We start from the raw sequence: 72,089 nt of genomic DNA on the forward strand, positions 1-72,089 counted from the left end.
CCTTAAGAGGCGGAGCCGGAGTTGCAGGATACAGGAAGTCGGCTCCGGTCTCTCCAGCTCGCTTGAGTGGAGCGGAGGAGTTGTAGTTTCATAGCATTTATTCACCGACAAATAAACTGTACACACACTGTCTGCTACACCTACGTGGGACTCAGTTGTCTGTTGTCCTGATACAACGCAGCTGGTACACCGCTGCATGCAAGGCACAAATCTTGTCGGTTAACGGTTAAAACCGGTTAACGAGGGTCGGTTATCGGTTAAGAACATTTTTCAAAATTAGCATCCCTAGGTCGAACGATATGTTTTTTTCAGGATTGATACCGACTATTAGCAATCAGGGAGACCGATAACCAATATTGTGAACCGATACACATTTGCAGTGAAAATGAAAATATTGGCTTAAAAAATGGGAACAACATCAACTCCAACCCAAAACTTTGAAGCAGAAAAGTTCAAATTTGATATTTTATAACTTTATGACTGACTCCATCAAATGCTTTGCACAAACCTTCACCTGCCTGGCCAAGCTAAAGAGGAAGTGGTTTCAGTGTGCCAATTTGTCTTGAAGCCAATGGAATGATATATTGTCAGTTGTCCAATAGTTAGTTTAATGTGCCTTGTCCGTTGGAAACCAACCTACCGACCATTATCATCACTTGTACTGATGTCTGCATTGATAATTCTTTAACCATAACCCTGCTAAGACCTCAGGAAAAATCCTTTCTCACGCTCTATATATATATTTACCTGAATAGTTCATCACCAGACAATGTCCAGTCCCATTATTATTATCAGGCTGTCCTCGATCCCAGTTGTCGTACAAAAAAGGTTTACCATCAATCCAGAACCAGGTACCCTCCTAGAAGATCAGAATACAATAGACAGTATGGTTTAAACACACTTTTTAATTTGTTGCTTTACATTGTGTTTAATCAGTGACATACCTGTTGTGCATCAGTGCCTCCGAGCCATGCCTCTGTATCGTTCGAAGTGACACTATGTACCACATTCTGAATATTGTTGTACTGATCGCGGTTGTTCGCTGATGGAAGGTTTCCACCATAGTCCTGACAATGTCTCTATAAAGGATAGAAAGAGTGGAATGGTGTGGAGACACACAAATGACACATTACATATCAAGTAATGCAAAGACAGAAATATGTCAATTAACAACATGTGTAACAGCAGAATGGACGCAGCATAGAAGCATTCTGCACTGAACAGCTGATTACCTCAGCATCAGCCCATTTCATGCGATTTGGAATGTAGAGGAAACAGTGACCACTCCACTCAGTCCAATTAGTGGGGCAAGGTAAGGACCTCTTGACCATGTGACTCTTCACTGAAAAAACATTTAGAAAAGGTCTGAACATGGAGGCATCAATGTAGATTTGAGTGAAAACAGAAAAGTTTCAGCTGTGAAACCAAAACAACGAGGTGAAAGACACTGTGCAGAGCTGAACTCACCTTCTTGAATGAGCGGTCCTGTCCTCTCACCTGGCTCTGCCTCTGGAACAGCTGGAAATTTGACACAGCATTTAGTGACTCGGTTCATGTGCTGCTGTTACTCTACGTTCACAATAATAGCATGCAAACGCTATTTGCTCCCTATTCATTCCAGTGAAGAAGGACAACACGTGGTTACTTCCGGTTGTAAACTAACTGAATAATCAGCAAAATGCGTGTAAAGTATGAAAAGTAAAAGTATTCATCGTGCAGTAAAATGTTCCGTGTCAGTGTTTTACTATTATTTATGATGTTTCTGGATTAATATTACTGCTGCATTAACGTGTATGTTGCATTTTTATGGAGCTTTTTTCCTATCTTTACTCAGGTCTTTCAATTTGAGAACATGACTCATTGATTTCACGATCAGATTTTGCAATGCTTTCCCTCAAAACCCTATCCTCGCACTCAAATAGCCCCTACTCGCGCTTAAATTTGTTCTGCTTCTGCTCAAACTGTATGCTTGCACTCAAGATATATTGTTGCTTGCACAGATTTCATGCACTCCAGCTTCAGCCCTTGTCCTCACACTCAGGCTGTCACACTCTACATTTGTAAATCCACACTCTTGCTTCTGTTTGATTTTCCTTTACTTTATTAATGTATTTATTTTTATGAATTTCAAAATGTATTTATTTATTTTCTATTTATTTATTTATATTTGCATTCATTTTTAATTTATTTTTAAATGTGTGTATTAGTTTGTGTATTTATGCATTTAATTCTGCACGATTTTCCCATTGCATTGACCCCTTATTTATTTCCCTAATCTTATTTGTTTCTGTATTCTTTTCTTTATACATTTATTTGCATATTTCTTACTACAGTGAAGAAATGCAAAGGGGAAATCATGCAGAAATAATTACATAAATACACACATTTAAAAATAAATATAAAAAATAAATAAAAAAGTAAATAAATAAAAGAGTAACTGCAAAATAAATAAATACATTTTAAAATGAATACAAATAAATACATAAATAAATAAATAAATAGGAGTAAATAAAAACAAAGATAGTAGATAGAGTTGTTCCGATACCAATACCAGTATCAGAAATGTGTCCAACACTGGCCAAAATTCGGGATCGGGAATCAACGAGTACGTCAGTCTATGAACTGATTCGATACCAGGGTTTCCGCCAGCCTGAAATGACTCCCCACCAGGCCAAAGCATCGGAGAATTATACATTTTTAAGATGTTTTTTAATCTAAACTGTATTATACAAGTAGCAAACTCCTTTAAGAAATAACTCAGTGCGTAGGTTGTGTGCTTAACGTTAGCAAGTGTCGTGTTTGCGGTCAAGAGAGAGACAAAGAGAGCGAAGGAGCGAGTGTGTGTGACGGAGTGACAGTGAGATGAAGTCAGCCGTAATAGCTGTGAGCGTAGCGTTGCAGTGTGTGTACAGTTTAGACTGTCGTCGGTGAATAAATGCTACAACTCCTCAAGACACAAGCCAAGTTTCCGTGTCTTGTAGGTTTTTTTTCCATACATGAATCGGCGCGTCAGCCCAGCACGGCAGGGATTTACATCTCCATTACAACAGCTGTGACTAATGGCCGTTGTATTTTTATTTAAAAGCTTTTACTATGATGGGTTTTCATCACCAGCAGCTTAACACGACTCATATGCAGCTGAAAAGCGAAACAGTAAAATAAAGCAGATATTTTAAAGTACAAACAGGGAAGCAGGAGATTCTATTAGAAGCTACAAAGGTACTGAGAGCTGAACACACAACGTCTTTCTCACTGGTCTCCTGCATGCTTGTTTGTGGGGGGTTACTAAATAGCAAGCTGCTAAAATCTGTTAAACAAGGTACAAGGATGTACGTAAAAGAGTACAAATACTTGCAAGAACTAAACCTGAACCGCAACTTCAGGTATCGGAACATCTCCAGCTGTAGATGTTTAAGGCTGTGCTAATTTTAACTCCTTTATATAAACTGTTGGATAAGACAAATTGTAATCTGAAAAGTAAAAAGTACAAGATGTACAAGTCAACACTCACCATCAGCTCTGGTCAGAGCCATCACGGCACAGACGAGTAGAGACACAGTCAGCATCTTCGTGGATGAGATGATGATGATGATGATGGTCAAAATGATCTTCAACAAAGTGAAACAGACGTGAGAGTTATACTTCTGAAGAACGTGAGGACTAGAGTCCATTAGAGGAAGTAGAGATGATGATAAGAGAGATGAAGCCGACCTTCTGCAGGATTATCTTCTTTCTTGTCTGTCAGCTTGTAGAGTCAGCCTTCCTGTGTGGAGGTGCTGAACAAGAGAAACACCAGCTCTTATATACTGTGAATTATCTAAATCTTTGTTTTCAATAAATATCTCAACGTACTCCCCCCTTGTGATAAAATCAATGGCTACTGTATTTGTACAGGGTCATCAGAACACCACTTGCCACTCTGTTGGTTACTTTGATAGATAAACAAAGTTCGAGCAATGAGACGGTGAAATTCTTGTCTTTCTTGGCAGAGAAACGGGGAAGCATGACACATAAGATTGAAACATAGATATTAAAGTATCATATCAAATGATGAAGTGAAACACATCAGGTACAGTATAGTTCTCTCAACAACAACAACCAAAATCAACGTCCCCTAGTTACTCTAGATAATAAAATAAAGAGACGGAGATCTAAAACTGTCATCAGACTATCAGAGGTAAGTGAGAGTGGACTGACCTTTTAGCCCCAAGGCCCAAGAGGAGCTGCAGATGTTCAAATGCAAAATGTTTGTAACTGTATTCACGTGGAGCAGGGTGCTGCTGAAAAAGACCATTCCCTCTCATTTATACCCATAATAATTTCAATGGCTGTTATCTCTATGATTCGCATTCATACTTCCTCGTCTAGAAATTGTACTGAACTAGAGAACAGATCCAAAACAAACAAATAAAAGAGCCACGTTTGAAAAGACAACACAAGGTAATTACAGTCACACACACACCACAGTGTAGAGAAACGGTCACCTTTACTGGATGGGTCAAAAAAATATTTCATGGGGAATTATAGTGAGAATAATAATAGTACTAAGCTAGTCATTATGGGGTAGAATTTGTCACAATAAACATGGAGTAATATCAGTGTAATACATTCATAATAATCACAAGGAAATTCTAGAAGAAGCCAAAATTATTGCCAGAAAATACTGAAATTCTTTCTTGACCAAATGCTAATTTTAGCTTAAAAAACATTACCTTGTTATTATAATTAATAACAATTATTATTCATTGTTAAAATAAAACATGGTTATTCCATACACACACATATATATGTACATACATATATATATATATATAAAAGATGTAATCATTTCCAAAATTCACAATATATTTTTATCTTAAGAAATATTCTGTTTCAATGCATATTTACTGGCATTTAGCCTTTCAGAGATTCAGCAGGTTGCTGGGACTGAACACATGGCTTTCAACAGCATGTAAATCCCACTCAGTGCATTTTATTGACAATTTTAACTTTTTTTGGGACCGTAGACATCTATTCAAGGCAGATGGACTCTGTCTAAACAAGTCAGGAGTAAAATTGTTCAACTCCAACCTAATCTACTTCCTGCGTCATTCATCTGTTCCCTCTGCCAAGGACGCGAGACAAGAGGAATCACCACTGGAGGAAGACACAACACAATGTGCCAGGGGACTTCAAGAAGAATCATTTCACCCCCCACCACAAGCCATCCCTTGGATACAGCAGAGACAAGAATCAGCCTCTGTCTCCGCAGCCTGATAAGGATGTTCCTTTACAAAATGTTGCAAGCACAGATTGATATGTGCTGGGTCCAGGCTTCAAGGCTAATGATACACGTGACTGTTTCCAGGACAAGCTGGGGCCCTGTGTGATGAGAGCTTCTTCTATCTCAGTTCTAATAAGTAGTAGAAAAAGAATGGTGAATCTGCGAAGAAACAGGAAGATTTTTACTGATTGTGCAAATTTATCAAATTTAGCATTGATTCCTTGCCAGCCAAACCATGTCCCAAAAAATATTAATAATGCTTCTAGCACATTAAAGCTAGCCCTGTTAAACGTCAGGTCTTTGGCAGGTAAAAGTTTTTTAATCAATGATTTTATTATTGAGCACAAGCTTGATTTTATGTTTTTTAACTGAAACTTGGTTAGACCAAAATAACAGTGCAGCTGTTCTTATCGAGTCGACTCCTCCCAACTTTAGTTTTATGAGCGAAACTAAAATGCATAAGAAAGGAGGTGGAGTTGCCATATTGTTTAATTATTCTCGCCAATGCAAACAGATATCTTATGGACATTTTGCTTCTTTTGAATAGGTCGCTGTTCAGCTGAACTCCTCTTCTCGAGCTTTGTTTCTGAATATCTACAGGCCACCTAAATACTGTGCAAACCTTTTGGATGATTTTACTGAACTGCTGTCTACAATTTGTGTTGACTTTGACTGTGTAGTCATTGTTGGTGATTTTAACATCCATGTTGACAACCAACAGGACAGAGGGACCAAAGAACTTTGTCAGTTTCTTGATAACTATGGAATGAGTCAGCATTTGACGGAGCCCACATACAATAGGGGACACACTTTGGACTTAATCATATCAAAGGGCCTGAACATTTCCAAGGTTGTAGTGATGGATGTTGCTCTGTCTGATCATTCTCAATCTCCATGGAGAAATGCCATGTTGGTAAGAAATTAAAAAAGAGTGTCGAAACAAGTTCATTATGACATCTATAAAGAGAGACTTTGCATTTATAATTCAGAACTGAAAAATGCAAGGCGGTCCTTTCTTCTCTGACATCATCACCAAAAACAATAATAATGCACGTGCCCTGTTTGCTACTGTCGACTGGCTAACAAACCCTCCTGTGTCAGTAGCCTCTGAACTTTTATCCACCAGGGCCTGCAATGAATTTGCTTCCTTTTTCACAGAAAAAATTCACAAAATCAGACAAGCAGTCACTTTCGCCTTATCAGGTACAGGATGTTTGTTGCCCCTGCGTCCACTTAAACCTGGCGCAAATAACATGACACAATTGTATCCAATAAATCAGACATACCTGGAGGAAATCATACAACATCTAAAATCCTCCTCATGCTGCCTTGACATTCTGCCAACAGGCCTTTTCAAAAAAGTATCAGATTGTATGGTCTCAGAGCTTTTACAGATTGTTAATGCATCTTTTGTTTCAGGAGTCTTCCCACATGCCCTGAAAACTGCCATCATCAAACCACTCCTCAAAAAGAACAATTTGGACTCATCGATAGTAAATAATTACAGGCCGATATCAAATCTTCCATTCTTGTCTAAAATAATTGAAAAAAAGGTTTTTCAACAATTAAATAGCTTTCTAGCACTAAACAACTCTTTTGATGTCTTCCAGTCAGGTTTTCAACCTCACCACAGCACTGAGACTGCTCTTGTTAAGGTCTTCAATGACATCCGATTGAACACAGACAGTGGTAGAATTTCGGCTTTAGTTTTACTGGATCTCAGTGCCGCATTCGACACGGTTGACCATAATATATTACTAGACCGACTGGAAAACTGGGTGGGTATTTCTGGCATAGCACTCAGCTGGTTTAAATCCTACCTAAAAGACAGGGACTTCTTTGTGTCTATAGGTAATTGCAAATCTGAGCTGAACAAAATCACATGCGGAGTTCCCCAAGGCTCCATCTTGGGGCCTCTTTTGTTTAACATCTAAATGCTCCCACTGGGTCAGATTTTTGAGAACAACAAAATAAATTACCATAACTATGCAGACAACACACAAATTTACATAACTCTATCACCAGGAGACTACAGTCCAATACAAGCACTGAGTGAGTGCATTGAACAAGTCAATAATTGGATGTGCCAGAATTTTCTTCAGCTGAACAAAGACAAAACTGAGGTCGTAGTTTTTGGAGCCCAAAAGGAAAGATTAAAGGTCAGTGCTCACCTACAATCTGTAATGTTAAAAAGCTCGGACCAAGCCAGAAACCTTGGTGTAGTCATGGACTCTGACCTGAGCTTTAACAGCCATATTAAGACAATTACAAAGACAGCATTCTATCACCTGAAGAATATAGCAAGAATTAGAGGACTGATGTCTCAGCAGGATTTGGAAAAACTAGTCCATGCATTTATCTTCAGCCGACTTGACTACTGTAATGGCGTCTTTACTGGTCTTCCTAAAAAATTGATGAGACAGCTGCAGCTGATTCAGAATGCTGCTGGTCAATGCTGGAACTAAACATACTCCCTGCCCTACACCCATTTTCTCTCCCATAATCCCCCCTCGGCGTCAACCTCGAACAACTTTGGAAAACCATCTCCACAAACAAGACACCCACCACCTCCATCCCCTCCACGATGGAATCAGCCTCTGTCTCCGCAGCCTGATAAGGATGTTCCTTTACAAAATGTTGCAAGCACAGATTGATATGTGCTGGGTCCAGGATTCAAGGCTAATGATACACGTGACTGTTTCCAGGATAAGATGGGGCCCTGTGTGATGAGAGCTTCTTCTATCTCAGTTCTAATAAGTAGTAGAAAAAGAATGGTGAATCTGCGAAGAAACAGGAAGATTTTTACTGATTGTGCAAATTTATCAAATTTAGCATTGATTCCTTGCCAGCCAAACCACGTCCCAAAAAATATTAATAATGCTTCTAGTCTTCCTAAAAAATCGATCAGACAGCTGCAGCTGATTCAGAATGCTACTGCTAGAGTCCTCATTAAGACCAAGAAAGTGGATCATATCAGTCCAGTTCTGAGGTCTCTACACTGGCTCCCTGTCACTCAGAGAATTGATTTCAACATACTGCTGCTGGTTTACAAAGAACTAAATGGTTTAGGGCCAAAATATATTTCTGATCTTCTGCTATGTTATGAACCATCCAGACCTCTCAGGTCATCTGGATCAGGTCTGCTTAGTGTCCCCAGAGTCAGAACTAAACATGCAGAAGCAGCCTTCAGTTTTTATGCATCAAATATTTGGAACAAGCTCCCAGAAACCTGCAGGACCGCTACAACTCTGAGTTCTTTTAAAACAAAGCTTAAAACTTTCCTTTTTGCTGCTGCCTTTAATTAAACCAGATAATGATCTGATACTGCACTAGAGCTTTTACTCTTTTGTGTTTGATTCTATTTTAGCTTCTATCCTAGCTTTTATTTTTAGCTTGTTTTTATTTTCTAATCTTTAATGTTTTTATGTTTTTATGTTTTTATAACTGTTTTAATTATGTCTTAATGTTCTTTTGCACTTTGTCGCAATGTTCTTGAATGTTTATGTAAAGCACTTTGAATTTCCCTGTTGTTGAAATGTGCTATACAAATAAAGCTGGCTTGCCTTGCCTTTCAAAAACAACTTTTTCTCTGCGGTCAAAAACTGTTTGCTGTCCAGTTTGCTGCAAACAAAAAAAGACATGAACTTTTATTAACAGATATTCAGGCTTCATTAGAAAATCTAAATATAACTTTGAATATAAAAAAATAACACTCCCTACAGCCCCATTATAAACAATCATAATCTCATATATTCAGGTAACCCTAGCCCGATATGGGTGCTGTCCATGGTGCTTATTTTCCAATATAACCACATAGGGCTGGGCAATGTGGCCTAAATTTTCTATCACAATATTGATTATTTCATATCTCGATAATGATATACTGTATATCAAAATATATTATGTTTTCTGGTAATTCAATAAATAAATAGAATAAATATGAAATAATTACATACTTCAACGAATATTTATTTAGTGTTCTGATATCTACTTGTAGAAAAAAACATCACTAGGAAATGGGTGATTCCTGACCCCCTTTACTTCACCTAAAAATGAACATATTATTATTATTATTATAAATGTTATGTAATGGAACGAACAATTGACTTTCACTCTTGAAATATACGTTCTTTTTTTTCTATAGAGAATTCAATACAGTTGTTACATAAAGAATAAATGTTCCAGTTTTTCATTATAAAAATTGCAGTAAATATATACCACAGTATAAAAATAATAAAAAAATAAAATAAATTATACAACAAATAATAAGTGCAGGGAAAGGAAAATATATAAATAAATAAATAAATTAACCAAAAAAAGCAATCTAATAGTTTTTGCCCAATTATAATTTTTGAGTTTTAAGTTTTCAATAGTAGTCAAGTACATTTTAAAATTAGTATCTTGAAAAGTATAAAAGGAGGGAAGTCTTTAAACCATATAATTTTATGGATATAGTATTTTGCTAGGATATTAATCAAATGAATTATGTATATAAAAATGTAATTGTCTCCTAACATGATAATGTGTTTTGAAATCTTAAAAACATCTTGATTGCTGATAAAGTAAAAAAAATTAAAAAAAATGAAAAACTTTTTATTGGCAGATATGTATGATGTGGTATACAAGATTCAAAAGTATAATATACAGAAAAAAAAAAAAAACAAGGTGTATCCAAACATCTAAACAACCCAAGCAGATAAATATGCAGTAAATATACTGTAAAACTGCAGTACGGTATCAATTAGACAGACAAGGGAAAGACACATGAGCAGGTAAATTAATACAACTGACTTAACAGGTGAGTCTCATTTATGAAGCAACACAGAGAGGTTGCTATAATATGAAAAATTAAAGGATGCCATTTCTTAGCGACATGATCATTACATCCTCTGAGTGAATATTTACATCCCAATAGGAGATTTCCAGGCAGAAAGCATTCTACAACGCTCCAAAAGAGTGGTAAAGGCAGTTATGTCCTTTTCTTATATAATTAAGATTGAAGTTGGCATTCCAAAAATTGCCAGAAGAGGGCATAGTTGTACCTTGATCTCTAGAGCAATAGTTAGAATATCAAAAACATAGCACCAAAAATGTCACCAATATATATATATATATAAACTTGATGGAAATTTATGTCTGAAATAAGTGCTGGCAAGTTAAAAAGCACATTTTGATATAAAAAAAGACAAAAGTTAGGAGTTTGTATCAATCAAGGTTTTATTTCAACAATCAGTGATTTTACAGCTGACGTCTTGATGGTGTCTGAATCAGTTTATTATATAGTAAAGTTTATTGTGATCTCACCAGAATCGTGTCGACGCTGTTTTAGGCTCTTCAAACTAAAATTACAAACAAAAACAGTTGTCAGTCGTAAATGACAGCAGAGGTGTTGTTCTCACAAAATGGGTGAATATAGTAATAAAATAAAGAAATAACAAATACAATTTACAAGTTCTCATCTTCGGTCCTACTCTCACCTATGGTCATGAGGGTTGGGTCATGACCAAAAGAACGAGGTCGCGGGTACAAGCGGCCGAAATGGGTTTCCTCAGGAGGGTGGCTGGCGTCTCCCTTAGAGATAGGGTGAGAAGCTCAGTTATCCGTGAGGGACTCGGAGTAGAGCCGCTGCTTCTTTGCGTCGAAAGGAGCAAGTTGAGGTGGTTCGGGCATCTAGTACGGATGCCCCCTGGACGCCTCCCTTGGGAGGTGTTCCAGGCACGACCAGCTGGGAGGAGACCACGGGGAAGACCCAGGACTAGGTGGAGAGATTACATCTCCACACTGGCCTGGGAACGCCTCGGGATCCCCCAGTCAGAGCTGGTTAATGTGGCCCGGAAAAGGGAAGTTTGGGGTCCCCTGCTGGAGCTGTTGCCCCTGCGACCCAAACCCGGATAAGGGATTGAAGATGGATGGATGGAAGTTCTCATCCAGTGTCTCTGAATTCATTGTTCAGTTATCTCTTTCAGTATGCCAAATAGTGAGTTGAGTGGTTTTTGTATCAGAATGACTCTCTTTTCTCTTCCTAGCTGCAACTAACAATTATTTTCATTATCAATTAATCTGCAGACCAATAAATCAATGTATTGTTTGCTCTATGAAATGTCAGAAAATAGTAAAAAAAATCACATTCACAAGGAATCCATCGGTACCAACCATGTCATACTTTGAACAGATACAAAATATGAGATTAATTTGCGATAATGGCGATTAATCATGGATGATCATGCGATTAATCGTGATGAATATAATATTCCGTTTCTACCAACAGATCCCCCGAAATGTTACACACACAGAGGAAATTTCCCGCAATATGTTTTCACTTCCTGCCTTACAACAGCGTCTTCCATCATATCAATTAAAGGGTATTGATCCTATAAACGCTCCTCTCTGGAGAGGCCGGTGTAATCAAACTTCCTCTCAAATGACTCCAGAGCTGATGGAAGATGCCTGAAGGAAAGCAACCCACAGCTCTGACAAACACAAGAGTAGTACTGTGTGTGTGTTTTTTTTAGTTTGTCTTGTTGAAAGGATAGGAGGAGAAATGCATTTCAACAGGGCCCAGTCAATATAATTGAACATGATTATTGATTAAAAAACAAACTAAAAAGACCCAAAAAACAATAAAAGTAACTGAAGGGTTAAAAACTCCTTAAAAGAAATGTGCACTGACAAATAACTGCCAGTACCAATTTAAGAAAAGCTTGTTTAATTTGAAACTGTCATAAGCTGAGTTTTGTTGACGCATGTGATAGTTGCATTTATCCTCTTTATGATATTTTAACCATGTGTTGTTGTTTATCATTTGACCACCTTTAACCATATAACCATTTGATTATTTTCAACAATATTCAATTTCATTATGTCCATTCACCATTTTGAAAACTACTCGTCTTGAGTTACTTTAAAGGTGATTCATTATATTTTACTGTGTGATTTCTATGATGTGGAAGATGAAGGAATGAGGCCTTGAAAATTGAAGAGCTAAACAGTTCTTAGAAAAGATTTGATAAGAATAAGGAAGGTTTTACTTTTGAGTTTTATCTTTATGTTTTACTAGATGTGATTTTTATATCCAAAAAAACAAGCATTTTGATGTGCATTTGTAACTGCGTAGGTAAATCGCAAGTGCTTCAAACATGTAAGGTGTGTGCGTTTATCTCTCTTTTTTGTGAACTTAGCGTGCCAAGTAAAGTTCATGTTCCTGTGTTAACTGTGTGCAAGGCAGGTGCAAAAACCACAAGTTTGCAGAAGCAACAGGTAAACAGGAAAAGCAACAGTTGCAAACAGGAAAACATCTGCTTAGACAGGGTGCTTCTGTTCTGAGCTGGTGCAGAGTTGCGGGCAGAGTACATGTATATAACACATGAAGTTGAACCGCTTCGAGGCTCGCTTTCCTGATGCTCCGAGAGGTAAGTTCAGTGCTCTCCGCTCTACGGCAAACATTACTGAGATGAAGTAAATACCGAGGCCATGCTGTTATGTTATTAAAGGGAGAATCAGTGAACAGAGTTAAAGATGTAACTTTATGTTTGATTGATTGCTTTGAATAGATCGAACAGTAGGCCAGTAGTTTAATAACATAGTTTACTCCAAGTCGAGAATGGAGCCGGCTAATAGCCGAGGAGGAGTTCAGATTGGGGGTACTACGATAACAACGGGACGTTCACACTGAGAACTAGCCGTTTCTCTCGGGAGCTACGGGATCGCTAGCAACCGTGATACTGATCCTTGAGTGTTATAGGCGGCAGATTAATGAACGTGCCGTTTTTGACACTCTGAGGGCAATCGTCTTGTAAGCTCTCGGTTTATAAATAAAATAGGCGGTAGAAGGTATTGAAACAACTCCTAGAAATAGGATCATAGTGGTAGAGGTCTTTCTGACGCTTGTTTTAACAGTCTCTAATTTTAGTTTAGGTTGTCTATATAAACAGTATATACACATGCTGTAGCAAAAAAAAAGAACATACAGTTGTATTTCAGTGGCTTTAAGATAGCATGAACCCGTTTTAGATAATAACTGAATATACAGTACAGTGTATTTGTATATGTGTTTTTAATTAAAAACTATAAAGCTCAACTTCTTCTTTCACCTCTTTTCCTGTTGACAAAACTCAAACTGCATGTTCAGCCTCCCTGTGTGATGGAGATTCATATCCATCACATGTAATTCAAGTTTTGTGTGTATAAATTTGCAATCATGAGACTGACAGACTGGCTTTTTTTCAATGCTTGAGTCTTTTAATTGTGTAGAAGATAAGAAAAACACTCCAGAATGAAAAGGCCAAACAGGCAACATTCATTAAGTAGTTTAACAGTAACAGGAAAGAAGTATAGATTACTACATGCAAGAGGCTACAGATGATGAAGACACAGATAATCACACATCCACCCAACACTCCTGTGGTTGTGATGGGTACTTCATGTTACTCTGTTATCCAAAGAGATATCATAGCTTTTTGGCGCAGACGAACGGCTTTCTGTTATAGCAAGGCTGATCGTCAAATTTGTTCCTAGCTGTAAAAAGACAGAGGGAGTTATTTAGGGATAAATTGTCTGCTTTCTCAGACAATCAATGAACCATAAAACCTATGTATCTAATGAGGCCAAATTCTAAATATTTAAAATTTTGCACAAAAACTAGACAGGACAGTGAATTGTTTTTAGAGGTTTATCAATAAATACATATATATAAGCCCTACACTGAGTCTTGCTGTGCATTCATGGAGTACTTAAAGTGACTGATTGGGGTGGAACTAGGGATGTCCATAATTAACCGTTTAACCGTTAACCAACATTAAGCATTTTAATCGATTAACGCTATCGGTTAAAACGGTTAAAAGCAATGTTAATAATTAACTCAAAAGCTGAGCGGCTCAGAGGAGTGGCTCGTCACCTTAAGAGGCGGAGCCGGAGTTGCAGGATACAGGAAGTCGGCTCCGGTCTCTCCAGCTCGCTTGAGTGGAGCGGAGGAGTTGTAGTTTCATAGCATTTATTCACCGACAAATAAATTGTACAAACACTGTCTGCTACACCTACGTGGGACTCAGTTGTCTGTTGTCCTCATACACCGCAGCTGGTACACCGCTGCATGCAAGGCACAAATCTTGTCGGTTAACGGTTAATAACCGGTTAACGAGGGTCGGTTATCGGTTAAGAACATTTTTCAAAATTAGCATCCCTAGGTCGAACGATATGTTTTTTTCAGGATTGATACCGACTATTAGCAATCAAGGAGACCGATAACCGATATTGTGAACCGATACACATTTGCAGTAAAAATGAAAATATTGGCTTAAAAAATGGGAACAACATCAACTCCAACCCAAAACTTTGAAGCAGAAAAGTTCAAATTTGATATTTTATAACTTTATGACTGACTCCATCAAATGCTTTGCACAAACCTTCACCTGCCTGGCCAAACTAAAGAGGAAGTGGTTTCAGAGTGCCAATTTGTCTTGAAGCCAATGGAATGATATATTGTCAGTTGTCCAATAGTTAGTTTAATGTGCCTTGTCCGTTGGAAACCAACCTATCGACTATTATCATCACTTGTACTGATGTCGGCATTGATAATTCTTTAACCAAAACCCTGCTAAGACCTCAGGAAAAATCCTTTCTCACGCTCTATATATATATATTTACCTGAATAGTTCATCACCAGACAATGTCCAGTCCCACGATTATTATCAGGCTGTCCTTTATCCCAGTAGTCGAACTTAAAAGGTGTACCATCACTCCAGAACCAGGTACCCTCCTAGAAGATCAGAATACAATAGACAGTACGGTTTAAACACACTTTTTAATTTGTTGCTTTACATTGTGTTTAATCAGTGACATACCTGTTGTGCATCATAGCCTCCGAGCCATGCCTCTGGATATTTCTTAGTGATACTCAGTATCACACTCTGAATCAATTGCTGGTCATCGAGGTTGTGCACTGATGCAAGGTTTCCACCATAGTCCTGACAATATCTCTATAAAGGATAGAAAGAGTGGAGTTGTGTGGAGACACACAAATGACACATTACATATCAAGTAATGCAAAGACAGAAATATGTCAATTAACAACATGTGTAACAGCAGAATGGACGCAGCGTAGGAGCATTCTGCACTGAACAGATGATTACCTCAGCATTAGCCCAGGTCTTGGATAGTGGAAAGTAGAGGACACAGCGACCACTGGAATCAGTCCAATCACTGGGGCAAAGTGAGGACCTCTTGACCATGTGACTCTTCACTGAAAAAACATTTAGAAAAGGTCTGAACATGGAGGCACCAATGTAGATTTGAGTGAAAACAGTAAAGTTTCAGCTGTGAAACCAAAACAAAGAGGTGAAAGACACTTTGCAGAGCTGAACTCACCTTCTTGAATGAGCGGTCCTGTCCTCTCACCTGGCTCTGCCTCTGGAACAGCTGGAAATTTGACACAGCATTTAGTGACTCGGTTCATGTGCTGCTGTCACTCTACGTTCACAATAATAGCATGCAAACGCTATTTGCTCCCTATTCATTCCAGTGAAGAAGGACAACACGTGGTTACTTCCGGTTGTAAACTAACTGAATAATCAGCAAAATGTGTGTAAAGTATGAAAAGTAAAAGTATTCATCGTGCAGTAAAATGTTCCGTGTCAGTGTTTTACTGTTATTTATGATGTTTCTGGATTAATATTACTGCTGCATTAACGTGTATGTTGCATTTTCATGGAGCTTTTTTCCTATCTTTACTCAGGTCTTTCAATTTGAGAACATGACTCATTGATTTCACGATCAGATTTTGCAATGCTTTCCCTCAAAACCCTGTCCTTGCACTCAAATAGCCCCTACTCGCGCTTAAATTTGTTCTGCTTCTGCTCAAACTGTATGCTTGCACTCAAGATATATTGTTGCTTGCACAGATTTCATGCACTCCAGCTTCAGCCCTTCTCCTCACACTCAGGCTGTCACACTCTACATTTGTAAATCCACACTCTTGCATCTGTTTGATTTTCCTTTTCTTTATTAATGTATTTATTTTTATGAATTTCAAAATGTATTTATTTATTTTCTATTTATTTATTTATATTTGCATTCATTTTTAATTTATTTTTAAATGTGTGTATTAGTTTGTGTATTTATGCATTTAATTCTGCACGATTTTCCCATTGCATTGACCCCTTATTTATTTCCCTAATCTTATTTGTTTCTGTATTCTTTTCTTTATACATTTATTTGCATATTTCTTTCTACAGTGAAGAAATGCAAAGGGAAAATCATGCAGAAATAAATACATAAATACACACATTTAAAAATAAATATAAAAAATAAATTCAAAAGTAAATAAATAAAAAAGTAAATGCAAAAAATAAATAAATACATTTAAAAATTAATACAAATAAATACATAAATAAATAAATAAATAGGAGTAAATAAAAACAAAGATAGAAAATAGCTCCATACATTTTAATTTTAGTAGATAGAGTTGTTCCGATACCAATACCAGTATCAGAAATGTGTCCAATACTGGCCAAAATTCGGGATCGGGAATCAACGAGTACGTCAGTCTATGAACTGATTCGACACCAGGGTTTCTGCCAGCCTGAAATGACTCCCCACCAGGCCAAAGCATCGGAGAATTATGCATTTTTAAGATGTTTTTTAATCTAAACTGTATTATACAAGTAGCAAACTCCTTTAAGGAATAACTCAGTGCGTAGGTTGTGTGCTTAACGTTAGCAAGTGTCGTGTTTGCGGTCAAAAGAGAGACAAAGAGAGCGAAGGAGCGAGTGTGTGTGACGGAATGACAGTGAGATGAAGTCAGCCGTAATAGCTGTGAGCGTAGCGTTGCAGTGTGTGTACAGTTTAGACTATCGTCAGTGAATAAATGCTACAACTTCTCAAGACACAAGCCAAGTTTGCGTGTTTTGTAGGGTTTTTTTCCATACATGAATCGGCGCGTCAGCCCAGCACGGCAGGGATTTACGTCTCCATTACAACAGCTGTGACTAATGGCCGTTGTATTTTTATTTAAAAGCTTTTACTATGATGGGTTTTCATCACCAGCAGCCTAACACGACTCATATGCAGCTGAAAAGCGAAACAGTAAAATAAAGCAGATATTTTAAAGTACAAACAGGGAAGCAGGAGATTCTATTAGAAGCTACAAAGGTACTGAGAGCTGAACACACAACGTCTTTCTCACTGGTCTCCTGCACGCTTGTTTGTGGGGGGTTACTAAATAGCAAGCTGCTAAAATCTGTTAAACAAGGTACAAGGATGTACGTAAAAGAGTACAAATACTTGCAAGAACTGAACCTGAACCACAAGTTCAGGTATCGGAACATCTCCAGCTGTAGATGTTTAAGACTGTGCTAATTTTAACTCCTTTATATAAACTGTTGGATAAGACAAATTGTAATCTGTAAAGTAAAAAGTACAAAATGTACAAGTCAACACTCACCAGCAGCTCTGGTCAGAGCCATCACGGCACAGACGAGTAGAGACACAGTCAGCATCTTCGTGGATGAGATGATGATGATGATGATGATGGTCAAAATGATCTTCAACAAAGAGAAACAGACGTGAGAGTTATACTTCTGAAGAACGTGAGGACTAGAGTCTATTAGAGGAAGTAGAGATGATGATAAGAGAGATGAAGCCGACCTTCTGCAGGATTATCTTCTTTCTTGTCTCTCAGCTTGTAGCGTCAGCCTTCCTGTGTGGAGGTGCTGAACAAGAGAAACACCAGCTCTTATATACTGTGAATTATCTAAATTTTTGTTTTCAATAAATATCTCAATGTACTCCACCCCTGTGATCATATCGATGGCTACAGTATTTGTACAGGGTCATCAGAAGACCACTTGCCACTCTGTTGGTTACTTTGATAGATAAACAAAGTTCGAGCAATGAGACGGTGAAATTCTTGTCTTTCTTGGCAGAGAAACGGGGAAGCATGACACATAAGATTGAAACATAGATATTAAAGTATCATATCAAATGATGAAGTGAAACACATCAGGTACAGTGTAGTTCTCTCAACAACAACAACCAAAATCAACGTCCCCTAGTTACTCTAGATAATAAAATAAAGAGACGGAGATCTAAAACTGTCATCAGACTATCAGAGGTAAGTGAGAGTGGACTGACCTTTTAGCCCCAAGGCCCAAGAGGAGCTGCAGATGTTCAAATGCAAAATGTTTGTAACTGTATTCACGTGGAGCAGGGTGTTGCTGAAAAAGACCATTCGCTCTCATTTATACCCACCGTGTGTAAATACAGGTTGAAAAATAATTTCAATGGCTGTTATCTCTATGATTTGCATTCATACTTCTGCAGGATTATCTTCTTTCTTGTCTGTCAGCTTGTAGCTTCAGCCTTCCTGTGTGGAGGTGCTGAACAAGAGAAACACCAGCTCTTATATACTGTGAATTATCTATCCATCTTTGTTTTAAATAAATATCTCAACGTACTCCCCCCTTGTGATAAAATCAATGGCTACTGTATTTGTACAGGGTCATCAGAACACCACTTGCCACTCTGTTGTTTTCTTTAATAGATAAACAAAGTTTGAGCGATGAGACGGTGAAATTCTTGTCTTTCTTGGCAGAGAAATGGTGAAGCACGACACATAAGATTGAAACATAGATATTAAAGTGTCATATCAAATGATGAAGTGAAACACATCAGGCACAGTGTAGTGAACTGACCTTTCAGCCCCAAGGCCCAAGAGGAGCTGCAGATGTCCAGGTGCAAAATGTTTGTAACTGTATTCAGGTGGAGCAGGGTGTTGCTGAAAAAGACCATTCGTTCTCATTTACACCTTCCGTGGGTAAATACAAGCTGAAAAATATTGGCAATGGTTGTTATCTTTAGGATTCATATTCAAACATCCTTGTCTGGAAATTCGACTGAACTAGGGAACAGATCCAAAACAATCAAATAAAGGAGCCACGTCACACTACAGTGTAGAGGCAGGGTCACCTTTACTGGATGGGTTAAAACATTTTTCACCAGGAATTACAGTGAGAATAATAATAGTACTAAGCTAGTCATTATGGGGTAGAAGTTTTTCCAATAATCATGGAGTAATGTCAGTGTAATACATTCATAATAATCCAATACCAATAGAACAACACAAATTATTGCCAGAACATGCCGAAATTCTTTCTTGACCAAATGCTCGATTCTGATTGGTCAATCACGGCAGTCTGTAATTTCTCTACAACAGTCCGTTGCTATGGGCGCAGCTCTGATGTCGGACTCTGGCGGATTGTTTTTGTGTCAAAATATTGATTTCTTCAGTAAGTAGCCGTGTAATAAGCGGGATAATGTTAGCGGGTCGTTGTTGTGAAAGAATCCCCTTCAGGGCGATGAGAGTGTCGGGGATTCTTTCACAACAACGACCGGCTCGCTGTACATTATCCCTTACACATTAATATTAACAAAATACTGTTATCATATGAAACCAGAAAACCTAAGGGATCCATCGCTACCAACCATGTCATGCTAACATCTGTAGAAGTAATCCCTTTTTAACTATATAAAAATGTGATAAACAATGATAAAAGTATTAATCCTATAACCCTGTGTTTATTACTGAAACAGCATACAATCATAGTGCTGCTGTATAGACCCCCAATGCTGTAACTCACAGCTGTAGTGATGTAATGCTTGTAATGAACTCAAATCACCTCGCAGCTGCAAGGGGCCCAAAACAAAGAATCTGTCTCTGACATAAAGGATGTCGGTGAGGTACCTAGATCATATGTATGGTATAGGGTATATGCTGATTAGTAAGATATTTTGACAGAGACCAGTAGAAGTGAAGAATATTAAAATGTATGATGGCAGGATAGGAGGGATGAGTTCTTTGTTCCAAGTATATAAGGTTATGATGTAAAGCCCACGGACAGTCATGTCCGGACCGGCTCGGGTTTTGGTTGTGTTTGTGTCTGTTGATATTAAACACAATGAAAACTCTGCTTCTTGCAATATTCTTGTACAGCATCAAGTGATTCATTTGAGTAACCTGTGTTGACTTTCTGACACCATTAAAATTGAACATTGAAGAAAATTGAACTGAGATCTCAGCCGTTCCAGGCCCAAGGCTTGAGATTTCAAGACTCAACACATCCTCCATCACATCGTGTTGTAAAAAGTTTTGCGTGTATTAATTTGCAATCATGAGACTCACAGACTGGCTTTTTTTCAATGCTTGAGTCTTTTAATTGTGTAGAAGATAAGAATAACACTCCAGAATGAAAAGGCCTAAAAGGCTACATTCATTAAGTAGTTTAACAGTAACAGGAAAGAAGTATAGATCACTACATGCAAGAGGCTACAGATGATGAAGACACAGATAATCACACATCCACCCAACACTCCTGTGGTTGTGATAGGTACTGCATGTTCCTCTGTTATCCAAAGAGATATCATGGCTTTCTGGCGCAGACGAACGGCTTTGTGACATAGCAAGGCTGATCGTCAAATTTCAGTTCATCTGTAAAAAGACAGAGGGAGTTATTTAGGGATAAATTGTCTGCTTTCTCAGACAATCAATGAACCATAAAAACTATGTATCTAATGAGGCCAAATACTAAATATTTTAAAATTTTGCACAAAAACTAGAGGACACAGAATTTTTTTTAGAGGTTTATCAATAAATACATATATATATATAAGCCCTACACTGAGTCTTGCTGTGCATTCATGGAGTACTTAAAGTGACTGATTGGGGTGGAACTAGGGATGTCCATAATTAACCGTTTAACTGTTAACCAACATTAAACATTTTAATCGATTAACGCTATCGGTTAAAACGGTTAAAAGCAATGTTAATAATTAACTCAAAAGCTGAGCGGCTCAGAGGAGCGGCTCGTCACCTTAAGAGGCGGAGCCGGAGTTGCAGGATACAGGAAGTCGGCTCCGGTCTCTCCAGCTTGCTTGAGTGGAGCGGAGGAGTTGTAGTTTCATAGCATTTATTCACCGACAAATAAACTGTACACACACTGTCTGCTACACCTACGTGGGACTCAGTTGTCTGTTGTCCTGATACAACGCAGCTGGTACACCGCTGCATGCAAGGCACAAATCTTGTCGGTTAACGGTTAAAACCGGTTAACGAGGGTCGGTTATCGGTTAAGAACATTTTTCAAAATTAGCATCCCTAGGTCGAACGATATGTTTTTTTCAGGATTGATACCGACTATTAGCAATCAGGGAGACCGATAACCAATATTGTGAACCGATACACATTTGCAGTGAAAATGAAAATATTGGCTTAAAAAATGGGAACAACATCAACTCCAACCCAAAACTTTGAAGCAGAAAAGTTCAAATTTGATATTTTATAACTTTATGACTGACTCCATCAAATGCTTTGCACAAACCTTCACCTGCCTGGCCAAGCTAAAGAGGAAGTGGTTTCAGTGTGCCAATTTGTCTTGAAGCCAATGGAATGATATATTGTCAGTTGTCCAATAGTTAGTTTAATGTGCCTTGTCCGTTGGAAACCAACCTACCGACCATTATCATCACTTGTACTGATGTCTGCATTGATAATTCTTTAACCATAACCCTGCTAAGACCTCAGGAAAAATCCTTTCTCACGCTCTATATATATATTTACCTGAATAGTTCATCACCAGACAATGTCCAGTCCCATTATTATTATCAGGCTGTCCTCGATCCCAGTTGTCGTACAAAAAAGGTTTACCATCAATCCAGAACCAGGTACCCTCCTAGAAGATCAGAATACAATAGACAGTATGGTTTAAACACTCTTTTTAATTTGTTGCTTTACATTGTGTTTAATCAGTGACATACCTGTTGTGCATCAGTGCCTCCGAGCCATGCCTCTGTATCGTTCGAAGTGACACTATGTACCACATTCTGAATATTGTTGTACTGATCGCGGTTGTTCGCTGATGGAAGGTTTCCACCATAGTCCTGACAATGTCTCTATAAAGGATAGAAAGAGTGGAATGGTGTGGAGACACACAAATGACACATTACATATCAAGTAATGCAAAGACAGAAATATGTCAATTAACAACATGTGTAACAGCAGAATGGACGCAGCATAGAAGCATTCTGCACTGAACAGCTGATTACCTCAGCATCAGCCCATTTCATGCGATTTGGAATGTAGAGGAAACAGTGACCACTCCACTCAGTCCAATTAGTGGGGCAAGGTAAGGACCTCTTGACCATGTGACTCTTCACTGAAAAAACATTTAGAAAAGGTCTGAACATGGATGCACCAATGTAGATTTGAGTGAAAACAGAAAAGTTTCAGCTGTGAAACCAAAACAACGAGGTGAAAGACACTGTGCAGAGCTGAACTCACCTTCTTGAATGAGCGGTCCTGTCCTCTCACCTGGCTCTGCCTCTGGAACAGCTGGAAATTTGACACAGCATTTAGTGACTCGGTTCATGTGCTGCTGTTACTCTACGTTCACAATAATAGCATTCAAACGCTATTTGCTCCCTATTCATTCCAGTGAAGAAGGACAACACGTGGTTACTTCCGGTTGTAAACTAACTGAATAATCAGCAAAATGCGTGTAAAGTATGAAAAGTAAAAGTATTCATCGTGCAGTAAAATGTTCCGTGTCAGTGTTTTACTATTATTTATGATGTTTCTGGATTAATATTACTGCTGCATTAACGTGTATGTTGCATTTTTATGGAGCTTTTTTCCTATCTTTACTCAGGTCTTTCAATTTGAGAACATGACTCATTGATTTCACGATCAGATTTTGCAATGCTTTCCCTCAAAACCCTGTCCTCGCACTCAAATAGCCCCTACTCGCGCTTAAATTTGTTCTGCTTCTGCTCAAACTGTATGCTTGCACTCAAGATATATTGTTGCTTGCACAGATTTCATGCACTCCAGCTTCAGCCCTTGTCCTCACACTCAGGCTGTCACACTCTACATTTGTAAATCCACACTCTTGCTGCTGTTTGATTTTCCTTTACTTTATTAATGTATTTATTTTTATGAATTTCAAAATGTATTTATTTATTTTCTATTTATTTATTTATATTTGCATTCATTTTTAATTTATTTTTAAATGTGTGTATTAGTTTGTGTATTTATGCATTTAATTCTGCACGATTTTCCCATTGCATTGACCCCTTATTTATTTCCCTAATCTTATTTGTTTCTGTATTCTTTTCTTTATACATTTATTTGCATATTTCTTACTACAGTGAAGAAATGCAAAGGGAAAATCATGCAGAAATAATTACATAAATACACACATTTAAAAATAAATATAAAAAATAAATAAAAAAGTAAATAAATAAAAGAGTAACTGCAAAATAAATAAATACATTTTAAAATGAATACAAATAAATACATAAATAAATAAATAAATAGGAGTAAATAAAAACAAAGATAGTAGATAGAGTTGTTCCGATACCAATACCAGTATCAGAAATGTGTCCAACACTGGCCAAAATTCGGGATCGGGAATCAACGAGTACGTCAGTCTATGAACTGATTCGATACCAGGGTTTCCGCCAGCCTGAAATGACTCCCCACCAGGCCAAAGCATCGGAGAATTATACATTTTTAAGATGTTTTTTAATCTAAACTGTATTATACAAGTAGCAAACTCCTTTAAGAAATAACTCAGTGCGTAGGTTGTGTGCTTAACGTTAGCAAGTGTCGTGTTTGCGGTCAAGAGAGAGACAAAGAGAGCGAAGGAGCGAGTGTGTGTGACGGAGTGACAGTGAGATGAAGTCAGCCGTAATAGCTGTGAGCGTAGCGTTGCAGTGTGTGTACAGTTTAGACTGTCGTCGGTGAATAAATGCTACAACTCCTCAAGACACAAGCCAAGTTTCCGTGTCTTGTAGGTTTTTTTTCCATACATGAATCGGCGCGTCAGCCCAGCACGGCAGGGATTTACGTCTCCATTACAACAGCTGTGACTAATGGCCGTTGTATTTTTATTTAAAAGCTTTTACTATGATGGGTTTTCATCACCAGCAGCTTAACACGACTCATATGCAGCTGAAAAGCGAAACAGTAAAATAAAGCAGATATTTTAAAGTACAAACAGGGAAGCAGGAGATTCTATTAGAAGCTACAAAGGTACTGAGAGCTGAACACACAACGTCTTTCTCACTGGTCTCCTGCATGCTTGTTTGTGGGGGGTTACTAAATAGCAAGCTGCTAAAATCTGTTAAACAAGGTACAAGGATGTACGTAAAAGAGTACAAATACTTGCAAGAACTGAACCTGAACCGCAACTTCAGGTATCGGAACATCTCCAGCTGTAGATGTTTAAGGCTGTGCTAATTTTAACTCCTTTATATAAACTGTTGGATAAGACAAATTGTAATCTGTAAAGTAAAAAGTACAAGATGTACAAGTCAACACTCACCATCAGCTCTGGTCAGAGCCATCACGGCACAGACGAGTAGAGACACAGTCAGCATCTTCGTGGATGAGATGATGATGATGATGATGGTCAAAATGATCTTCAACAAAGTGAAACAGACGTGAGAGTTATACTTCTGAAGAACGTGAGGACTAGAGTCCATTAGAGGAAGTAGAGATGATGATAAGAGAGATGAAGCCGACCTTCTGCAGGATTATCTTCTTTCTTGTCTGTCAGCTTGTAGAGTCAGCCTTCCTGTGTGGAGGTGCTGAACAAGAGAAACACCAGCTCTTATATACTGTGAATTATCTAAATCTTTGTTTTCAATAAATATCTCAACGTACTCCCCCCTTGTGATAAAATCAATGGCTACTGTATTTGTACAGGGTCATCAGAACACCACTTGCCACTCTGTTGGTTACTTTGATAGATAAACAAAGTTCGAGCAATGAGACGGTGAAATTCTTGTCTTTCTTGGCAGAGAAACAGGGAAGCATGACACATAAGATTGAAACATAGATATTAAAGTATCATATCAAATGATGAAGTGAAACACATCAGGTACAGTATAGTTCTCTCAACAACAACAACCAAAATCAACGTCCCCTAGTTACTCTAGATAATAAAATAAAGAGACGGAGATCTAAAACTGTCATCAGACTATCAGAGGTAAGTGAGAGTGGACTGACCTTTTAGCCCTAAGGCCCAAGAGGAGCTGCAGATGTTCAAATGCAAAATGTTTGTAACTGTATTCACGTGGAGCAGGGTGCTGCTGAAAAAGACCATTCCCTCTCATTTATACCCATAATAATTTCAATGGCTGTTATCTCTATGATTCGCATTCATAGTTCCTCGTCTAGAAATTGTACTGAACTAGAGAACAGATCCAAAACAAACAAATAAAAGAGCCACGTTTGAAAAGACAACACAAGGTAATTACAGTCACACACACACCACAGTGTAGAGAAACGGTCACCTTTACTGGATGGGTCAAAAAAATATTTCATGGGGAATTATAGTGAGAATAATAATAGTACTAAGCTAGTCATTATGGGGTAGAATTTGTCACAATAAACATGGAGTAATATCAGTGTAATACATTCATAATAATCACAAGGAAATTCTAGAAGAAGCCAAAATTATTGCCAGAAAATACTGAAATTCTTTCTTGACCAAATGCTAATTTTAGCTTAAAAAACATTACCTTGTTATTATAATTAATAACAATTATTATTCATTGTTAAAATAAAACATGGTTATTCCATACACACACATATATATGTACATACATATATATATATATATAAAAGATGTAATCATTTCCAAAATTCACAATATATTTTTATCTTAAGAAATATTCTGTTTCAATGCATATTTACTGGCATTTAGCCTTTCAGAGATTCAGCAGGTTGCTGGGACTGAACACATGGCTTTCAACAGCATGTAAATCCCACTCAGTGCATTTTATTGACAATTTTAACTTTTTTTGGGACCGTAGACATCTATTCAAGGCAGATGGACTCTGTCTAAACAAGTCAGGAGTAAAATTGTTCAACTCCAACCTAATCTACTTCCTGCGTCATTCATCTGTTCCCTCTGCCAAGGACGCGAGACAAGAGGAATCACCACTGGAGGAAGACACAACACAATGTGCCAGGGGACTTCAAGAAGAATCATTTCACCCCCCACCACAAGCCATCCCTTGGATACAGCAGAGACAAGAATCAGCCTCTGTCTCCGCAGCCTGATAAGGATGTTCCTTTACAAAATGTTGCAAGCACAGATTGATATGTGCTGGGTCCAGGCTTCAAGGCTAATGATACACGTGACTGTTTCCAGGACAAGCTGGGGCCCTGTGTGATGAGAGCTTCTTCTATCTCAGTTCTAATAAGTAGTAGAAAAAGAATGGTGAATCTGCGAAGAAACAGGAAGATTTTTACTGATTGTGCAAATTTATCAAATTTAGCATTGATTCCTTGCCAGCCAAACCATGTCCCAAAAAATATTAATAATGCTTCTAGCACATTAAAGCTAGCCCTGTTAAACGTCAGGTCTTTGGCAGGTAAAAGTTTTTTAATCAATGATTTTATTATTGAGCACAAGCTTGATTTTATGTTTTTTAACTGAAACTTGGTTAGACCAAAATAACAGTGCAGCTGTTCTTATCGAGTCGACTCCTCCCAACTTTAGTTTTATGAGCGAAACTAAAATGCATAAGAAAGGAGGTGGAGTTGCCATATTGTTTAATTATTCTCGCCAATGCAAACAGATATCTTATGGACATTTTGCTTCTTTTGAATAGGTCGCTGTTCAGCTGAACTCCTCTTCTCGAGCTTTGTTTCTGAATATCTACAGGCCACCTAAATACTGTGCAAACCTTTTGGATGATTTTACTGAACTGCTGTCTACAATTTGTGTTGACTTTGACTGTGTAGTCATTGTTGGTGATTTTAACATCCATGTTGACAACCAACAGGACAGAGGGACCAAAGAACTTTGTCAGTTTCTTGATAACTATGGAATGAGTCAGCATTTGACGGAGCCCACATACAATAGGGGACACACTTTGGACTTAATCATATCAAAGGGCCTGAACATTTCCAAGGTTGTAGTGATGGATGTTGCTCTGTCTGATCATTCTCAATCTCCATGGAGAAATGCCATGTTGGTAAGAAATTAAAAAAGAGTGTCGAAACAAGTTCATTATGACATCTATAAAGAGAGACTTTGCATTTATAATTCAGAACTGAAAAATGCAAGGCGGTCCTTTCTTCTCTGACATCATCACCAAAAACAATAATAATGCACGTGCCCTGTTTGCTACTGTCGACTGGCTAACAAACCCTTCTGTGTCAGTAGCCTCTGAACTTTTATCCACCAGGGCCTGCAATGAATTTGCTTCCTTTTTCACAGAAAAAATTCACAAAATCAGACAAGCAGTCACTTTCGCCTTATCAGGTACAGGATGTTTGTTGCCCCTGCGTCCACTTAAACCTGGCGCAAATAACATGACACAATTGTATCCAATAAATCAGACATACCTGGAGGAAATCATACAACATCTAAAATCCTCCTCATGCTGCCTTGACATTCTGCCAACAGGCCTTTTCAAAAAAGTATCAGATTGTATGGTCTCAGAGCTTTTACAGATTGTTAATGCATCTTTTGTTTCAGGAGTCTTCCCACATGCCCTGAAAACTGCCATCATCAAACCACTCCTCAAAAAGAACAATTTGGACTCATCGATAGTAAATAATTACAGGCCGATATCAAATCTTCCATTCTTGTCTAAAATAATTGAAAAAAAGGTTTTTCAACAATTAAATAGCTTTCTAGCACTAAACAACTCTTTTGATGTCTTCCAGTCAGGTTTTCGACCTCACCACAGCACTGAGACTGCTCTTGTTAAGGTCTTCAATGACATCCGATTGAACACAGACAGTGGTAGAATTTCGGCTTTAGTTTTACTGGATCTCAGTGCCGCATTCGACACGGTTGACCATAATATATTACTAGACCGACTGGAAAACTGGGTGGGTATTTCTGGCATAGCACTCAGCTGGTTTAAATCCTACCTAAAAGACAGGGACTTCTTTGTGTCTATAGGTAATTGCAAATCTGAGCTGAACAAAATCACATGCGGAGTTCCCCAAGGCTCCATCTTGGGGCCTCTTTTGTTTAACATCTAAATGCTCCCACTGGGTCAGATTTTTGAGAACAACAAAATAAATTACCATAACTATGCAGACAACACACAAATTTACATAACTCTATCACCAGGAGACTACAGTCCAATACAAGCACTGAGTGAGTGCATTAAACAAGTCAATAATTGGATGTGCCAGAATTTTCTTCAGCTGAACAAAGACAAAACTGAGGTCGTAGTTTTTGGAGCCCAAAAGGAAAGATTAAAGGTCAGTGCTCACCTACAATCTGTAATGTTAAAAAGCTCGGACCAAGCCAGAAACCTTGGTGTAGTCATGGACTCTGACCTGAGCTTTAACAGCCATATTAAGACAATTACAAAGACAGCATTCTATCACCTGAAGAATATAGCAAGAATTAGAGGACTGATGTCTCAGCAGGATTTGGAAAAACTAGTCCATGCATTTATCTTCAGCCGACTTGACTACTGTAATGGCGTCTTTACTGGTCTTCCTAAAAAATTGATGAGACAGCTGCAGCTGATTCAGAATGCTGCTGGTCAATGCTGGAACTAAACATACTCCCTGCCCTACACCCATTTTCTCTCCCATAATCCCCCCTCGGCGTCAACCTCGAACAACTTTGGAAAACCATCTCCACAAACAAGACACCCACCACCTCCATCCCCTCCACGATGGAATCAGCCTCTGTCTCCGCAGCCTGATAAGGATGTTCCTTTACAAAATGTTGCAAGCACAGATTGATATGTGCTGGGTCCAGGATTCAAGGCTAATGATACACGTGACTGTTTCCAGGATAAGATGGGGCCCTGTGTGATGAGAGCTTCTTCTATCTCAGTTCTAATAAGTAGTAGAAAAAGAATGGTGAATCTGCGAAGAAACAGGAAGATTTTTACTGATTGTGCAAATTTATCAAATTTAGCATTGATTCCTTGCCAGCCAAACCACGTCCCAAAAAATATTAATAATGCTTCTAGTCTTCCTAAAAAATCGATCAGACAGCTGCAGCTGATTCAGAATGCTACTGCTAGAGTCCTCATTAAGACCAAGAAAGTGGATCATATCAGTCCAGTTCTGAGGTCTCTACACTGGCTCCCTGTCACTCAGAGAATTGATTTCAACATACTGCTGCTGGTTTACAAAGAACTAAATGGTTTAGGGCCAAAATATATTTCTGATCTTCTGCTATGTTATGAACCATCCAGACCTCTCAGGTCATCTGGATCAGGTCTGCTTAGTGTCCCCAGAGTCAGAACTAAACATGCAGAAGCAGCCTTCAGTTTTTATGCATCAAATATTTGGAACAAGCTCCCAGAAACCTGCAGGACCGCTACAACTCTGAGTTCTTTTAAAACAAAGCTTAAAACTTTCCTTTTTGCTGCTGCCTTTAATTAAACCAGATAATGATCTGATACTGCACTAGAGCTTTTACTCTTTTGTGTTTGATTCTATTTTAGCTTCTATCCTAGCTTTTATTTTTAGCTTGTTTTTATTTTCTAATCTTTAATGTTTTTATGTTTTTATGTTTTTATAACTGTTTTAATTATGTCTTAATGTTCTTTTGCACTTTGTCGCAATGTTCTTGAATGTTTATGTAAAGCACTTTGAATTTCCCTGTTGTTGAAATGTGCTATACAAATAAAGCTGGCTTGCCTTGCCTTTCAAAAACAACTTTTTCTCTGCGGTCAAAAACTGTTTGCTGTCCAGTTTGCTGCAAACAAAAAAAGACATGAACTTTTATTAACAGATATTCAGGCTTCATTAGAAAATCTAAATATAACTTTGAATATAAAAAATAACACTCCCTACAGCCCCATTATAAACAATCATAATCTCATATATTCAGGTAACCCTAGCCCGATATGGGTGCTGTCCATGGTGCTTATTTTCCAATATAACCACATAGGGCTGGGCAATGTGGCCTAAATTTTCTATCACAATATTGATTATTTCATATCTCGATAATGATATACTGTATATCAAAATATATTATGTTTTCTGGTAATTCAATAAATAAATAGAATAAATATGAAATAATTACATACTTCAACGAATATTTATTTAGTGTTCTGATATCTACTTGTAGAAAAAAACATCACTAGGAAATGGGTGATTCCTGACCCCCTTTACTTCACCTAAAAATGAACATATTATTATTATTATTATGAATGTTATGTAATGGAACGAACAATTGACTTTCACTCTTGAAATATACGTTCTTTTTTTTCTATAGAGAATTCAATACAGTTGTTACATAAAGAATAAATGTTCCAGTTTTTCATTATAAAAATTGCAGTAAATATATACCACAGTATAAAAATAATAAAAAAATAAAATAAATTATACAACAAATAATAAGTGCAGGGAAAGGAAAATATATAAATAAATAAATAAATTAACCAAAAAAAGCAATCTAATAGTTTTTGCCCAATTATAATTTTTGAGTTTTAAGTTTTCAATAGTAGTCAAGTACATTTTAAAATTAGTATCTTGAAAAGTATAAAAGGAGGGAAGTCTTTAAACCATATAATTTTATGGATATAGTATTTTGCTAGGATATTAATCTAATGAATTATGTATATAAAAATTTAATTGTCTCCTAACATGATAATGTGTTTTGAAATCTTAAAAACATCTTGATTGCTGATAAAGTAAAAAAAATGAAAAACTTTTTATTGGCAGATATGTATGATGTGGTATACAAGATTCAAAAGTATAATATACAGAAAAAAAAAAAAACAAGGTGTATCCAAACATCTAAACAACCCAAGCAGATAAATATGCAGTAAATATACTGTAAAACTGCAGTACGGTATCAATTAGACAGACAAGGGAAAGACACATGAGCAGGTAAATTAATACAACTGACTTAACAGGTGAGTCTCATTTATGAAGCAACACAGAGAGGTTGCTATAATATGAAAAATTAAAGGATGCCATTTCTTAGCGACATGATCATTACATCCTCTGAGTGAATATTTACATCCCAATAGGAGATTTCCAGGCAGAAAGCATTCTACAACGCTCCAAAAGAGTGGTAAAGGCAGTTATGTCCTTTTCTTATATAATTAAGATTGAAGTTGGCATTCCAAAAATTGCCAGAAGAGGGCATAGTTGTACCTTGATCTCTAGAGCAATAGTTAGAATATCAAAAACATAGCACCAAAAATGTCACCAATATATATATATATATAAACTTGATGGAAATTTATGTCTGAAATAAGTGCTGGCAAGTTAAAAAGCACATTTTGATATAAAAAAAGACAAAAGTTAGGAGTTTGTATCAATCAAGGTTTTATTTCAACAATCAGTGATTTTACAGCTGACGTCTTGATGGTGTCTGAATCAGTTTATTATATAGTAAAGTTTATTGTGATCTCACCAGAATCGTGTCGACGCTGTTTTAGGCTCTTCAAACTAAAATTACAAACAAAAACAGTTGTCAGTCGTAAATGACAGCAGAGGTGTTGTTCTCACAAAATGGGTGAATATAGTAATAAAATAAAGAAATAACAAATACAATTTACAAGTTCTCATCTTCGGTCCTACTCTCACCTATGGTCATGAGGGTTGGGTCATGACCAAAAGAACGAGGTCGCGGGTACAAGCGGCCGAAATGGGTTTCCTCAGGAGGGTGGCTGGCGTCTCCCTTAGAGATAGGGTGAGAAGCTCAGTTATCCGTGAGGGACTCGGAGTAGAGCCGCTGCTTCTTTGCGTCGAAAGGAGCAAGTTGAGGTGGTTCGGGCATCTAGTACGGATGCCCCCTGGACGCCTCCCTTGGGAGGTGTTCCAGGCACGACCAGCTGGGAGGAGACCACGGGGAAGACCCAGGACTAGGTGGAGAGATTACATCTCCACACTGGCCTGGGAACGCCTCGGGATCCCCCAGTCAGAGCTGGTTAATGTGGCCCGGAAAAGGGAAGTTTGGGGTCCCCTGCTGGAGCTGTTGCCCCTGCGACCCAAACCCGGATAAGGGATTGAAGATGGATGGATGGAAGTTCTCATCCAGTGTCTCTGAATTCATTGTTCAGTTATCTCTTTCAGTATGCCAAATAGTGAGTTGAGTGGTTTTTGTATCAGAATGACTCTCTTTTCTCTTCCTAGCTGCAACTAACAATTATTTTCATTATCAATTAATCTGCAGACCAATAAATCAATGTATTGTTTGCTCTATGAAATGTCAGAAAATAGTAAAAAAAATCACATTCACAAGGAATCCATCGGTACCAACCATGTCATACTTTGAACAGATACAAAATATGAGATTAATTTGCGATAATGGCGATTAATCATGGATGATAATGCGATTAATCGTGATGAATATAATATTCCGTTTCTACCAACAGATCCCCCGAAATGTTACACACACAGAGGAAATTTCCCGCAATATGTTTTCACTTCCTGCCTTACAACAGCGTCTTCCATCATATCAATTAAAGGGTATTGATCCTATAAACGCTCCTCTCTGGAGAGGCCAGTGTAATCAAACTTCCTCTCAAATGACTCCAGAGCTGATGGAAGATGCCTGAAGGAAAGCAACCCACAGCTCTGACAAACACAAGAGTAGTACTGTGTGTGTGTTTTTTTTAGTTTGTCTTGTTGAAAGGATAGGAGGAGAAATGCATTTCAACAGGGCCCAGTCAATATAATTGAACATGATTATTGATTAAAAAACAAACTAAAAAGACCCAAAAAACAATAAAAGTAACTGAGGGGTTAAAAACTCCTTAAAAGAAATGTGCACTGACAAATAACTGCCAGTACCAATTTAAGAAAAGCTTGTTTAATTTGAAACTGTCATAAGCTGAGTTTTGTTGACGCATGTGATAGTTGCATTTATCCTCTTTATGATATTTTAACCATGTGTTGTTGTTTATCATTTGACCACCTTTAACCATATAACCATTTGATTATTTTCAACAATATTCAATTTCATTATGTCCATTCACCATTTTGAAAACTACTCGTCTTGAGTTACTTTAAAGGTGATTCATTATATTTTACTGTGTGATTTCTATGATGTGGAAGATGAAGGAATGAGGCCTTGAAAATTGAAGAGCTAAACAGTTCTTAGAAAAGATTTGATAAGAATAAGGAAGGTTTTACTTTTGAGTTTTATCTTTATGTTTTACTAGATGTGATTTTTATATCCAAAAAAACAAGCATTTTGATGTGCATTTGTAACTGCGTAGGTAAATCGCAAGTGCTTCAAACATGTAAGGTGTGTGCGTTTATCTCTCTTTTTTGTGAACTTAGCGTGCCAAGTAAAGTTCATGTTCCTGTGTTAACTGTGTGCAAGGCAGGTGCAAAAACCACAAGTTTGCAGAAGCAACAGGTAAACAGGAAAAGCAACTGTTGCAAACAGGAAAACATCTGCTTAGACAGGGTGCTTCTGTTCTGAGCTGGTGCAGAGTTGCGGGCAGAGTACATGTATATAACACATGAAGTTGAACCGCTTCGAGGCTCGCTTTCCTGATGCTCCGAGAGGTAAGTTCAGTGCTCTCCGCTCTACGGCAAACATTACTGAGATGAAGTAAATACCGAGGCCATGCTGTTATGTTATTAAAGGGAGAATCAGTGAACAGAGTTAAAGATGTAACTTTATGTTTGATTGATTGCTTTGAATAGATCGAACAGTAGGCCAGTAGTTTAATAACATAGTTTACTCCAAGTCGAGAATGGAGCCGGCTAATAGCCGAGGAGGAGTTCAGATTGGGGGTACTACGATAACAACGGGACGTTCACACTGAGAACTAGCCGTTTCTCTCGGGAGCTACGGGATCGCTAGCAACCGTGATACTGATCCTTGAGTGTTATAGGCGGCAGATTAATGAACGTGCCGTTTTTGACACTCTGAGGGCAATCGTCTTGTAAGCTCTCGGTTTATAAATAAAATAGGCGGTAGAAGGTATTGAAACAACTCCTAGAAATAGGATCATAGTGGTAGAGGTCTTTCTGACGCTTGTTTTAACAGTCTCTAATTTTAGTTTAGGTTGTCTATATAAACAGTATATACACATGCTGGAGCAAAAAAAAAGAACATACAGTTGTATTTCAGTGGCTTTAAGATAGCATGAACCCGTTTTAGATAATAACTGAATATACAGTACAGTGTATTTGTATATGTGTTTTTAATTAAAAACTATAAAGCTCAACTTCTTCTTTCACCTCTTTTCCTGTTGACAAAACTCAAACTGCATGTTCAGCCTCCCTGTGTGATGGAGATTCATATCCATCACATGTAATTCAAGTTTTGTGTGTATAAATTTGCAATCATGAGACTGACAGACTGGCTTTTTTTCAATGCTTGAGTCTTTTAATTGTGTAGAAGATAAGAAAAACACTCCAGAATGAAAAGGCCAAACAGGCAACATTCATTAAGTAGTTTAACAGTAACAGGAAAGAAGTATAGATTACTACATGCAAGAGGCTACAGATGATGAAGACACAGATAATCACACATCCACCCAACACTCCTGTGGTTGTGATAGGTACTTCATGTTACTCTGTTATCCAAAGAGATATCATAGCTTTTTGGCGCAGACGAACGGCTTTCTGTTATAGCAAGGCTGATCGTCAAATTTGTTCCTAGCTGTAAAAAGACAGAGGGAGTTATTTAGGGATAAATTGTCTGCTTTCTCAGACAATCAATGAACCATAAAAACTATGTATCTAATGAGGCCAAATTCTAAATATTTAAAATTTTGCACAAAAACTAGACAGGACAGTGAATTGTTTTTAGAGGTTTATCAATAAATACATATATATAAGCCCTACACTGAGTCTTGCTGTGCATTCATGGAGTACTTAAAGTGACTGATTGGGGTGGAACTAGGGATGTCCATAATTAACCGTTTAACCGTTAACCAACATTAAGCATTTTAATCGATTAACGCTCTCGGTTAAAACGGTTAAAAGCAATGTTAATAATTAACTCAAAAGCTGAGCGGCTCAGAGGAGTGGCTCGTCACCTTAAGAGGCGGAGCCGGAGTTGCAGGATACAGGAAGTCGGCTCCGGTCTCTCCAGCTCGCTTGAGTGGAGCGGAGGAGTTGTAGTTTCATAGCATTTATTCACCGACAAATAAATTGTACAAACACTGTCTGCTACACCTACGTGGGACTCAGTTGTCTGTTGTCCTCATACACCGCAGCTGGTACACCGCTGCATGCAAGGCACAAATCTTGTCGGTTAACGGTTAATAACCGGTTAACGAGGGTCGGTTATCGGTTAAGAACATTTTTCAAAATTAGCATCCCTAGGTCGAACGATATGTTTTTTTCAGGATTGATACCGACTATTAGCAATCAAGGAGACCGATAACCGATATTGTGAACCGATACACATTTGCAGTAAAAATGAAAATATTGGCTTAAAAAATGGGAACAACATCAACTCCAACCCAAAACTTTGAAGCAGAAAAGTTCAAATTTGATATTTTATAACTTTATGACTGACTCCATCAAATGCTTTGCACAAACCTTCACCTGCCTGGCCAAACTAAAGAGGAAGTGGTTTCAGTGTGCCAATTTGTCTTGAAGCCAATGGAATGATATATTGTCAGTTGTCCAATAGTTAGTTTAATGTGCCTTGTCCGTTGGAAACCAACCTATCGACTATTATCATCACTTGTACTGATGTCGGCATTGATAATTCTTTAACCAAAACCCTGCTAAGACCTCAGGAAAAATCCTTTCTCACGCTCTATATATATATATTTACCTGAATAGTTCATCACCAGACAATGTCCAGTCCCACGATTATTATCAGGCTGTCCTTTATCCCAGTAGTCGAACTTAAAAGGTGTACCATCACTCCAGAACCAGGTACCCTCCTAGAAGATCAGAATACAATAGACAGTACGGTTTAAACACACTTTTTAATTTGTTACTTTACATTGTGTTTAATCAGTGACATACCTGTTGTGCATCATAGCCTCCGAGCCATGCCTCTGGATATTTCTTAGTGATACTCAGTATCACACTCTGAATCAATTGCTGGTCATCGAGGTTGTGCACTGATGCAAGGTTTCCACCATAGTCCTGACAATATCTCTATAAAGGATAGAAAGAGTGGAGTTGTGTGGAGACACACAAATTACACATTACATATCAAGTAATGCAAAGACAGAAATATGTCAATTAACAACATGTGTAACAGCAGAATGGACGCAGCGTAGGAGCATTCTGCACTGAACAGATGATTACCTCAGCATTAGCCCAGGTCTTGGATAGTGGAAAGTAGAGGACACAGCGACCACTGGAATCAGTCCAATCACTGGGGCAAAGTGAGGACCTCTTGACCATGTGACTCTTCACTGAAAAAACATTTAGAAAAGGTCTGAACATGGAGGCACCAATGTAGATTTGAGTGAAAACAGTAAAGTTTCAGCTGTGAAACCAAAACAAAGAGGTGAAAGACACTTTGCAGAGCTGAACTCACCTTCTTGAATGAGCGGTCCTGTCCTCTCACCTGGCTCTGCCTCTGGAACAGCTGGAAATTTGACACAGCATTTAGTGACTCGGTTCATGTGCTGCTGTCACTCTACGTTCACAATAATAGCATGCAAACGCTATTTGCTCCCTATTCATTCCAGTGAAGAAGGACAACACGTGGTTACTTCCGGTTGTAAACTAACTGAATAATCAGCAAAATGTGTGTAAAGTATGAAAAGTAAAAGTATTCATCGTGCAGTAAAATGTTCCGTGTCAGTGTTTTACTGTTATTTATGATGTTTCTGGATTAATATTACTGCTGCATTAACGTGTATGTTGCATTTTCATGGAGCTTTTTTCCTATCTTTACTCAGGTCTTTCAATTTGAGAACATGACTCATTGATTTCACGATCAGATTTTGCAATGCTTTCCCTCAAAACCCTGTCCTTGCACTCAAATAGCCCCTACTCGCGCTTAAATTTGTTCTGCTTCTGCTCAAACTGTATGCTTGCACTCAAGATATATTGTTGCTTGCACAGATTTCATGCACTCCAGCTTCAGCCCTTCTCCTCACACTCAGGCTGTCACACTCTACATTTGTAAATCCACACTCTTGCATCTGTTTGATTTTCCTTTTCTTTATTAATGTATTTATTTTTATGAATTTCAAAATGTATTTATTTATTTTCTATTTATTTATTTATATTTGCATTCATTTTTAATTTATTTTTAAATGTGTGTATTAGTTTGTGTATTTATGCATTTAATTCTGCACGATTTTCCCATTGCATTGACCCCTTATTTATTTCCCTAATCTTATTTGTTTCTGTATTCTTTTCTTTATACATTTATTTGCATATTTCTTTCTACAGTGAAGAAATGCAAAGGGAAAATCATGCAGAAATAAATACATAAATACACACATTTAAAAATAAATATAAAAAATAAATTCAAAAGTAAATAAATAAAAAAGTAAATGCAAAAAATAAATAAATACATTTAAAAATTAATACAAATAAATACATAAATAAATAAATAAATAGGAGTAAATAAAAACAAAGATAGAAAATAGCTCCATACATTTTAATTTTAGTAGATAGAGTTGTTCCGATACCAATACCAGTATCAGAAATGTGTCCAATACTGGCCAAAATTCGGGATCGGGAATCAACGAGTACGTCAGTCTATGAACTGATTCGACACCAGGGTTTCTGCCAGCCTGAAATGACTCCCCACCAGGCCAAAGCATCGGAGAATTATGCATTTTTAAGATGTTTTTTAATCTAAACTGTATTATACAAGTAGCAAACTCCTTTAAGGAATAACTCAGTGCGTAGGTTGTGTGCTTAACGTTAGCAAGTGTCGTGTTTGCGGTCAAAAGAGAGACAAAGAGAGCGAAGGAGCGAGTGTGTGTGACGGAATGACAGTGAGATGAAGTCAGCCGTAATAGCTGTGAGCGTAGCGTTGCAGTGTGTGTACAGTTTAGACTATCGTCAGTGAATAAATGCTACAACTTCTCAAGACACAAGCCAAGTTTGCGTGTTTTGTAGTTTTTTTTTCCATACATGAATCGGCGCGTCAGCCCAGCACGGCAGGGATTTACGTCTCCATTACAACAGCTGTGACTAATGGCCGTTGTATTTTTATTTAAAAGCTTTTACTATGATGGGTTTTCATCACCAGCAGCCTAACACGACTCATATGCAGCTGAAAAGCGAAACAGTAAAATAAAGCAGATATTTTAAAGTACAAACAGGGAAGCAGGAGATTCTATTAGAAGCTACAAAGGTACTGAGAGCTGAACACACAACGTCTTTCTCACTGGTCTCCTGCACGCTTGTTTGTGGGGGGTTACTAAATAGCAAGCTGCTAAAATCTGTTAAACAAGGTACAAGGATGTACGTAAAAGAGTACAAATACTTGCAAGAACTGAACCTGAACCACAAGTTCAGGTATCGGAACATCTCCAGCTGTAGATGTTTAAGACTGTGCTAATTTTAACTCCTTTATATAAACTGTTGGATAAGACAAATTGTAATCTGTAAAGTAAAAAGTACAAAATGTACAAGTCAACACTCACCAGCAGCTCTGGTCAGAGCCATCACGGCACAGACGAGTAGAGACACAGTCAGCATCTTCGTGGATGAGATGATGATGATGATGATGATGGTCAAAATGATCTTCAACAAAGAGAAACAGACGTGAGAGTTATACTTCTGAAGAACGTGAGGACTAGAGTCTATTAGAGGAAGTAGAGATGATGATAAGAGAGATGAAGCCGACCTTCTGCAGGATTATCTTCTTTCTTGTCTCTCAGCTTGTAGCGTCAGCCTTCCTGTGTGGAGGTGCTGAACAAGAGAAACACCAGCTCTTATATACTGTGAATTATCTAAATTTTTGTTTTCAATAAATATCTCAATGTACTCCACCCCTGTGATCATATCGATGGCTACAGTATTTGTACAGGGTCATCAGAAGACCACTTGCCACTCTGTTGGTTACTTTGATAGATAAACAAAGTTCGAGCAATGAGACGGTGAAATTGTTGTCTTTCTTGGCAGAGAAATGGTGAAGCATGACACATAAGATTGAAACATAGATATTAAAGTATCATATCAAATGATGAAGTGAAACACATCAGGTACAGTGTAGTTCTCTCAACAACAACAACCAAAATCAACGTCCCCTAGTTACTCTAGATAATAAAATAAAGAGACGGAGATCTAAAACTGTCATCAGACTATCAGAGGTAAGTGAGAGTGGACTGACCTTTTAGCCCCAAGGCCCAAGAGGAGCTGCAGATGTTCAAATGCAAAATGTTTGTAACTGTATTCACGTGGAGCAGGGTGTTGCTGAAAAAGACCATTCGCTCTCATTTATACCCACCGTGTGTAAATACAGGTTGAAAAATAATTTCAATGGCTGTTATCTCTATGATTTGCATTCATACTTCTGCAGGATTATCTTCTTTCTTGTCTGTCAGCTTGTAGCTTCAGCCTTCCTGTGTGGAGGTGCTGAACAAGAGAAACACCAGCTCTTATATACTGTGAATTATCTATCCATCTTTGTTTTAAATAAATATCTCAACGTACTCCCCCCTTGTGATAAAATCAATGGCTACTGTATTTGTACAGGGTCATCAGAACACCACTTGCCACTCTGTTGTTTTCTTTAATAGATAAACAAAGTTTGAGCGATGAGACGGTGAAATTCTTGTCTTTCTTGGCAGAGAAATGGTGAAGCACGACACATAAGATTGAAACATAGATATTAAAGTGTCATATCAAATGATGAAGTGAAACACATCAGGCACAGTGTAGTGAACTGACCTTTCAGCCCCAAGGCCCAAGAGGAGCTGCAGATGTCCAGGTGCAAAATGTTTGTAACTGTATTCAGGTGGAGCAGGGTGTTGCTGAAAAAGACCATTCGTTCTCATTTACACCTTCCGTGGGTAAATACAAGCTGAAAAATATTGGCAATGGTTGTTATCTTTAGGATTCATATTCAAACATCCTTGTCTGGAAATTCGACTGAACTAGGGAACAGATCCAAAACAATCAAATAAAGGAGCCACGTCACACTACAGTGTAGAGGCAGGGTCACCTTTACTGGATGGGTTAAAACATTTTTCACCAGGAATTACAGTGAGAATAATAATAGTACTCAGCTAGTCATTATGGGGTAGAAGTTTTTCCAATAATCATGGAGTAATGTCAGTGTAATACATTCATAATAATCCAATACCAATAGAACAACACAAATTATTGCCAGAACATGCCGAAATTCTTTCTTGACCAAATGCTCGATTCTGATTGGTCAATCACGGCAGTCTGTAATTTCTCTACAACAGTCCGTTGCTATGGGCGCAGCTCTGATGTCGGACTCTGGCGGATCGTTTTTGTGTCAAAATATTGATTTCTTCAGTAAGTAGCCGTGTAATAAGCGGGATAATGTTAGCGGGTCGTTGTTGTGAAAGAATCCCCTTCAGGGCGATGAGAGTGTCGGGGATTCTTTCACAACAACGACCGGCTCGCTGTACATTATCCCTTACACATTAATATTAACAAAATACTGTTATCATATGAAACCAGAAAACCTAAGGGATCCATCGCTACCAACCATGTCATGCTAACATCTGTAGAAGTAATCCCTTTTTAACTATATAAAAATGTGATAAACAATGATAAAAGTATTAATCCTATAACCCTGTGTTTATTACTGAAACAGCATACAATCATAGTGCTGCTGTATAGACCCCCAATGCTGTAACTCACAGCTGTAGTGATGTAATGCTTGTAATGAATTCAAATCACCTCGCAGCTGCAAGGGGCCCAAAACAAAGAATCTGTCTCTGACATAAAGGATGTCGGTGAGGTACCTAGATCATATGTATGGTATAGGGTATATGCTGATTAGTAAGATATTTTGACAGAGACCAGTAGAAGTGAAGAATATTAAAATGTATGATGGCAGGATAGGAGGGATGAGTTCTTTGTTCCAAGTATATAAGGTTATGATGTAAAGCCCACGGACAGTCATGTCCGGACCGGCTCGGGTTTTGGTTGTGTTTGTGTCTGTTGATATTAAACACAATGAAAACTCTGCTTCTTGCAATATTCTTGTACAGCATCAAGTGATTCATTTGAGTAACCTGTGTTGACTTTCTGACACCATTAAAATTGAACATTGAAGAAAATTGAACTGAGATCTCAGCCGTTCCAGGCCCAAGGCTTGAGATTTCAAGACTCAACACATCCTAAATCACATCGTGTTGTAAAAAGTTTTGCGTGTATTAATGTGCAATCATGAGACTCACAGACTGGCTTTTTTTCAATGCTTGAGTCTTTTAATTGTGTAGAAGATAAGAATAACACTCCAGAATGAAAAGGCCTAAAAGGCTACATTCATTAAGTAGTTTAACAGTAACAGGAAAGAAGTATAGATCACTACATGCAAGAGGCTACAGATGATGAAGACACAGATAATCACACATCCACCCAACACTCCTGTGGTTGTGATAGGTACTGCATGTTCCTCTGTTATCCAAAGAGATAGCATGGCTTTCCTGCGCAGACGAACGTCTTTCTGAGATAGCAAGGCTGATCGTCAAATTTCAGATTATCTGTAAAAAGACAGAGGGAGTTATTTAGGGATAAATTGTCTGCTTTCTCAGACAATCAATGAACCATAAAAACTATGTATCTAATGAGGCCAAATACTAAATATTTTAAAATTTTGCACAAAAACTAGAGGACACAGAATTTTTTTTAGAGGTTTATCAATAAATACATATATATATATAAGCCCTACACTGAGTCTTGCTGTGCATTCATGGAGTACTTAAAGTGACTGATTGGGGTGGAACTAGGGATGTCCATAATTAACCGTTTAACTGTTAACCAACATTAAACATTTTAATCGATTAACGCTATCGGTTAAAACGGTTAAAAGCAATGTTAATAATTAACTCAAAAGCTGAGCGGCTCAGAGGAGCGGCTCGTCACCTTAAGAGGCGGAGCCGGAGTTGCAGGATACAGGAAGTCGGCTCCGGTCTCTCCAGCTCGCTTGAGTGGAGCGGAGGAGTTGTAGTTTCATAGCATTTATTCACCGACAAATAAACTGTACAAACACTGTCTGCTACACCTACGTGGGACTCAGTTGTCTGTTGTCCTGATACAACGCAGCTGGTACACCGCTGCATGCAAGGCACAAATCTTGTCGGTTAACGGTTAAAACCGGTTAACGAGGGTCGGTTATCGGTTAAGAACATTTTTCAAAATTAGCATCCCTAGGTCGAACGATATGTTTTTTTCAGGATTGATACCGACTATTAGCAATCAGGGAGACCGATAACCAATATTGTGAACCGATACACATTTGCAGTGAAAATGAAAATATTGGCTTAAAAAATGGGAACAACATCAACTCCAACCCAAAACTTTGAAGCAGAAAAGTTCAAATTTGATATTTTATAACTTTATGACTGACTCCATCAAATGCTTTGCACAAACCTTCACCTGCCTGGCCAAACTAAAGAGGAAGTGGTTTCAGTGTTCCAATTTGTCTTGAAGCCAATGGAATGATATATTGTCAGTTGTCCAATAGTTAGTTTAATGTGCCTTGTCCGTTGGAAACCAACCTACCGACCATTATCATCACTTGTACTGATGTCGGCATTGATAATTCTTTAACCAAAACCCTGCTAAGACCTCAGGAAAAATCCTTTCTCACGCTCTATATATATATTTACCTTTATAGTTCATCACCAGACAATGTCCAGTCCCATTATTATTATCAGGCTGTCCTCGATCCCAGTTGTCGTACTTAAAAGGTTTACCATCAATCCAGAACCAGGTACCCTCCTAGAAGATCAGAATACAATAGACAGTATGGTTTAAACACTCTTTTTAATTTGTTGCTTTACATTGTGTTTAATCAGTGACATACCTGTTGTGCATCAGTGCCTCCGAGCCATGCCTCTGTATCGTTCGAAGTTGCACTATGTACCACATTCTGAATATTGTTGTACTCATCGCGGTTGTTTACTGATGGAAGGTTTCCACCATAGTCCTGACAACGTCTCTATAAAGGATAGAAAGAGTGGAATGGTGTGGAGACACACAAATGACACATTACATATCAAGTAATGCAAAGACAGAAATATGTCAATTAACAACATGTGTAACAGCAGAATGGACGCAGCATAGAAGCATTCTGCACTGAACAGCTGATTACCTCAGCATCAGCCCAGGTCCTGGCTATTTGAATGTAGACGAAACAGTAACCACTGGAATAAGTCCAAGCATAGGGGCAAGATGGGGACCTCTTGACCATGTGACTCTTCACTGAAAACACATTTAGAAAAGGTCTGAACATGGAGGCACCAATGTAGATTTGAGTGAAAACAGAAAAGTTTCAGCTGTGAAACCAAAACAACGAGGTGAAAGACACTGTGCAGAGCTGAACTCACCTTCTTGAATGAGCGGTCCTGTCCTCTCACCTGGCTCTGCCTCTGGAACAGCTGGAAATTTGACACAGCATTTAGTGACTCGGTTCATGTGCTGCTGTCACTCTACGTTCACAATAATAGCATGCAAACGCTATTTGCTCCCTATTCATTCCAGTGAAGAAGGACAACACGTGGTTACTTACGGTTGTAAACTAACTGAATAATCAGCAAAATGCGTGTAAAGTATGAAAAGTAAAAGTATTCATCGTGCAGTAAAATGTTCCGTGTCAGTGTTTTACTATTATTAATGATGTTTCTGGATTAATATTACTGCTGCAATAACGTGTATGTTGCATTTTTATGGAGCTTTTTTCCTATCTTTACTCAGGTCTTTCAATTTGAGAACATGACTCATTGATTTCACGATCAGATTTTGCAATGCTTTCCCTCAAAACCCTGTCCTCACACTCAAATAGCCCCTACTCGCGCTTAAACTTGTTCTGCTTCTGCTCAAACTGTATGCTTGCACTCAAGATATATTGTTGCTTGCACAGATTTCATGCACTCCAGCTTCAGCCCTTCTCCTCACACTCAGGCTGTCACACTCTACATTTGTAAATCCACACTCTTGCTTCTGTTTGATTTTCCTTTACTTTATTAATGTATTTATTTTTATGAATTTCAAAATGTATTTATTTATTTTCTATTTATTTATTTATATTTGCATTCATTTTTAATTTATTTTTAAATGTGTGTATTAGTTTGTGTATTTATGCATTTAATTCTGCACGATTTTCCCATTGCATTGATCCCTTATTTATTTCTTATTTGTTTCTGTATTCTTTTCTTTATACATTTATTTGCATATTTCTTACTACAGTGAAGAAATGCAAAGGGAAAATCATGCAGAAATAATTACATAAATACACACATTTAAAAATAAATATAAAAAATAAATAAAAAAGTAAATAAATAAAAGAGTACGCCAGTCTATGAACTGATTCGATACCAGGGTACAGCTGTGACTAATGGCCATTGTATTTTTATTTAAAAGCTTTTACTATGAAGCAGCAAAATCAGGAAATGTTGGGTTTTCATCACCAGCAGCTACAAAGTACAAAGGTACTGAGAGCTGAACACACAACGTCTTTCTCACTGGTCTCCTGCACGCTTGTTTGTGGGGGGTTACTAAATAGCAAGCTGCTAAAATCTGTTAAACAAGGTACAAGGATGTACGTAAAAGAGTACAAATACTTGCAAGAACTGAACCTGAACCGCAACTTCAGGTATCGGAACATCTCCAGCTGTAGATGTTTAAGGCTGTGCTAATTTTAACTCCTTTATATAAACTGTTGGATAAGACAAATTGTAATCTGTAAAGTAAAAAGTACAAGATGTACAAGTCAACACTCACAAGCAGCTCTGGTCAGAACCATCACGGCACAGACGAGTAGAGAAACAGTCAGCATCTTCGTGGATGAGATGATGATGATGATGATGGTCAAAATGATCTTCAACAAAGAGAAACAGACGTGAGAGTTATACTTCTGAAGAACGTGAGGACTAGAGTCCATTAGAGGAAGTAGAGATGATGATAAGAGAGATGAAGCTGACCTTCTGCAGGATTATCTTCTTTCTTGTCTCTCAGCTTGTAGCTTCAGCCTTCCTGTGTGGAGGTGCTGAACAAGAGAAACACCAGCTCTTATATACTGTGAATTATCTAAATCTTTGTTTTCAATAAATATCTCAACGTACTCCCCCCTTGTGATAAAATCAATGGCTACTGTATTTGTACAGGGTCATCAGAACACCACTTGCCACTCTGTTGGTTACTTTGATAGATAAACAAAGTTCGAGCAATGAGACGGTGAAATTCTTGTCTTTCTTGGCAGAGAAATGGTGAAGCATGACACATAAGATTGAAACATAGATATTAAAGTATCATATCAAATGATGAAGTGAAACACATCAGGTACAGTATAGTTCTCTCAACAACAACAACCAGAATCAACGTCCTCTAGTTACTCTAGATAATAAAATAAAGAGACGGAGATCTAAAACTGTCATCAGACTATCAGAGGTAAGTGAGAGTGGACTGACCTTTTAGCCCTAAGGCCCAAGAGGAGCTGCAGATGTTCAAATGCAAAATGTTTGTAACTGTATTCACGTGGAGCAGGGTGCTGCTGAAAAAGACCATTCGCTCTCATTTATACCCACCGTGTGTAAATACAGGTTGAAAAATAATTTCAATGGCTGTTATCTCTATGATTCGCATTCATACTTCCTCGTCTAGAAATTGTACTGAACTAGGGAACAGATCCAAAACAAACAAATAAAAGAGCCACGTTTGAAAAGACAACACAAGGTAATTACAGTCACACACACACCACAGTGTAGAGAAACGGTCACCTTTACTGGATGGGTCAAAAAAATATTTCATGGGGAATTATAGTGAGAATAATAATAGTACTAAGCTAGTCATTATGGGGTAGAATTTGTCACAATAATGATGGAGTAATATCAGTGTAATACATTCATAATAATCACAAGGAAATTCTAGAAGAAGACAAAATTATTGCCAGAAAATGCTGAAATTCTTTCTTGACCAAATGCTAATTTTAGCTTAAAAAACATTACCTTGTTATTATAATTAATAACAATTATTATTAACTGTTAAAATAAAACATGTTTATTCCATACACACACATATATATGTACATACATATATATATATATATTTAAAAAATATAGAAAAAAAGATGTAATCATTTCCAAAATTCACAATATGTTTTTATCTTAAGAAATATTCTGTTTCAATGCATATTTACTGGCATTTAGCCTTTCAGAGATTCAGCAGGTTGCTGGGACTGAACACATGGCTTTCAACAGCATGCAAATCCCACTCAGTGCATTTTATTGACAATTTTAACTTTTTTTGGGACCGTAGACATCTATTCAAGGCAGATGGACTCTGTCTAAACAAGTCAGGAGTAAAATTGTTCAACTCCAACCTAATCTACTTCCTGCGTCATTCATCTGTTCCCTCTGCCAAGGACGCGAGACAAGAGGAATCACCACTGGAGGAAGACACAACACAATGTGCCAGGGGACTTCAAGAAGAATCATTTCACCCCCCACCACAAGCCAGCCCTTGGATACAGCAGAGACAAGAGGAGACGTCCTCCTCCTCGCTTGTCACCCTTTTTCCCTCCTCCCCCCTCTTTGAGTTCACTGACCACATGAAGGAGCTGGTCAATGCTGGAACTAAACGTACTCCCCGCCCTACACCCATTTTCTCTCCCATAATCCCCCCTTGGCGTCAACCTCGAACAACTTTGGCACCATCTCCACAAACAAGACACCCACCACCTCCATCCCCTCCACGATGGAATCAGCCTCTGTCTCCGCAGCCTGATAAGGATGTTCCTTTACAAAATGTTGCAAGCACAGATTGATATGTGCTGGGTCCAGGCTTCAAGGCTAATGATACACGTGACTGTTTCCAGTATAAACAGGGGCCCTGTGTGATGAGAGCTTCTTCTATCTCAGTTCTAATAAGTAGTAGAAAAAGAATGGTGAATCTGCGAAGAAACAGGAAGATTTTTACTGATTGTGCAAATTTATCAAATTTAGCATTGATTCCTTGCCAGCCAAACCACGTCCCAAAAAATATTAATAATGCTTCTAGCACATTAAAGCTAGCCCTGTTAAACGTCAGGTCTTTGGCAGGTAAAAGTTTTTTAATCAATGATTTTATTATTGAGCACAAGCTTGATTTTATGTTTTTTAACTGAAACTTGGTTAGACCAAAATAACAGTGCAGCTGTTCTTATCGAGTCGACTCCTCCCAACTTTAGTTTTATGAGCGAAACTAAAATGCATAAGAAAGGAGGTGGAGTTGCCATATTGTTTAATTATTCTCGCCAATGCAAACAGATATCTTATGGACATTTTGCTTCTTTTGAATAGGTCGCTGTTCAGCTGAACTCCTCTTCTCGAGCTTTGTTTCTGAATATCTACAGGCCACCTAAATACTGTGCAAACCTTTTGGATGATTTTACTGAACTGCTGCCTACAATTTGTGTTGACTTTGACTGTGTAGTCATTGTTGGTGATTTTAACATCCATGTTGACAACCAACAGGACAGAGGGACCAAAGAACTTTGTCAGTTTCTTGATAACTATGGAATGAGTCAGCATTTGACGGAGCCCACATACAATAGGGGACACACTTTGGACTTAATCATATCAAAGGGCCTGAACATTTCCAAGGTTGTAGTGATGGATGTTGCTCTGTCTGATCATTCTCAATCTCCATGGAGAAATGCCATGTTGGTAAGAAATTAAAAAAGAGTGTCGAAACAAGTTCATTATGACATCTATACAGAGAGACTTTGCATTTATAATTCAGAACTGAAAAATGCAAGGCGGTCCTTTCTTCTCTGACATCATCACCAAAAACAATAATAATGCACGTGCCCTGTTTGCTACTGTCGACTGGCTAACAAACCCTCCTGTGTCAGTAGCCTCTGAACTTTTATCCACCAGGGCCTGCAATGAATTTGCTTCCTTTTTCACAGAAAAAATTCACAAAATCAGACAAGCAGTCACTTTCGCCTTATCAGGTACAGGATGTTTGTTGCCCCTGCGTCCACTTAAAACTGGCGCAAATAACATGACACAATTTTATCCAATAAATCAGACATACCTGGAGGAAATCATACAACATCTAAAATCCTCCTCATGCTGCCTTGACATTCTGCCAACAGGCCTTTTCAAAAAAGTATCAGATTGTATGGTCTCAGAGCTTTTACAGATTGTTAATGCATCTTTTGTTACAGGAGTCTTCCCACATGCCCTGAAAACTGCCATCATCAAACCACTCCTCAAAAAGAACAATTTGGACTCATCGATAGTAAATAATTACAGGCCGATATCAAATCTTCCATTCTTGTCTAAAATAATTGAAAAAAAGGTTTTTCAACAATTAAATAGCTTTCTAGCACTAAACAACTCTTTTGATGTCTTCCAGTCAGGTTTTCGACCTCACCACAGCACTGAGACTGCTCTTGTTAAGGTCTTCAATGACATCCGATTGAACACAGACAGTGGTAGAATTTCGGCTTTAGTTTTACTGGATCTCAGTGCCGCATTCGACACGGTTGACCATAATATATTACTAGACCGACTGGAAAACTGGGTGGGTATTTCTGGCATAGCACTCAGCTGGTTTAAATCCTACCTAAAAGACAGGGACTTCTTTGTGTCTATAGGTAATTGCAAATCTGAGCTGAACAAAATCACATGCGGAGTTCCCCAAGGCTCCATCTTGGGGCCTCTTTTGTTTAACATCTAAATGCTCCCACTGGGTCAGATTTTTGAGAACAACAAAATAAATTACCATAACTATGCAGACAACACACAAATTTACATAACTCTATCACCAGGAGACTACAGTCCAATACAAGCACTGAGTGAGTGCATTGAACAAGTCAATAATTGGATGTGCCAGAATTTTCTTCAGCTGAACAAAGACAAAACTGAGGTCGTAGTTTTTGGAGCCCAAAAGGAAAGATTAAAGGTCAGTGCTCACCTACAATCTGTAATGTTAAAAAGCTCGGACCAAGCCAGAAACCTTGGTGTAGTCATGGACTCTGACCTGAGCTTTAACAGCCATATTAAGACAATTACAAAGACAGCATTCTATCACCTGAAGAATATAGCAAGAATTAGAGGACTGATGTCTCAGCAGGATTTGGAAAAACTAGTCCATGCATTTATCTTCAGCCGACTTGACTACTGTAATGGCGTCTTTACTGGTCTTCCTAAAAAATTGATGAGACAGCTGCAGCTGATTCAGAATGCTGCTGGTCAATGCTGGAACTAAACATACTCCCTGCCCTACACCCATTTTCTCTCCCATAATCCCCCCTCGGCGTCAACCTCGAACAACTTTGGAAAACCATCTCCACAAACAAGACACCCACCACCTCCATCCCCTCCACGATGGAATCAGCCTCTGTCTCCGCAGCCTGATAAGGATGTTCCTTTACAAAATGTTGCAAGCACAGATTGATATGTGCTGGGTCCAGGATTCAAGGCTAATGATACACGTGACTGTTTCCAGGATAAGATGGGGCCCTGTGTGATGAGAGCTTCTTCTATCTCAGTTCTAATAAGTAGTAGAAAAAGAATGGTGAATCTGCGAAGAAACAGGAAGATTTTTACTGATTGTGCAAATTTATCAAATTTAGCATTGATTCCTTGCCAGCCAAACCACGTCCCAAAAAATATTAATAATGCTTCTAGTCTTCCTAAAAAATCGATCAGACAGCTGCAGCTGATTCAGAATGCTACTGCTAGAGTCCTCATTAAGACCAAGAAAGTGGATCATATCAGTCCAGTTCTGAGGTCTCTACACTGGCTCCCTGTCACTCAGAGAATTGATTTCAACATACTGCTGCTGGTTTACAAAGAACTAAATGGTTTAGGGCCAAAATATATTTCTGATCTTCTGCTATGTTATGAACCATCCAGACCTCTCAGGTCATCTGGATCAGGTCTGCTTAGTGTCCCCAGAGTCAGAACTAAACATGCAGAAGCAGCCTTCAGTTTTTATGCATCAAATATTTGGAACAAGCTCCCAGAAACCTGCAGGACCGCTACAACTCTGAGTTCTTTTAAAACAAAGCTTAAAACTTTCCTTTTTGCTGCTGCCTTTAATTAAACCAGATAATGATCTGATACTGCACTAGAGCTTTTACTCTTTTGTGTTTGATTCTATTTTAGCTTCTATCCTAGCTTTTATTTTTAGCTTGTTTTTATTTTCTAATCTTTAATGTTTTTATGTTTTTATAACTGTTTTAATTATGTCTTAATGTTCTTTTGCACTTTGTCGCAATGTTCTTGAATGTTTATGTAAAGCACTTTGAATTTCCCTGTTGTTGAAATGTGCTATACAAATAAAGCTGGCTTGCCTTGCCTTTCAAAAACAACTTTTTCTCTGCGGTCAAAAACTGTTTGCTGTCCAGTTTGCTGCAAACAAAAAAAGACATGAACTTTTATTAACAGATATGCAGGCTTCATTAGAAAATCTAAATATAACTTTGAATATAAAAAAATAACACTCCCTACAGCCCCATTATAAACAATCATAATCTCATATATTCAGGTAACCCTAGCCCGATATGGGTGCTGTCCATGGTGCTTATTTTCCAATATAACCACATAGGGCTGGGCAATGTGGCCTAAATTTTCTATCACAATATTGATTATTTCATATCTCGATAATGATATACTGTATATCAAAATATATTATGTTTTCTGGTAATTCAATAAATAAATAGAATAAATATGAAATAATTACATACTTCAACGAATATTTATTTAGTGTTCTGATATCTACTTGTAGAAAAAAACATCACTAGGAAATGGGTGATTCCTGACCCCCTTTACTTCACCTAAAAATGAACATATTATTATTATTATTATAAATGTTATGTGATGGAACGAACAATTGACTTTCACTCTTGAAATATACGTTCTTTTTTTTCTATAGAGAATTCAATACAGTTGTTACATAAAGAATAAATGTTCCAGTTTTTCATTATAAAAATTGCAGTAAATATATACCACAGTATAAAAATAATAAAAAAATAAAATAAATTATACAACAAATAATAAGTGCAGGGAAAGGAAAATATATAAATAAATAAATAAATAAACCAAAAAAAGCAATCTAATAGTTTTTGCCCAATTATAATTTTTGAGTTTTAAGTTTTCAATAGTAGTCAAGTACATTTTAAAATTAGTATCTTGAAAAGTATAAAAGGAGGGAAGTCTTTAAACCATATAATTTTATGGATATAATATTTTGCTAGGATATTAATCAAATGAATTATGTATATAAAAATTTAATTGTCTCCTAAAATGATAATGTGTTTTGAAATCTTAAAAACATCTTGATTGCTGATAAAGTAAAAAAAATAAAAAAAAATTAAAAACTTTTTATTGGCAGATATGTATGATGTGGTATACAAGATTCAAAAGTATAATATACAGAAGGAAAAAAAAACAAGGTGTATCCAAACATCTAAACAACCCAAGCAGATAAATATGCAGTAAATATACTGTAAAACTGCAGTACGGTATCAATTAGACAGACAAGGTAAAGACACATGAGCAGGTAAATTAATACAACTGACTTAACAGGTGAGTCTCATTTATGAAGCAACACAGAGAGGTTGCTATAATATGAAAAATTAAAGGATGCCATTTCTTAGCGACATGATCATTACATCCTCTGAGTGAATATTTACATCCCAATAGGAGATTTCCAGGCAGAAAGCATTCTACAACGCTCCAAAAGAGTGGTAAAGGCAGTTATGTCCTTTTCTTATATAATTAAGATTGAAGTTGGCATTCCAAAAGTTGCCAGAAGAGGGCATAGTTGTACCTTGATCTCTAGAGCAATAGTTAGAATATCAAAAACATAGCACCAAAAATGTCACCAATATATATATATATATAAACTTGGTGGAAATTTATGTCTGAAATAAGTGCTGGCAAGTTAAAAAGCACATTTTGATATAAAAAAAGACAAAAGTTAGGAGTTTGTATCAATCAAGGTTTTATTTCAACAATCAGTGATTTTACAGCTGACGTCTTGATGGTGTCTGAATCAGTTTATTATATAGTAAAGTTTATTGTGATCTCACCAGAATCGTGTCGACGCTGTTTTAGGCTCTTCAAACTAAAATTACAAACAAAAACAGTTGTCAGTCGTAAATGACAGCAGAGGTGTTGTTCTCACAAAATGGGTGAATATAGTAATAAAATAAAGAAATAACAAATACAATTTACAAGTTCTCATCTTCGGTCCTACTCTCACCTATGGTCATGAGGGTTGGGTCATGACCAAAAGAACGAGGTCGCGGGTACAAGCGGCCGAAATGGGTTTCCTCAGGAGGGTGGCTGGCGTCTCCCTTAGAGATAGGGTGAGAAGCTCAGTTATCCGTGAGGGACTCGGAGTAGAGCCGCTGCTTCTTTGCGTCGAAAGGAGCAAGTTGAGGTGGTTCGGGCATCTAGTACGGATGCCCCCTGGACGCCTCCCTTGGGAGGTGTTCCAGGCACGACCAGCTGGGAGGAGACCACGGGGAAGACCCAGGACTAGGTGGAGAGATTACATCTCCACACTGGCCTGGGAACGCCTCGGGATCCCCCAGTCAGAGCTGGTTAATGTGGCCCGGGAAAGGGAAGTTTGGGGTCCCCTGCTGGAGCTGTTGCCCCTGCGACCCAAACCCGGATAAGGGATTGAAGATGGATGGATGGAAGTTCTCATCCAGTGTCTCTGAATTCATTGTTCAGTTATCTCTTTCAGTATGCCAAATAGTGAGTTGAGTGGTTTTTGTATCAGAATGACTCTCTTTTCTCTTCCTAGCTGCAACTAACAATTATTTTCATTATCAATTAATCTGCAGACCAATAAATCAATGTATTGTTTGCTCTATGAAATGTCAGAAAATAGTAAAAAAAATCACATTCACAAGGAATCCATCGGTACCAACCATGTCATACTAGCTTGTCATGAAGGAGGTTAAATAACGCTCCAAACTTACGCTAAATGTTGTCGAGGAAAAACTGTCATGGCCATTTTCAAAGGTGTCCCTTGACCTGCAGGGGTGTAACAAAGTAGGGGGCTCATCCGTGACTAAAACCACATGCAGTTTGGGGGCAAGCCATAGTCAAGTCAGCACACTGACACACTGACAGCTGCCGTTGCCTGTTGGGCTGCAGTTTGCCATGTTATGATTTTGAGCATACTTGTTATGCTAAATGCAGTACCTATGAGGGTTTCTGGACAATATTTCCCATTTTTTTGTGTTGTTAATTGATTTCCAATAATAAATATGTACATATTTTTGCATAAAGCAGCATATTTGTCCACTCCCATGTTGATAAGAGTATTACATATTCGACCAACTCCCTTTAAGGTATATTTTGAACAGATACAAAATATGAGATTAATTTGCGATAATGGCGATTAATCATGGATGATCATGCGATTAATCGTGATGAATATAATATTCCGTTTCTACCAACAGAAATGTTACACACACAGAGGAAATTTCCCACAATATGTTTTCACTTCCTGCCTTACAACAGCGTCTTCCATCATATCAATTAAAGGGTATTGATCCTATAAACGCTCCTCTCTGGAGAGGCCGGTGTAATCAAACTTCCTCTCAAATGACTCCAGAGCTGATGGAAGATGCCTGAAGGAAAGCAACCCACAGCTCTGACAAACAAAAGAGTAGTACTGTGTGTGTGTTTTTTTTAGTTTGTCTTGTTGAAAGGATAGGAGGTGAAATGCATTTCAACAGGGCCCAGTCAATATAATTGAACATGATTATTGATTAAAAAACAAACTAAAAAGACCCAAAAAACAATAAAAGTAACTGAGGGGTTAAAAACTCCTTAAAAGAAATGTGCACTGACAAATAACTGCCAGTACAAATTTAAGAAAAGCTTGTTTAATTTGAAACTGTCATAAGCTGAGTTTTGTTGACGCATGTGATAGTTGCATTTATCCTCTTTATGATATTTTAACCATGTGTTGTTGTTTATCATTTGACCACCTTTAACCATATAACCATTTGATTATTTTCAACAATATTCAATTTCATTATGTCCATTCACCATTTTGAAAACTACTCGTCTTGAGTTACTTTAAAGGTGATTCATTATATTTTACTGTGTGATTTCTATGATGTGGAAGATGAAGGAATGAGGCCTTGAAAATTGAAGAGCTAAACAGTTCTTAGAAAAGATTTGATAAGAATAAGGAAGGTTTTACTTTTGAGTTTTATCTTTATGTTTTACTAGATGTGATTTTTATATCCAAAAAAACAAGCATTTTGATGTGCATTTGTAACTGCGTAGGTAAATCGCAAGTGCTTCAAACATGTAAGGTGTGTGCGTTTATCTCTCTTTTTTGTGAACTTAGCGTGCCAAGTAAAGTTCATGTTCCTGTGTTAACTGTGTGCAAGGCAGGTGCAAAAACCACAAGTTTGCAGAAGCAACAGGTAAACAGGAAAAGCAACTGTTGCAAACAGGAAAACATCTGCTTAGACAGGGTGCTTCTGTTCTGAGCTGGTGCAGAGTTGCGGGCAGAGTACATGTATATAACACATGAAGTTGAACCGCTTCGAGGCTCGCTTTCCTGATGCTCCGAGAGGTAAGTTCAGTGCTCTCCGCTCTACGGCAAACATTACTGAGATGAAGTAAATACCGAGGCCATGCTGTTATGTTATTAAAGGGAGAATCAGTGAACAGAGTTAAAGATGTAACTTTATGTTTGATTGATTGCTTTGAATAGATCGAACAGTAGGCCAGTAGTTTAATAACATAGTTTACTCCAAGTCGAGAATGGAGCCGGCTAATAGCCGAGGAGGAGTTCAGATTGGGGGTACTACGATAACAACGGGACGTTCACACTGAGAACTAGCCGTTTCTCTCGGGAGCTACGGGATCGCTAGCAACCGTGATACTGATCCTTGAGTGTTATAGGCGGCAGATTAATGAACGTGCCGTTTTTGACACTCTGAGGGCAATCGTCTTGTAAGCTCTCGGTTTATAAATAAAATAGGCGGTAGAAGGTATTGAAACAACTCCTAGAAATAGGATCATAGTGGTAGAGGTCTTTCTGACGCTTGTTTTAACAGTCTCTAATTTTAGTTTAGGTTGTCTATATAAACAGTATATACACATGCTGTAGCAAAAAAAAAGAACATACAGTTGTATTTCAGTGGCTTTAAGATAGCATGAACCCGTTTTAGATAATAACTGAATATACAGTACAGTGTATTTGTATATGTGTTTTTAATTAAAAACTATAAAGCTCAACTTCTTCTTTCACCTCTTTTCCTGTTGACAAAACTCAAACTGCATGTTCAGCCTCACTGTGTGATGGAGATTCTCCTGTGTGCAATCATTAGGCTCACAGACTGGCTTTTTTTCAATGCTTGAGTCTTTTAATTGTGTAGAAGATAAGAAGAACACTCCAGAATGAAAAGGCCAAACAGGCAACATTCATTAAGTAGTTTAACAGTTACAGGAAAGAAGTATAGATTACTACATGCAAGAGGCTACAGATGATGAAGACACAGATAATCACACATCCACCCAACACTCCTGTGGTTGTGATAGGTACTGCATGTTACTCTGTTATCCAAAAAGATATCATGGCTTTTTGGCGCAGACGGACGGCCTTAGGAGAGAGCAAGGAGTGTCGTCAAATTTCTTACGATCTGTAAAAAAACAGAGGGAGTTATTTAGGGATAAATTGTCTGCTTTCTCAGACAATCAATGAACCATAAAAACTATGTATCTAATGAGGCCAAATACTAAATATTTTAAAATTTTGCACAAAAACTAGAGAGGACAGTGAATTCTTTTTAGAGGTTTATCAATAAATATATATATATATATATATATATATTTATACATAATTCCTACACTGAGTCTTGCCGTGCATTCATGTAGTACATAAAGTGACTGATGGGGGTGGAACTAGGGATGTCCATAATTAACCGTTTAACCGTTAACCAACATTAAGCATTTTAATCGATTAACGCTATCGGTTAAAACGGTTAAAAGCAATGTTAATAATTAATTCAAAAGCTGAGCGGCTCAGAGGAGTGGCTCGTCACCTTAAGAGGCGGAGCCGGAGTTGCAGGTTACAGGAAGTCGGCTCCGGTCTCTCCAGCTCGCTTGAGTGGAGCGGAGGAGTTGTAGTTTCGTAGCATTTATTCACCGACAAATAAACTGTACACACACTGTCTGCTACACCTACGTGGGACTCAGTTGTCTGTTGTCCTCATACACTGCAGCTGGTACACCGCTGCATGCAAGGCACAAATCTTGTCGGTTAATAACCGGTTAATGAGGGTCGGTTATCGGTTAAGAACATTTTTCAAAATTAGCATCCCTAGGTCGAACGATATGTTTTTTTCAGGATTGATACCGACTATTAGCAATCAAGGAGACCGATAACCGATATTGTGAACCGATACACATTTGCAGTAAAAATGAAAATATTGGCTTAAAAAATGGGAACAACATCAACTCCAACCCAAAACTGTGCAGCAGAAAAAGTTCAAATTTGATATTTTATAACTTTATGACTGACTCCATCAAATGCTTTGCACAAACCTTCACCTGCCTGGCCAAGCTAAAGAGGAAGTGGTTTCAGTGTGCCAATTTGTCTTGAAGCCAATGGAATGATATATTGTCAGTTGTCCAATAGTTAGTTTAATGTGCCTTGTCCGTTGGAAACCAACCTACCGACCATTATCATCACCTGTACTGATGTCTGCATTGATAATTCTTTAACCAAAACCCTGCTAAGACCTCAGGAAAAAAACCTTTCTCACGCTCTATATATATATTTACCTGAATAGTTCATCACCAGACAATGTGAATCCCCACGATTATCAGGCTGTCCTTGATCCCAGTAGTCGAACTTAAAACGTGTACCATCACTCCAGAGCCATAAACCCTCCTAGAAGATCAGAATACAATAGACAGTATGGTCTAAACACGCTTTTTAATTTGTTGCTTTACATTGTGTTTAATCAGTGACATACCTGTTGTGCATCAAAGGCTCCGAGCCATGTCAGTGCATTTTTCTCAGTGATACTCAGTATCAAACCCTGAATAAATTGCTGCTCATCGACACTATGCACTGATGCAAGGTTTCCACCATAGTCCTGACATTTTCTCTATAAAGGATAGAAAGAGTGGAGTTGTGTGGAGACACACAAATTACACATTACATATCAAGTAATGCAAAGACAGAAATATGTCAATTAACAACATGTGTAACAGCAGAATGGACGCAGCGTAGAAGCATTCTGCACTGAACAGCTGATTACCTCAGCATCAGCCCAGGTCCTGGCTGTTTGAACGTAGAGGAAAGAGCGACCACCGAACTTAGTCCAATCATCCTCTGGAACATCTGGAAATTTGACACAGCATTTAGTGACTCGGTTCATGTGCTGCTGTCACTCTACGTTCACAATAATAGCATGCAAACGCTATTTGCTCCCTATTCATTCCAGTGAAGAAGGACAACACGTGGTTACTTCCGGTTGTAAACTAACTGAATAATCAGCAAAATGCGTGTAAAGTATGAAAAGTAAAAGTATTCATCGTGCAGTAAAATGTTCCGTGTCAGTGTTTTACTATTATTTATGATGTTTCTGGATTAATATTACTGCTGCATTAACGTGTATGTTGCATTTTTATGGAGCTTTTTTCCTATCTTTACTCAGGTCTTTCAATTTGAGAACATGACTCATTGATTTCACGATCAGATTTTGCAATGCTTTCCCTCAAAACCCTGTCCTCGCACTCAAATAGCCCCTACTCGCGCTTAAATTTGTTCTGCTTCTGCTCAAACTGTATGCTTGCACTCAAGATATATTGTTGCTTGCACAGATTTCATGCACTCCAGCTTCAGCCCTTCTCCTCACACTCAGGCTGTCACACGCTACATTTGTAAATCCACACTCTTGCTTCTGTTTGATTTTCCTTTACTTTATTAATGTATTTATTTTTATGAATTTCAAAATGTATTTATTTATTTTCTATTTATTTATTTATATTTGCATTCATTTTTAATTTATTTTTAAATGTGTGTATTAGTTTGTGTATTTATGCATTTAATTCTGCACGATTTTCCCATTGCATTGACCCCTTATTTATTTCCCTAATCTTATTTGTTTCTGTATTCTTTTCTTTATACATTTATTTGCATATTTCTTACTACAGTGAAGAAATGCAAAGGGAAAATCATGCAGAAATAATTACATAAATACACACATTTAAAAATAAATAGAAAAAATAAATAGAAAAGTAAATAAATAAAAGAGTAACTGCAAAATAAATAAATACATTTTAAAATGAATACAAATAAATACATAAATAAATAAATAAATAGGAGTAAATAAAAACAAAGATAGTAGATAGAGTTGTTCTGATAACAATACCAGTATCAGAAATGTGTCCAACACTGGCCAAAATTCGGGATCGGGAATCAACGAGTACGTCAGTCTATGAACTGATTCGATACCAGGGTTTCCGCCAGCCTGAAATGACTCCCCACCAGGCCAAAGCATCGGAGAATTATACATTTTTAAGATGTTTTTTAATCTAAACTGTATTATACAAGTAGCAAACTCCTTTAAGAAATAACTCAGTGCGTAGGTTGTGTGCTTAACGTTAGCAAGTGTCGTGTTTGCGGTCAAGAGAGAGACAAAGAGAGCGAAGGAGCGAGTGTGTGTGACGGAGTGACAGTGAGATGAAGTCAGCCGTAATAGCTGTGAGCGTAGCGTTGCAGTGTGTGTACAGTTTAGACTGTCGTCGGTGAATAAATGCTACAACTCCTCAAGACACAAGCCAAGTTTCCGTGTCTTGTAGGTTTTTTTTCCATACATGAATCGGCGCGTCAGCCCAGCACGGCAGGGATTTACGTCTCCATTACAACAGCTGTGACTAATGGCCGTTGTATTTTTATTTAAAAGCTTTTACTATGATGGGTTTTCATCACCAGCAGCTTAACACGACTCATATGCAGCTGAAAAGCGAAACAGTAAAATAAAGCAGATATTTTAAAGTACAAACAGGGAAGCAGGAGATTCTATTAGAAGCTACAAAGGTACTGAGAGCTGAACACACAACGTCTTTCTCACTGGTCTCCTGCATGCTTGTTTGTGGGGGGTTACTAAATAGCAAGCTGCTAAAATCTGTTAAACAAGGTACAAGGATGTACGTAAAAGAGTACAAATACTTGCAAGAACTGAACCTGAACCGCAACTTCAGGTATCGGAACATCTCCAGCTGTAGATGTTTAAGGCTGTGCTAATTTTAACTCCTTTATATAAACTGTTGGATAAGACAAATTGTAATCTGTAAAGTAAAAAGTACAAGATGTACAAGTCAACACTCACCATAAGCTCTGGTCAGAGCCATCACGGCACAGACGAGTAGAGACACAGTCAGCATCTTCGTGGATGAGATGATGATGATGATGATGGTCAAAATGATCTTCAACAAAGAGAAACAGACGTGAGAGTTATACTTCTGAAGAACGTGAGGACTAGAGTCCATTAGAGGAAGTAGAGATGATGATAAGAGAGATGAAGCCGACCTTCTGCAGGATTATCTTCTTTCTTGTCTCTCAGCTTGTAGCGTCAGCCTTCCTGTGTGGAGGTGCTGAACAAGAGAAACACCAGCTCTTATATACTGTGAATTATCTAAATCTTTGTTTTCAATAAATATCTCAACGTACTCCCCCCTTGTGATAAAATCAATGGCTACTGTATTTGTACAGGGTCATCAGAACACCACTTGCCACTCTGTTGGTTACTTTGATAGATAAACAAAGTTCGAGCAATGAGACGGTGAAATTCTTGTCTTTCTTGGCAGAGAAACGGGGAAGCATGACATATAAGATTGAAACATAGATATTAAAGTATCATATCAAATGATGAAGTGAAACACATCAGGTACAGTATAGTTCTCTCAACAACAACAACCAAAATCAACGTCCCCTAGTTACTCTAGATAATAAAATAAAGAGACGGAGATCTAAAACTGTCATCAGACTATCAGAGGTAAGTGAGAGTGGACTGACCTTTTAGCCCTAAGGCCCAAGAGGAGCTGCAGATGTTCAAATGCAAAATGTTTGTAACTGTATTCACGTGGAGCAGGGTGCTGCTGAAAAAGACCATTCCCTCTCATTTATACCCATAATAATTTCAATGGCTGTTATCTCTATGATTCGCATTCATACTTCCTCGTCTAGAAATTGTACTGAACTAGAGAACAGATCCAAAACAAACAAATAAAAGAGCCACGTTTGAAAAGACAACACAAGGTAATTACAGTCACACACACACCACAGTGTAGAGAAACGGTCACCTTTACTGGATGGGTCAAAAAAATATTTCATGGGGAATTATAGTGAGAATAATAATAGTACTAAGCTAGTCATTATGGGGTAGAATTTGTCACAATAAACATGGAGTAATATCAGTGTAATACATTCATAATAATCACAAGGAAATTCTAGAAGAAGACAAAATTATTGCCAGAAAATACTGAAATTCTTTCTTGACCAAATGCTAATTTTAGCTTAAAAAACATTACCTTGTTATTATAATTAATAACAATTATTATTCATTGTTCAAATAAAACATGGTTATTCCATACACACACATATATATGTACATACATATATATATATATATATAAAAGATGTAATCATTTCCAAAATTCACAATATATTTTTATCTTAAGAAATATTCTGTTTCAATGCATATTTACTGGCATTTAGCCTTTCAGAGATTCAGCAGGTTGCTGGGACTGAACACATGTCTTTCAACAGCATCTAAATCCCACTCAGTGCATTTTATTGACAATTTTAACTTTTTTTGGGACCATAGACATCTATTCAAGGCAGATGGACTCTGTCTAAACAAGTCAGGAGTAAAATTGTTCAACTCCAACCTAATCTACTTCCTGCGTCATTCATCTGTTCCCTCTGCCAAGGACGCGAGACAAGAGGAATCACCACTGGAGGAAGACACAACACAATGTGCCAGGGGACTTCAAGAAGAATCATTTCACCCCCCACCACAAGCCAGCCCTTGGATACAGCAGAGACAAGAATCAGCCTCTGTCTCCGCAGCCTGATAAGGATGTTCCTTTACAAAATGTTGCAAGCACAGATTGATATGTGCTGGGTCCAGGCTTCAAGGCTAATGATACACGTGACTGTTTCCAGGACAAGCTGGGGCCCTGTGTGATGAGAGCTTCTTCTATCTCAGTTCTAATAAGTAGTAGAAAAAGAATGGTGAATCTGCGAAGAAACAGGAAGATTTTTACTGATTGTGCAAATTTATCAAATTTAGCATTGATTCCTTGCCAGCCAAACCATGTCCCAAAAAAATATAATAATGCTTCTAGCACATTAAAGCTAGCCCTGTTAAACGTCAGGTCTTTGGCAGGTAAAAGTTTTTTAATCAATGATTTTATTATTGAGCACAAGCTTGATTTTATGTTTTTTAACTGAAACTTGGTTAGACCAAAATAACAGTGCAGCTGTTCTTATCGAGTCGACTCCTCCCAACTTTAGTTTTATGAGCGAAACTAAAATGCATAAGAAAGGAGGTGGAGTTGCCATATTGTTTAATTATTCTCGCCAATGCAAACAGATATCTTATGGACATTTTGCTTCTTTTGAATAGGTCGCTGTTCAGCTGAACTCCTCTTCTCGAGCTTTGTTTCTGAATATCTACAGGCCACCTAAATACTGTGCAAACCTTTTGGATGATTTTACTGAACTGCTGTCTATAATTTGTGTTGACTTTGACTGTGTAGTCATTGTTGGTGATTTTAACATCCATGTTGACAACCAACAGGACAGAGGGACCAAAGAACTTTGTCAGTTTCTTGATAACTATGGAATGAGTCAGCATTTGACGGAGCCCACATACAATAGGGGACACACTTTGGACTTAATCATATCAAAGGGCCTGAACATTTCCAAGGTTGTAGTGATGGATGTTGCTCTGTCTGATCATTCTCAATCTCCATGGAGAAATGCCATGTTGGTAAGAAATTAAAAAAGAGTGTCGAAACAAGTTCATTATGACATCTATAAAGAGAGACTTTGCATTTATAATTCAGAACTGAAAAATGCAAGGCGGTCCTTTCTTCTCTGACATCATCACCAAAAACAATAATAATGCACGTGCCCTGTTTGCTACTGTCGACTGGCTAACAAACCCTCCTGTGTCAGTAGCCTCTGAACTTTTATCCACCAGGGCCTGCAATGAATTTGCTTCCTTTTTCACAGAAAAAATTCACAAAATCAGACAAGCAGTCACTTTCGCCTTATCAGGTACAGGATGTTTGTTGCCCCTGCGTCCACTTAAACCTGGCGCAAATAACATGACACAATTGTATCCAATAAATCAGACATACCTGGAGGAAATCATACAACATCTAAAATCCTCCTCATGCTGCCTTGACATTCTGCCAACAGGCCTTTTCAAAAAAGTATCAGATTGTATGGTCTCAGAGCTTTTACAGATTGTTAATGCATCTTTTGTTTCAGGAGTCTTCCCACATGCCCTGAAAACTGCCATCATCAAACCACTCCTCAAAAAGAACAATTTGGACTCATCGATAGTAAATAATTACAGGCCGATATCAAATCTTCCATTCTTGTCTAAAATAATTGAAAAAAAGGTTTTTCAACAATTAAATAGCTTTCTAGCACTAAACAACTCTTTTGATGTCTTCCAGTCAGGTTTTCGACCTCACCACAGCACTGAGACTGCTCTTGTTTAGGTCTTCAATGACATCCGATTGAACACAGACAGTGGTAGAATTTCGGCTTTAGTTTTACTGGATCTCTGTGCCGCATTCGACACGGTTGACCATAATATATTACTAGACCGACTGGAAAACTGGGTGGGTATTTCTGGCATAGCACTCAGCTGGTTTAAATCCTACCTAAAAGACAGGGACTTCTTTGTGTCTATAGGTAATTGCAAATCTGAGCTGAACAAAATCACATGCGGAGTTCCCCAAGGCTCCATCTTGGGGCCTCTTTTGTTTAACATCTAAATGCTCCCACTGGGTCAGATTTTTGAGAACAACAAAATAAATTACCATAACTATGCAGACAACACACAAATTTACATAACTCTATCACCAGGAGACTACAGTCCAATACAAGCACTGAGTGAGTGCATTGAACAAGTCAATAATTGGATGTGCCAGAATTTTCTTCAGCTGAACAAAGACAAAACTGAGGTCGTAGTTTTTGGAGCCCAAAAGGAAAGATTAAAGGTCAGTGCTCACCTACAATCTGTAATGTTAAAAAGCTCGGACCAAGCCAGAAACCTTGGTGTAGTCATGGACTCTGACCTGAGCTTTAACAGCCATATTAAGACAATTACAAAGACAGCATTCTATCACCTGAAGAATATAGCAAGAATTAGAGGACTGATGTCTCAGCAGGATTTGGAAAAACTAGTCCATGCATTTATCTTCAGCCGACTTGACTACTGTAATGGCGTCTTTACTGGTCTTCCTAAAAAATTGATGAGACAGCTGCAGCTGATTCAGAATGCTGCTGGTCAATGCTGGAACTAAACATACTCCCTGCCCTACACCCATTTTCTCTCCCATAATCCCCCCTCGGCGTCAACCTCGAACAACTTTGGAAAACCATCTCCACAAACAAGACACCCACCACCTCCATCCCCTCCACGATGGAATCAGCCTCTGTCTCCGCAGCCTGATAAGGATGTTCCTTTACAAAATGTTGCAAGCACAGATTGATATGTGCTGGGTCCAGGATTCAAGGCTAATGATACACGTGACTGTTTCCAGGATAAGATGGGGCCCTGTGTGATGAGAGCTTCTTCTATCTCAGTTCTAATAAGTAGTAGAAAAAGAATGGTGAATCTGCGAAGAAACAGGAAGATTTTTACTGATTGTGCAAATTTATCAAATTTAGCATTGATTCCTTGCCAGCCAAACCACGTCCCAAAAAATATTAATAATGCTTCTAGTCTTCCTAAAAAATCGATCAGACAGCTGCAGCTGATTCAGAATGCTACTGCTAGAGTCCTCATTAAGACCAAGAAAGTGGATCATATCAGTCCAGTTCTGAGGTCTCTACACTGGCTCCCTGTCACTCAGAGAATTGATTTCAACATACTGCTGCTGGTTTACAAAGAACTAAATGGTTTAGGGCCAAAATATATTTCTGATCTTCTGCTATGTTATGAACCATCCAGACCTCTCAGGTCATCTGGATCAGGTCTGCTTAGTGTCCCCAGAGTCAGAACTAAACATGCAGAAGCAGCCTTCAGTTTTTATGCATCAAATATTTGGAACAAGCTCCCAGAAACCTGCAGGACCGCTACAACTCTGAGTTCTTTTAAAACAAAGCTTAAAACTTTCCTTTTTGCTGCTGCCTTTAATTAAACCAGATAATGATCTGATACTGCACTAGAGCTTTTACTCTTTTGTGTTTGATTCTATTTTAGCTTCTATCCTAGCTTTTATTTTTAGCTTGTTTTTATTTTCTAATCTTTAATGTTTTTATGTTTTTATGTTTTTATAACTGTTTTAATTATGTCTTAATGTTCTTTTGCACTTTGTCGCAATGTTCTTGAATGTTTATGTAAAGCACTTTGAATTTCCCTGTTGTTGAAATGTGCTATACAAATAAAGCTGGCTTGCCTTGCCTTTCAAAAACAACTTTTTCTCTGCGGTCAAAAACTGTTTGCTGTCCAGTTTGCTGCAAACAAAAAAAGACATGAACTTTTATTAACAGATATTCAGGCTTCATTAGAAAATCTAAATATAACTTTGAATATAAAAAAATAACACTCCCTACAGCCCCATTATAAACAATCATAATCTCATATATTCAGGTAACCCTAGCCCGATATGGGTGCTGTCCATGGTGCTTATTTTCCAATATAACCACATAGGGCTGGGCAATGTGGCCTAAATTTTCTATCACAATATTGATTATTTCATATCTCGATAATGATATACTGTATATCAAAATATATTATGTTTTCTGGTAATTCAATAAATAAATAGAATAAATATGAAATAATTACATACTTCAACGAATATTTATTTAGTGTTCTGATATCTACTTGTAGAAAAAAACATCACTAGGAAATGGGTGATTCCTGACCCCCTTTACTTCACCTAAAAATGAACATATTATTATTATTATTATAAATGTTATGTAATGGAACGAACAATTGACTTTCACTCTTGAAATATACGTTCTTTTTTTTCTATAGAGAATTCAATACAGTTGTTACATAAAGAATAAATGTTCCAGTTTTTCATTATAAAAATTGCAGTAAATATATACCACAGTATAAAAATAATAAAAAAATAAAATAAATTATACAACAAATAATAAGTGCAGGGAAAGGAAAATATATAAATAAATAAATAAATAAACCAAAAAAAGCAATCTAATAGTTTTTGCCCAATTATAATTTTTGAGTTTTAAGTTTTCAATAGTAGTCAAGTACATTTTAAAATTAGTATCTTGAAAAGTATAAAAGGAGGGAAGTCTTTAAACCATATAATTTTATGGATATAGTATTTTGCTAGGATATTAATCAAATGAATTATGTATATAAAAATGTAATTGTCTCCTAACATGATAATGTGTTTTGAAATCTTAAAAACATCTTGATTGCTGATAAAGTAAAAAAAATTAAAAAAAATTAAAAACTTTTTATTGGCAGATATGTATGATGTGGTATACAAGATTCAAAAGTATAATATACAGAAAAAAAACAAAAACAAGGTGTATCCAAACATCTAAACAACCCAAGCAGATAAATATGCAGTAAATATACTGTAAAACTGCAGTACGGTATCAATTAGACAGACAAGGGAAAGACACATGAGCAGGTAAATTAATACAACTGACTTAACAGGTGAGTCTCATTTATGAAGCAACACAGAGAGGTTGCTATAATATGAAAAATTAAAGGATGCCATTTCTTAGCGACATGATCATTACATCCTCTGAGTGAATATTTACATCCCAATAGGAGATTTCCAGGCAGAAAGCATTCTACAACGCTCCAAAAGAGTGGTAAAGGCAGTTATGTCCTTTTCTTATATAATTAAGATTGAAGTTGGCATTCCAAAAATTGCCAGAAGAGGGCATAGTTGTACCTTGATCTCTAGAGCAATAGTTAGAATATCAAAAACATAGCACCAAAAATGTCACCAATATATATATATATATAAACTTGATGGAAATTTATGTCTGAAATAAGTGCTGGCAAGTTAAAAAGCACATTTTGATATAAAAAAAGACAAAAGTTAGGAGTTTGTATCAATCAAGGTTTTATTTCAACAATCAGTGATTTTACAGCTGACGTCTTGATGGTGTCTGAATCAGTTTATTATATAGTAAAGTTTATTGTGATCTCACCAGAATCGTGTCGACGCTGTTTTAGGCTCTTCAAACTAAAATTACAAACAAAAACAGTTGTCAGTCGTAAATGACAGCAGAGGTGTTGTTCTCACAAAATGGGTGAATATAGTAATAAAATAAAGAAATAACAAATACAATTTACAAGTTCTCATCTTCGGTCCTACTCTCACCTATGGTCATGAGGGTTGGGTCATGACCAAAAGAACGAGGTCGCGGGTACAAGCGGCCGAAATGGGTTTCCTCAGGAGGGTGGCTGGCGTCTCCCTTAGAGATAGGGTGAGAAGCTCAGTTATCCGTGAGGGACTCGGAGTAGAGCCGCTGCTTCTTTGCGTCGAAAGGAGCAAGTTGAGGTGGTTCGGGCATCTAGTACGGATGCCCCCTGGACGCCTCCCTTGGGAGGTGTTCCAGGCACGACCAGCTGGGAGGAGACCACGGGGAAGACCCAGGACTAGGTGGAGAGATTATATCTCCACACTGGCCTGGGAACGCCTCGGGATCCCCCAGTCAGAGCTGGTTAATGTGGCCCGGGAAAGGGAAGTTTGGGGTCCCCTGCTGGAGCTGTTGCCCCTGCGACCCAAACCCGGATAAGGGATTGAAGATGGATGGATGGAAGTTCTCATCCAGTGTCTCTGAATTCATTGTTCAGTTATCTCTTTCAGTATGCCAAATAGTGAGTTGAGTGGTTTTTGTATCAGAATGACTCTCTTTTCTCTTCCTAGCTGCAACTAACAATTATTTTCATTATCAATTAATCTGCAGACCAATAAATCAATGTATTGTTTGCTCTATGAAATGTCAGAAAATAGTAAAAAAAATCACATTCACAAGGAATCCATCGGTACCAACCATGTCATACTAGCTTGTCATGAAGGAGGTTAAATAACGCTCCAAACTTACGCTAAATGTTGTCGAGGAAAAACTGTCATGGCCATTTTCAAAGGTGTCCCTTGACCTGCAGGGGTGTAACAAAGTAGGGGGCTCATCCGTGATTAAAACCACATGCAGTTTGGGGGCAAGCCATAGTCAAGTCAGCACACTGACACACTGACAGCTGCCGTTGCCTGTTGGGCTGCAGTTTGCCATGTTATGATTTTGAGCATACTTGTTATGCTAAATGCAGTACCTATGAGGGTTTCTGGACAATATTTCCCATTTTTTTGTGTTGTTAATTGATTTCCAATAATAAATATGTACATATTTTTGCATAAAGCAGCATATTTGCCCACTCCCATGTTGATAAGAGTATTACATATTCGACCAACTCCCTTTAAGGTATATTTTGAACAGATACAAAATATGAGATTAATTTGCGATAATGGCGATTAATCATGGATGATCATGCGATTAATCGTGATGAATATAATATTCCGTTTCTACCAACAGATCCCCCGAAATGTTACACACACAGAGGAAATTTCCCGCAATATGTTTTCACTTCCTGCCTTACAACAGCGTCTTCCATCATATCAATTAAAGGGTATTGATCCTATAAACGCTCCTCTCTGGAGAGGCCGGTGTAATCAAACTTCCTCTCAAATGACTCCAGAGCTGATGGAAGATGCCTGAAGGAAAGCAACCCACAGCTCTGACAAACACAAGAGTAGTACTGTGTGTGTGTTTTTTTTAGTTTGTCTTGTTGAAAGGATAGGAGGAGAAATGCATTTCAACAGGGCCCAGTCAATATAATTGAACATGATTATTGATTAAAAAACAAACTAAAAAGACCCAAAAAACAATAAAAGTAACTGAGGGGTTAAAAACTCCTTAAAAGAAATGTGCACTGACAAATAACTGCCAGTACCAATTTAAGAAAAGCTTGTTTAATTTGAAACTGTCATAAGCTGAGTTTTGTTGACGCATGTGATAGTTGCATTTATCCTCTTTATGATATTTTAACCATGTGTTGTTGTTTATCATTTGACCACCTTTAACCATATAACCATTTGATTATTTTCAACAATATTCAATTTCATTATGTCCATTCACCATTTTGAAAACTACTCGTCTTGAGTTACTTTAAAGGTGATTCATTATATTTTACTGTGTGATTTCTATGATGTGGAAGATGAAGGAATGAGGCCTTGAAAATTGAAGAGCTAAACAGTTCTTAGAAAAGATTTGATAAGAATAAGGAAGGTTTTACTTTTGAGTTTTATCTTTATGTTTTACTAGATGTGATTTTTATATCCAAAAAAACAAGCATTTTGATGTGCATTTGTAACTGCGTAGGTAAATCGCAAGTGCTTCAAACATGTAAGGTGTGTGCGTTTATCTCTCTTTTTTGTGAACTTAGCGTGCCAAGTAAAGTTCATGTTCCTGTGTTAACTGTGTGCAAGGCAGGTGCAAAAACCACAAGTTTGCAGAAGCAACAGGTAAACGGGAAAAGCAACTGTTGCAAACAGGAAAACATCTGCTTAGACAGGGTGCTTCTGTTCTGAGCTGGTGCAGAGTTGCGGGCAGAGTACATGTATATAACACATGAAGTTGAACCGCTTCGAGGCTCGCTTTCCTGATGCTCCGAGAGGTAAGTTCAGTGCTCTCCGCTCTACGGCAAACATTACTGAGATGAAGTAAATACCGAGGCCATGCTGTTATGTTATTAAAGGGAGAATCAGTGAACAGAGTTAAAGATGTAACTTTATGTTTGATTGATTGCTTTGAATAGATCGAACAGTAGGCCAGTAGTTTAATAACATAGTTTACTCCAAGTCGAGAATGGAGCCGGCTAATAGCCGAGGAGGAGTTCAGATTGGGGGTACTACGATAACAACGGGACGTTCACACTGAGAACTAGCCGTTTCTCTCGGGAGCTACGGGATCGCTAGCAACCGTGATACTGATCCTTGAGTGTTATAGGCGGCAGATTAATGAACGTGCCGTTTTTGACACTCTGAGGGCAATCGTCTTGTAAGCTCTCGGTTTATAAATAAAATAGGCGGTAGAAGGTATTGAAACAACTCCTAGAAATAGGATCATAGTGGTAGAGGTCTTTCTGACGCTTGTTTTAACAGTCTCTAATTTTAGTTTAGGTTGTCTATATAAACAGTATATACACATGCTGTAGCAAAAAAAAAGAACATACAGTTGTATTTCAGTGGCTTTAAGATAGCATGAACCCGTTTTAGATAATAACTGAATATCCAGTACAGTGTATTTGTATATGTGTTTTTAATTAAAAACTATAAAGCTCAACTTCTTCTTTCACCTCTTTTCCTGTTGACAAAACTCAAACTGCATGTTCTGTGTGATGGAGATTCTCCTGTGTGCAATCATTAGGCTCACAGACTGGCTTTTTTTCAATGCTTGAGTCTTTTAATTGTGTAGAAGATAAGAAAAACACTCCAGAATGAAAAGGCCAAACAGGCAACATTCATTAAGTAGTTTAACAGTTACAGGAAAGAAGTATAGATCACTACATGCAAGAGGCTACAGATGATGAAGACACAGATAATCACACATCCACCCAACACTCCTGTGGTTGTGATAGGTACTGCATGTTTCTCTCTTATCCAAAGAGATATCATGGCTTTTTGGCGCAGACAAACGGCCATAGGCGAGAGCAAGGCTGGTCGTCAAATTTCTTCTGAGCTGTAAAAAGACATAGGGAGTTATTAAAGGGACTGTATGTAACTTTTTACACGTATAAATTATTTTTTATTTCAAATGAGGGAACAGGTTGTAGCCCAACTTAAAAAAAATGACAACTTTCTGTGTTTCCTCTGTCAGCCTGTAGACTGCTTTTAATGTGTAATATATATATTTACCTCCATGGTTCATCACCAGACAGCCTGTATTACCATTGCCATCAGGCTGTCCTCGAGCCCAGTAGTTGAAATTAAAAGGTGTACCATCACTCCAGAATCAAGTACCAGTCTAAAAGATTAGAATACAATATAATACAATAGACAGTATGGTTTAAACACGCTTTTTAGTTTGTTGCTTTACATTGTGTTTAATCAGTGACATACCTGTTGTGAATCGGAGCCTCCGAGCCATGTCAGTGGATAATTATGAGTGACAGTCTGTATCACATTCTGAATCAAGTTATACTCCTTGAAGCTGTGGACTGATGCTAGGATTCCACCATGGTGCTCACAATATTTCTATAAAGGACAGAGAGAGTGGAGTTATAGAATATGTCAATTAACAACATGTGTAACAGCAGAATGGACGCAGCGTAGAAGCGCTCTGCACTGAACAGCTGATTACCTCAGCATTAGCCCAGGTCATGGGTGTTGGAACGTAAAGGAAACAGCGACCACTGGAATCAGTCCAATCACTGAAGCAAGGTGAAGACCACTTGAACACGTGACTCTTCACTGAAAACACAATTAGAAAAGATCTGAACAAGGATTATCAGAGCGTTTTCACTTAAAACGGCTGGAAATGGAGCTGAAGAGAGTGAGAACAGTTAAGTTTCAGCCGTAAAACCGAAACAACGAGGTGAAAGACACTTTCAGTGATCTCATCATCTCAAATCATCTACCTGTCTCTTAGACCCCATTCCTAATGGCATTGGACAAAAGACTTGTCACTGTACCTGTCTTGTTAGATCTTCTTATAAAAAGCGTCTCGAGATAACTTCTGTTATGATTTGACGCTAATTAAAAATAAATTGAATTTCATTTAATTTTGCAGAGCTGATCATAAGAATGACTATATTCATTTGCACAATGCATTTCTGTAAAAAATCTGAACAAATACCAACTCACCTTCTGGAATGAGCAGTCCTGTCTTCTCAACAAGCTTTGCCTCTGGAACAGCTGGAGGTTTGACACACACACACACACACACACACACACACACACACACACACACACACACTTAGTGACTCGGTTAATGTGCTGCTGTCACTCTACATTCACAATAACTGCTGCCCTACGTTAACATTCACAAGCAGCTCTGGTCAGAGCCATCACGGCACAGACGAGTAGAGACACAGTCAGCATCTTCATGGTTGAGAAAATGATGATGATGATGGTGATCTTTAACAAAGAGAAACAGACATGTTAGTTATACTTCTGAAGAACATGAGGACTAGAGTCCATTAGAGGAAGAAGAGATGATGATAAGAGAGATGAAGCCGACCTTCTGCAGGATTATCTTCTTTCTTGTCTGTCAGCTTGTAGCTTCAGTCTTCCTGTGTGGAGGTGCTGAACAAGAGAAACACCAGCTCTTATATACTGTGAATTATCTATCCATCTTTGTTTTAAATAAATATCTCAACGTACTCCACCCCTGTGATCATATCGATGGCTACAGTATTTGTACAGGGTCATCAGAAGACCACTTGCCACTCTGTTGTTTTCCATCCATCCATCTGCAACCGCTTATCCCGTT

The 72,089-nt window shown here is 37.8% G+C and overlaps 4 protein-coding genes and 1 pseudogene across 4 annotated transcripts in view; all 5 read right to left on the minus strand.

Moving 5' to 3' along the window:
* Positions 1-3,671, minus strand: part of LOC141761222 (ladderlectin-like) — a 4,350-nt gene extending 679 nt beyond the window's left edge. The window contains exons 1-5 of the mRNA XM_074624552.1: positions 3,512-3,671; positions 1,468-1,518; positions 1,233-1,342; positions 945-1,079; positions 748-859 (exon numbers count right to left, since the gene is read on the minus strand). Of these exons, the coding sequence (XP_074480653.1) occupies positions 748-859; positions 945-1,079; positions 1,233-1,342; positions 1,468-1,518; positions 3,512-3,671 (568 nt within the window). The remainder of the gene's footprint in view (positions 1-747; positions 860-944; positions 1,080-1,232; positions 1,343-1,467; positions 1,519-3,511) is intronic.
* A 9,981-nt stretch (positions 3,672-13,652) lies between these two features.
* On the minus strand, positions 13,653-15,546 carry LOC141760918 (ladderlectin-like). Its single transcript, XM_074624028.1, has 4 exons — positions 15,391-15,546; positions 15,103-15,237; positions 14,906-15,017; positions 13,653-13,777 (listed from the first exon to the last, which is right to left on the minus strand). The coding sequence occupies exons 1-4, from the start codon at positions 15,529-15,531 to the stop codon at positions 13,710-13,712; spliced, it is 456 nt and encodes a 151-aa protein (XP_074480129.1). The 5' UTR covers positions 15,532-15,546; the 3' UTR covers positions 13,653-13,709.
* A 19,203-nt stretch (positions 15,547-34,749) lies between these two features.
* Positions 34,750-36,631, minus strand: LOC141760507 (ladderlectin-like). Its single transcript, XM_074623363.1, has 4 exons — positions 36,501-36,631; positions 36,213-36,347; positions 36,016-36,127; positions 34,750-34,887 (listed from the first exon to the last, which is right to left on the minus strand). The coding sequence occupies exons 1-4, from the start codon at positions 36,597-36,599 to the stop codon at positions 34,820-34,822; spliced, it is 414 nt and encodes a 137-aa protein (XP_074479464.1). The 5' UTR covers positions 36,600-36,631; the 3' UTR covers positions 34,750-34,819.
* A 2,167-nt stretch (positions 36,632-38,798) lies between these two features.
* Positions 38,799-45,189, minus strand: LOC141761223 (galactose-specific lectin nattectin-like). Its single transcript, XM_074624554.1, has 5 exons — positions 45,093-45,189; positions 43,465-43,574; positions 43,177-43,311; positions 42,980-43,091; positions 38,799-38,968 (listed from the first exon to the last, which is right to left on the minus strand). Exons 1-5 carry the CDS (start codon positions 45,145-45,147, stop codon positions 38,799-38,801), a joined length of 582 nt encoding a protein of 193 aa, XP_074480655.1. The 5' UTR covers positions 45,148-45,189.
* Positions 45,190-70,269: 25,080 nt separating this feature from the next.
* Positions 70,270-71,704, minus strand: LOC141761224 (type-2 ice-structuring protein-like; annotated as a pseudogene).
* Positions 71,705-72,089: the final 385 nt, after the last annotated feature.

The sequence above is a fragment of the Sebastes fasciatus genome, chromosome 22 (assembly GCF_043250625.1).
Source record: "Sebastes fasciatus isolate fSebFas1 chromosome 22, fSebFas1.pri, whole genome shotgun sequence".
NCBI lineage: Eukaryota > Metazoa > Chordata > Actinopteri > Perciformes > Sebastidae > Sebastes > Sebastes fasciatus.

What these genes read in the sequence shown, in the direction of transcription:
- LOC141760918 (XM_074624028.1), bottom strand. Translation starts at nt 15,531, where the DNA reads ATGTTCAGACCTTTTCTAAATGTTTTTTCAGTGAAGAGTCACATGGTC. An exon ending in AGACCTGGGCTAATGCTGAG is followed by an intron (nt 15,238 to 15,390) that starts GTAATCATCTGT and finishes TATCCTTTATAG; the next exon opens with AGATATTGTCAGGACTATGG. An exon ending in GAGGCTATGATGCACAACAG is followed by an intron (nt 15,018 to 15,102) that starts GTATGTCACTGA and finishes CTGATCTTCTAG; the next exon opens with GAGGGTACCTGGTTCTGGAG.
- LOC141760507 (XM_074623363.1), bottom strand. Translation starts at nt 36,599, where the DNA reads ATGGTCAAGAGGTCCTCACTTTGCCCCAGTGATTGGACTGATTCCAGT. An exon ending in AGACCTGGGCTAATGCTGAG is followed by an intron (nt 36,348 to 36,500) that starts GTAATCATCTGT and finishes TATCCTTTATAG; the next exon opens with AGATATTGTCAGGACTATGG. An exon ending in GAGGCTATGATGCACAACAG is followed by an intron (nt 36,128 to 36,212) that starts GTATGTCACTGA and finishes CTGATCTTCTAG; the next exon opens with GAGGGTACCTGGTTCTGGAG.
- LOC141761223 (XM_074624554.1), bottom strand. Translation starts at nt 45,147, where the DNA reads ATGCTGACTGTTTCTCTACTCGTCTGTGCCGTGATGGTTCTGACCAGA. An exon ending in GGTTCTGACCAGAGCTGCTT is followed by an intron (nt 43,575 to 45,092) that starts GTGAGTGTTGAC and finishes ATGTGTTTTCAG; the next exon opens with TGAAGAGTCACATGGTCAAG. An exon ending in GGACCTGGGCTGATGCTGAG is followed by an intron (nt 43,312 to 43,464) that starts GTAATCAGCTGT and finishes TATCCTTTATAG; the next exon opens with AGACGTTGTCAGGACTATGG.